The sequence below is a fragment of the Lichenostomus cassidix genome, chromosome 1Aa, assembly GCF_008360975.1.
Source record: "Lichenostomus cassidix isolate B80296 chromosome 1Aa, HeHo_3.0, whole genome shotgun sequence".
Classification (NCBI taxonomy): domain Eukaryota; kingdom Metazoa; phylum Chordata; class Aves; order Passeriformes; family Meliphagidae; genus Lichenostomus; species Lichenostomus cassidix.
This window is the reverse complement of record NC_139480.1, coordinates 52848115-52916743: the sequence shown is the minus strand read 5'-3', so window position 1 is coordinate 52916743 and position 68629 is coordinate 52848115. Positions and strand designations below refer to the sequence as shown.

Here is a 68629-nt window from a genome sequence, read left to right as displayed (position 1 = left end):
AGATATTAGTAAACCATCAAAGTTAAAAGAAAATTATATTCACCTAAAAAAAGGTCGAGAAGCCCTTTGGGTTGCCTCAGCTGGCTGGAGATCTAGATTGGTTCCAGGTTCTGGCTCTCCCCCCTGCTGCTGCTTTTAAGATTCCTCTGGCTGGATTATTTCCTGTAAGAATGGTAAAATTGAAGAGCTCTCTTGAAAAAGCTGTCCTCTTTAATTGGCACCCCCTGTGATCTGCCCCTTGTAGGGGCGACTGATGGAGTTGGCATCACCACTGGGGACACAAACCAAAGGATTCCCTGACATTGAGGTTTCCTGGCTGCCCTGGGCACAAACCCTGCCATGGAGTCCAGAACGCCCAACTGCTCCAGAACCTCTCTCTGAGTGTGAAACCACAGCTGCCAGGGTCTTCTGTGGTTCCTGCTGGTGTTTCATCCCAAGGTGGCAATATTCCCTAATGTTTAGCATTTCCTTCTCCTGTCTTTCCTCATGCTACCATTTACTTCTCTCAGGATGCTGATTTTAAGTGGCACAAAAGGCTAGTTATGGTTATACATCTCTAATTTGAATCCAACCAGCTTCTTTTGTAAATCCCACTCAGTGTGTGCATCAGCTGCTCGAGGAGGCACTGCCAGCACCTGCATTTTCCCAGCATGCCAATTTCACAGCTACTAAAGCTTGCCCCAGGATTTCAGCAGGATCTTCATTCTACCAAAACCCAGCTGGAATGGCCTTGAGCTGCTTCATCAAATGTTGCTGCTGTTGGAGCCATCGGAGTAGGAAGCAGCCTGTTTCAGCTGCTAACACCCAAGTATTTCAAAGCAATGCACACCACTCAGGGCTGTCCAATGGAACCTTCCTTTTGTGCATCTAGAATCTCCCTTGACACCACTGTGCTCCTTTGAGATCTCCCAAAAACACTCTCCAGGCTACCTAAGACAAAGTTAAATATGGAGTCAATGCACATACTAATGCAAACCCAAAAGAGGGTTGATACCCAAAAATTGTGAACAGCTTCTTAATACTGGGGAATGGATTTGCAAACTGCAGCTTAGGTTATTTCCTGGAATAATTCAGCAAACAAAAAACTACTGACTTATTTCTGTCAGTGAAAACAGGCACACTAAGTGTTGCCTGTGGGTTTCAGCAAATAACCTCTCTGTAGCCTGGCTGAATGGTTCTAAAGGAAAACATTGCAAGACAACTGCAAATTCAGAAGTGTCAAAGCTGTTTGAATCAATGCCCATTATAAAGAATAATAGATGTAATGAGAAACAACAAAATATCAGAAAAACAGAACTGATAACAAAAAGCTAAGAAATACTACTGCTGTTCCTCTGCTGTATTCACAGGGGTGAGCTAGTGATTCTGCTGGAGTTTTCAAAAACTTCTAGTAACTGTGAGATTCCTTTGCAATTGATGCTTCAGAAATTGTCTAGAAGCAATGATTAGGATTATTTGATTGCTAGAACTAATCTGAATACACTAGCTTAGCTAAAAGCTGTATGCAGAACATAACATTTTACCAAAACACAGTCCAGCATTTTGCCACAGTCATTAAAAACGATGCTATGATCACAGAATGAAAAATAAACAATTTCTTTTTATTTTTCTTCAAACAAGTCTTCAAATTTATGGTAGTCAAGCTATCCAGTTTGTTTTGGATAGCCTGTTTGGTAGGCTTTATTTTTCATTTGAAATACTACGTTATGTAAAAGCTGATGAAGGTCACTTGTGACTTCTGTGGCATTCTTGTGCCAATGGATACTGATTTGGACTGTAAAGTAACAGACAGTGGATAACTTCATGCAACAGAACCAGGATATTGTTATTTTGCTGCACTTAAGGCATAGTATTTCTCTTAGTTCCCATGGCAAGTAATATACATGATTTATGCAGGTGAGTTTTAAATATGGGTTTGTTAGAACTCTTTTCAATGACTGTCTATTGTGTTTTGCAGTTCTAAATTTGTTTTTGAACATTTCCTCTTTTTTCACACTTTTTTTTTTTTAATTGTTTCTTTATTTTCTCTAAAGAAACCTGAGGAAAGATAATGGGCAGAAAGAAGAAAAAGTGGAATGAAGGCTTTGGAACAATAACAGAAAAATTAGGAGTAAATCGTTCCTGCAGTGATTCAGTTTTCCTGGCTAAGCACTAGACAAATATCTTTCTGTTCATAAAATTCACCCTAAGAAAATTCTGTTTCCCTTTAGTCTTCCACAGAGATCCAGGGTGGCAGTAATAATATAGAGGATGAGCAATTATTTACTTCATCAGTTGGTCTGGGAAATACTTTAAAGTTTGGCAATCAAAAGATAATGGTCTTGTGAAACTACTATCTGGTATTTGAATTTTCTTTAGAGACTCTTGTCACTGCATTAAATCATATGGAAGCAAAACCTGATAATATACCTACCTCCCCCAGTAAATAACTTGGGGAATCTGGTACTGAAGCTACAAAGACAGCTTGTACTTCACTAGAAACAATTGTACAGACTGGCTAGATCTTACCCATGAAAGTGAAATATCTGTTATGATAAAAATAAATTGCATTTTGTTCAAAACTTTGATAATATGGGAATGTTAAGGCCTATTGCTTCAGCATTTATTAAACATCTGCTTATTTGGCCGTCTTGCAAGCTGAACTTTATTTAGTCAAAAGGATTTAATTCTATTTTCCAGATCAATATCTAAGTCAGTCCAGCATCAGTGATGTTACTGGGGATGTACTGATCTATTCCAACCAAAAAAAAAAAAATCATAATGTTATGTATAAATATAAACTACTTTACATGTATTTCTTTCACAGTGGGAGCCTACAGATGCCTGGGATTAAATAGTTCTTTCTTCTGCCTGTCCTTCCACCATCTCCAATACCTCTGCCTTTGTTAACAACTGCATTCAGTAATTCTCCAGTTCAGTAAATGAATAAAAATCATAGTAATAAAGTGCTTTACTGAATCATGGCCTGAATTTTGTAAGCATTATTATTATCTACTGCAAGGTATGAAACTGATTTTCTTTTCCAATAAATTGCTGAGTGAATTCTTTCTTTCTGAGGTCATACATGTATATGTATGTGGATGAAATACTGCAGAGCTAAAATGAACAGTTTTTATGTAATTATATGAGAAAGGAATTGTGATATATCATCTATATAAAACCATCTAGTAAAAAATGCCAAGAGTGCTTCTGAAGATATGCCCTGTGCTTCCTCTGCTTGTGTCAACCAGACTGAGAGCTTTAATTTTTCCCAGACTATTATTTGCTCACTCAATTTAGAAATACAGAGTCTACAAGTTAAGGAGTGCAATATGTAGCAAATCAAAGTAATAAAAAAATCCAGCTTTTCCACCGAAGGGATGATCACAGAAGGCAGTGTGGGACACACATATCATGGCACTCCATCAAGAGAGGTGTCTGAGCACAGAGCTGTGTGTCCTGGGGGCCATGGAGCTGCCAAGGACAGACAGCTCCAAGCAAAGCTCATCCTCCAGAGCTGAACACAAAAAGGAATCCAGAGTCTAGACAATGCCAGATGGAGGCACTGCTGGAAGCAGAGTGAGCTGTGGGACAGCAGGTTTGGCACTGCCAGGGTGAAACACGGTGTTGCAGTGCAGCTGTAGGATGAGAAACTGCAAACACAAACTCACAGAGAACTGTGTTTATACTCTATACTATATTCTATTCTATTCTATGATCTTGCAATGATTGCTCCATGGTTCTGACTCTCATTAGCTTTGTCCATCACACTGATTCTATCTCTTCACCAAAAGAGATTCTCCTGTCTGCAGTTCCTCCCTGTGCTCAGGGACCGAGGGGATGCATATCCATTGCTAAGTGCCACATCTGGATATACACACCCAGGATACCTCCCCTGCTCCTCCAGAATGCTGTGTCTCAGGTCAAGGTGGGGCTTTATCCTGCACATATTGATGCCTGCCTTTAACTGAAATGTCAATCACTGCCAATTGGTCTCCTTCAGCATGTGATGTTTAATAGATATTCATGCTCTGCAGTATTAAGATGCAATATTAAACCCATTTTGTTCCTTAAAACATTTTAGAATGCTCTGAACGCTAAAGCTTACCTTGTGCCATGTTTCAGAACAGGAGACAAACCAGATTTGTTTCTCTGATGAACCTGATGCATTTAAGAACAAAAGTCAAGAGACTTCCCAATACCATTTAAATTCCTTGCCCTGAGGTGAACAATCTCCTCTTAGTTAGGATATGAGAAAATAATAATAATAATGCAGGTGAAAGTTTATATTTTCTTGATACTGCAATTCTAAATTTCCAAATTTGCAGGAGATGCAACAATATGACTCTGAAAGTCATTAAAAAATGATGTCTCATCGTCAAAGGACACAAATGCTAATGTTTTAGGTGACTGAGACACCACATATTATCAACACAAGGGCCATAAAATAATTCATTTCATATAATGGAATGTATAAAATTAATAGATACAGCAATAATTTTTTCATTTAAAAAGCAAAACTAATTTATACCAAATATTGCACACTCAAATTATTTTCATACCTTTTTGTTTCTGTGGCTCCATACACACAGAGAAAATTTCTGAAAAGATTATAAGAGACAAGAGAAGTTGCTTACTGCTATTTCTTTGGTGTTGAAACACTTGCACAACAAATTTTTTTCTAGGATCTGAGGTTTTAGGTAAATCACAAAATATTACAAGACTCACAATAGAATATCAAAGGGTGCTTCACTCATCTTTTTATAAAACATCAATCTAATTCAACATTTTAAAGTCAAATTTGTAGTACAGCTAGAGGGAATATTATATTTCTAGCTTGCACATTAGAGAGACACAACACTAGGCTGGGATTTTGCTTTCAGAATATGGTTTAAAAAGGTAGGGACCAGTGGCATTTTAGACTCCAACACACTGAGAGCAATTAAAAAAAACCCATCAGGTGGAAGAAAAAGGGAGCAGGCCATTACTTGTAGGTTGGGCAGTAATGTGATGAGAAATCAGAAGGATGCTGCATGAACCTATTCAGATCTTTTAGATAAGAACATGAATGGATTTAAGTCCTGGAACAGAAGACATTCAAGTTCAAATCTACTTCTATCTCCTGAAAAAACAACAAAAAAAAAAGAGCAAGAAGCTTCCTTTTGCTGTCTCTACGAGAGAAAGAAATGCCTTTATTTGGTTTAAAGGGTTTTTCACAACAGCTGAAAGCCCAGTCACAGTACCATAAATAGTTAAGGATGTTACAAATTCACACATGTTCAGAGATCAGCAATGAGGAGGACACTGCCCTGTTGAACTACCACACACAGCAGCTGGGCAGGAGAGCAGTATCTGTTAAATGTTACAGTGCAGAGCTTAGTGAGAATAGAAAATATAATGTCCAACAGGACTTTTCTTGTGCTGCTCACGTGGGTCTGAACATTTTTCATAGCTCTCCTCCTTTGTGAACTGCCAAAAGCCAGAAGGACTCACACTGCCTTTCACCAAGAAGGGAGTCAGCTTTTCTGGGAGCTGCCACACCTCGTGGTGGACTGTGGGAGATGAGTGGAGCTGATCCACCTGGGGCCAGAGCCTTCCCTGAGAAGGGAAAGAGGGAGAGGGGCAGAGCCTGGCCTGGCAGTGAACCCTTCAATCAGCACTGAGATAATATGTGTGTGTGAGTGTCTAGAAACAGAGCAAACACATCTCTCTCTGCATATATATATCTATAGAAATATATTCACACACACATGTACAAATAATCTGAAAAAAATAAAACATCTCCAAAAGGTTGAAAGATGGGATAACCATAGATAACTGAAAAATAAGTGGAATGGTAAAATCATAAAGAGAACACACCACTAATACAGCGTGAGTGGGAAGAATAAGGAAAGAACAAGCTTTCTGATGAAGTCCTACGATTAGAAAAAGAGAAAACATGTCGGAATTGAATGAGAAGCTTAATTATAAACTTTATTAAAAGATCGTCAGTTCATAATATATAATCAAAGCATAAATAAATTGCCAGTATTATGCTAGGCACAAGGGACTCAGGCAGTCCTTGTCTGTAGAAACAGGCAAACACTTAGCAGGATCTGAGAAGTTATATTATTTATTTATTTTTCTGATACTAGTGTAACTTCTGTGAGAGCACCAATTCTCATTTCTGACATAATATTTCACGAAATATACAGAAAAACCAAGCATGGGTTCAAAGGCAGCCAGAGGGAGGATTCAAAAGCTGGCCAACATGACTTGAAGTGAAATCATAGGATGTCAGTAATTTTGGGTTATCAGAGAAGTTGTTACAGATTATTTAGCCTCCAGCGGCACACATCTATGTTAAAGAAATTGAAAAAAACAGACTCTTTGTGTTGCTATAAGAAGAAACAAACACTGAAAACCACCAGATGACTTTGAAGAAGATATGAGACAAATGCTTAGCTGTAATAGCAATTAATGGAGGCAGCACCTAAAAATAATTGCTCCTACTTCATCAAGCGTAAAGAAAGCCTGCTTTAAAGAGAGACAAACATCTTGGATGCATCTGTACAGCTGTTGGAGAACAGAGTCACTGGAGAAAGGTTTTTAGGTGGATCTATTCTGCCAGAGGAAAAAAGTGTCTGCAATGCTTTCATGTCTCACCCTCTTTCACTCACTATATTATTCTCAGACCAGGAAGAGTAAATCACCCCATTAAGAATTAGAATTTGACAGGATTCAAAATAAGAATGCACTTGGAAAAAGCATTGATGAGGGATTTTTTAACTGAATTTAATCAAAGGTGATGTCTGCCTGGATACACTTCTCTTTTTCAATAAATCTGTAACAACAGGTGACTCACATAAACAAAAGGAACTTACTACTTGGTTATGCTTGCTTCTTCTCATAGGAGTTTTCTTCTTGTTTTCAAAGGTGCCCCCAGGATACTGGATTTTTTCTCAAAATTGTTGCCAAGCAATTTTACCTGTGGCTTGCAGTCCAAATCTGATTTTTTAAATTTTTTTTTAAAAGGGATTTTTAGAGACTTTCTTCTAAAAGTACTCTACATTCCAAGCCAAATTTTGAACTGGAACATCACACCATCACTATAATGTGCAACTCTAATCATTAGAGTAAGCTTGCATGGCTTTCCTTTGTTGCTAAATACGTAAACTGAGCCAACTTATTTCCTCCATTCCAACTGCCTAACTGCAGAATTCATCTAACCAAATGCACATGCCTGCACCTGAGTGAGCCACTCTCAGCTCCCTTTATAGTCATTGGGGAGGAACTGGCCTTTCTGGACAGGATTCATCTCATCCTAAAGTAGACATCTCTAACTGATGGGATCCATCCTGCCTGTTGTTCCTCTCCAGTGACCAGAGAATGAAGCCCAGGAGGAGCAATTCAGGCACAGACATTCACATTACAGATGTCTGCAATGAGACACTATTCAATGCATCTCTTCTCATTATTTACACATAACAGTAGAGAAACTAACTAAGGGGAATAGGATATTGCACTTTTTTTAGTGTTATGATGTACATTGTACCCATATCTGAAAACATCAGAAGTACTGGAAATGTTACACTACATTAAAAATTCTGGGAACTTAACTAGTATCACGTTTCATAAATAATTACTTTAAAATCAATAAGGACCTGTTTCCATAACTCCCCAAACCATTGGCATATCTCCTATTCAGTTTCAATGGTACTGCAGAAAGATCCAATGGCTAAATGCACTCCTGCTTCAGATGGGTCTTTGTAGGCAACTCAGGTTATATATATATATATCCCTCAGGTATTATCAGAAATGTACTACAGTCACCTCAGAAGAGCTTTTGAAACCTCCAATGCTCCTTAAAATGGTGGCAGATGGTATTTAGAGCAGTTGCTAATCCAGGACTCAAAGGACAAAACTAAAAACTACCAAATGCAGTCAGAGGTATGTAAAGCTCCCCAGACCTTTTACAAAAACACCTCCTGGTTTTGGACTGCCCAGCAGTTTGTGAAGCTCAGCCAACAAAGCTAAAGAGCCAACAAAGCTTAGCAACACAAGTTAGAGGCATCACAGCATCCAGGCTTTGGTTAATTGTAAGCTGACCCCGTGGGGTGGGGAGGAAGCTGATTTTTGCAGTGAGTAGCAGACACCCCAGGGCTCAGGGGCTGAGCATGTCCCACTGCCCAGAGCCCAAAACAGGGGCTGGCAAGGGCCAAGCACCAAAGAATCAAGATAAATGAAGACAGAGGCAGTGCTGGCATGCAGATTTCACCAGGGGAGTAATTTCATTCCCTGCAGGGGAGGGCTTTGCCAACAGTACTGTTGAGGAATGGGTTATTAAAAAAAAGCTGTGGGAAAGACAGATATTTCATATCTGATTATTGTCTTGGATAAATGAATATGAAACAAACAGTATGAAATAACAGATTATTTTTAAAATTAGGGCCAAGATAACAACAGTTATTTTGAGCCTCCAGCTGAGATCTCTTCACACTCTAAAGTCTATGGTCTGCTAAATTCCTCAAATCACACTGCAGAGAGCAATTCTGCTCTGAAAATGAGCAACCAGCCAAAGCTCTGTCAATCAGAGCAGCAGACCTCTCCTCTTCCACCTCCTTGCTCAGTAATCCTACAATTACCTTCGGATCCAGCAGTGACAGCTGCCAAAATCCCAGGAGTTGGAGGGAACTCGGGAAGAAACCCCAGCAGATGTGTGAAGGTCTGGAGTTTCCCACTCTGATTTGGGGTGCCATGGGTTTTGCCACGTCCTGCAAAATCCTGTCGTGGATTGTGGAGCTCTTCCAGTGTTGCCTTTGGCCAATGCAGCACATTTCACTTGTAGATCTTATCACAGCAAGGGGTGGATTTGGCCCTTCTGGGAGCCTTCTCTGGGAGAAACTCTCCAGTGTTAAGCTTTGGTTTTAGGTAAAGCTGGAATCAGTTGGAATAAAACCCGAGAAGGTACTCCAGAGCTTTTTTTTTTAATTTCAAAACACTTCCTCCTTATGGTTATAAAACTGGCCTTCAGATTTCAAGCTCTGCTAGAAAGGCAATAAGTACACTATTTAGGTGCCAAAGTTATAATAACTGGGGAATAGAAATATCACTCCACTGCAGGGCCAGAAAGAAATGTGCATCTTTTGTGAGGGATAATCCAGCATTATCTCTACTGTAGGAGGCCAGCTAAATTATTAAAGTAATAAAAATAATTCTGCATGGGATGGCTTTTTGGAAGTATGCTCACGGATATGTCTGAGTTCAGAAGAATATATTTCCAAAAGAATTGACTGATTAGAGCCATAACAGCATGGATAGCTGGCAAAACCATGTGATATATCATTCCATACAGGTCCCTTACAAAATACTAGGAATTTAGACATTTTTAATCATCAGTGCCTTAGCAGCTGATACTTTTACACACATCATAAATCAAAGAAATGAAGCATGAGGGTAACACAAAAACTACTTCTGCTGCTGAAAACTGTCTTTGTGTTTTTACCTGATATTATGTCATCAAAGTCCTGACCAACTGAGCATAATTTTTTTACCTTGTATCACAAACAGAAGCCACCAATTAAAAATGCTGGCAGCCACAAGAAAAGAGTCTTAGGTCCTCTCTTGGCAAACCCTTCACTCTGCTCATGTATGATTTGCTCCCAGCCATGGACAAGAACACTCTTCACTCACACCTCTCACCCAGGAAGGGACAAAATCCACAGCAAAGCTCCAAAACACAACCTCAACATGTCTCACGTGGGAATGCTGAACGATTTTGTGAAATTCATTCCTTCAGTTTATGCAGCCCTTTGCATAACCTCAGGCAATGATGCTTTATTTCTGAATGAAAGACATTTTGAGAGTAGAAGTGATGGAATTCAGAGAATTCAGGACTTGGGTGAGCGATGCTCTTTGAGTGAAGTACACCTCACTGGTGCCTTGGATGTGCTTGATTGTGCTGCAGAGGGGACACACACACAGAGAAAAATGGGTGGGTCATCTGGTCCTGAACCAGGCAAGGATAAAATTCTAGCTGAAATCTCTAGGCAAAACTGAATTTTTATATCAGGAGCCCTTGAGATGTAAATACCTCAAACAACCATAAAATGCTGTCATGTATTATTTCTTATAAACAGGTCCCTGGCACAACACATGTCATATTATTTAAAGAAAATCTTAAAAACCTTGAAATCATGTCCCTAGCCCATTAATTGCTTTTACATTTATGATCAACTACAATTGAGTTACTTCATTATTAGAATTAGATGATGAGGAGCTTTTGCTGTTGTTCCATTCACCTGGTGGAGCTTTTGAATTGCATTATCTGAGAAATATCACCTAAGAGATATGGCATGCATAGGCTTGAACATTTCTGTTTGCAGCATCATTAAAATGTCACTATATTTTTCAAATGCTAGAGAAAGCTCCAGTGGAAGAATACATGCAGAAATCTTTCCATTATGCAACTGCCCTTAAGAGTAATATTTACTTTAAGGTTTAACCTAACAAGTGACATTAATTGAAAAAAAAAAAAAAACCCTCCATAATAGCAATTTTTTGACAAAATAATAGTTGATCATTGTTATATCACACTGTGGATGATTAGAAGCAAATCAGATTTATCTGCTGCATGCACAAAGCAATATGGTTATTGCAGATGACACTCATACAGAACCTTCTGCTGTAAAATGTATATCTGCACTGAGGTCTGTACAGCTAACTAGTGCACAGACAGAAAAAATAACCCAAGTCCTTATGCACATGGACAATTCTATTCTCCCAGCAAGTTAAATGGATAAACCATGGAATCATTAATTCATTATCTGGTCCCTGATCTCCTCACAATGTATTTTTTGGGTGCCTTGTCTCCTGGGTAAGACCAAAGCAATATTCTGGATTACAATTGCTGGGTAAGAGTTAAGTTGTTCTTCCTTTCTCCTTGACTGGCCATATGCCCTCAGCACCATTGCCAAAAAGTATAAAGTCTATTCTGTCAGTTTTCTTCTCACAGCTTTTTGTTTCCGAGTACAAGAGATTAATCATGTGATATACAGGACTAGATTTAACCAAAAGCCACAAAAATTTCATTGCTATGATATTCTGGCTTTAAAAAGGAAAAATTAATTTAGGAAGCTAGTCAGCATATGACAGTGATCCTGTTCAGGAAATCACATTTTGGAAAATGTCCTGTGGCCTAAAATCTGTCTGCTGAGATCCTTGAGGCTGGGCTGGAAAGTGTTGTCTATCCATTTATGTTCTGCACACTATTCTGTCCATGAGATGATTTGAGTTTTGGTCATAATACTACAAAGATGCCTGGCTGAAGTAAAATAGTGCATTGACATGAATTCAGTAGCTGGCATGATTTCTCAGCCTTCAGAGAAGTCTCAATAAAAATATTTACAATTTCAAAACCCAAGTTCAAAAGATTTTTGCCTAATTTTGGTTTAAATTTAAATTCCCAGGTGTGAAATTGCTTTGTTATGCAGCACAGAAGTGCCCCTTCAGTTAGCTTTTCCAGTGGCTGACAGTGAGCAGTGCAGAGTGAAATCTTTCAGCATTTTAGTTGACTTATTCACTTTAGTTTCCCTTCCTTCCTTCCCTCCTTCCTTCCTTCCTTCCTTCCTTCCTTCCTTCCTTCCTTCCTTCCTTCCTTCCTTCCTTCCTTCCTTCCTTCCTTCCTTCCTTCCTTTTCCTTGCCCCACCCTCATATTTAAATTGCAGAGACTTGCAGAGCCACACTGTCACCACACAAATATGGTGCTAAGAGCCACAAAGCTGCTCTTCCAGCAAATTTACACCGACCCACATCACTAGCCATTGGAATGCAAGAAAGTAATGCTTCCTTTAGGAAATTCAATACAAATTAGTGAGCAAATAGAACTGGAAAGCAGTAACTTAAAGCTTTTACTCCATTAAACCTATGTATCTCACTGCAAGGAGATAAATGTTTTTTTTTACCCTGCTGTATCAGTTTTTGCATACTGTGCCATATATACTGCAGCCCAGGCACAAGTAAGATGAATTAATGATGGTAGTCACAGGAAGCAATAATAAAGTTGTAAGACAGCACTGCTAAAAAATGTCCCCTAAGAAAATAATGTGATTCTTACCTATTCATTAGCTCCTGAAAAATTTCATTTGGCAAAAGAAATATAAAGCCATTTATGACTGACTTCAAGTAATCCAAAGACACAAATCCACTCCGACTGACATCAATTTCTCTGAAGGCTTTTTCAATGTCCTGATAGGCTGAACACAGCTGTAATGAATACAATTTATAGTGTTTTGTTTAGAAAAGCCAAGTTCATGAAGCTTTTAAAACAGTAGTGCATTTTTTACAAGACCTTTTCAAATGTTCCTCATTGTGAACTGATCAAATAGGTTACCCTGGCATGCTCTGACCGTCAGATGTTTAATTAATAAGCTCCCTACAAAACACCATTCCCAATCACATGCTCTCAAATGACAAGTCAGACAAGTTTCTCAAATAATAACTCTGCTTCAAAATTCAGAGCTAAAAATACTGTGTGGCTCAGCCTGCTTGATAACACCTGTCTTAGTGTAACCTTAAAGCCACCCATGGCATAACCCAGTAAAAAAGTTCTCATTACCAAAATGGGTTGCCAGCACAATTAATACTGGAAAATATTAGACGATGTGGAGTAGTTAAAATAGATGTTGTGTAAACATATCACACATTTCTTTGGGTTTTTTTGGTGTGGCTTTTTTTTTTTTTTTAATTCATGGGTTGTTGCAAAGCAGCTATGTGGATATAGGGGTTTTTTGCTGAGGGGACTTGTAAAATGCCTGAAAGTTGACTTATTGCAGATTTTGATAAGGTTCATGAAGCAACAGGAAGACTGGTTTATTTCTCTGAAATGTTAGCTCATGTTGGGCTGTTGAATAATGAGAGCATCCCTGAGGCTTTTCTCCTCCCACCATTTTTTGACAAGTACCCCATCTACTCCTTGCAGGGGGAAGGTATGGGATAAGAGACCTGAGAAAGCCCAAAATAAACACCCAGGACATGCAGGGATCAAACCCTTGCCCTGGGCATCATCTGCTCCAACCAAGATAGAACAGTCCTGTAGGTTTGTTCTTCCCTTCTCTCCTGGGTTTTCAAGGCTGGGAAAGCACGTATTAAAAATGAGTTTCTAGTAAAGACTTGAGCTTTGTCAGCCTCGAAGAAATAAAGCCACCTAAAACTCTTCAAGACAGCTTTTGTTAACTGGATACACCTTTGATTGCAAACAGACTAAACTAAACACGAAACACAACTTTCTTGTATTTTCTTGTGTTTCAAACCTGATCAGTAGTTAAAAATTATGATAATTAATCTGTGTGTTTCTTGTAGTAGTTTTTAATTTTATATTTACTTTAAAACTTAATACAGTTAACTTATGATATTAACAGTCAATTTTATTAGATTTACTATCAGAAGGCACTACTAGAAAATAACTCTCTCTCTTTGTCGGTATGTTTCCAGAATGATCCTTCAACAAAAGTATATTTTCTGAAAACGGAAGATAGTATTTTTAATGGCCTTTGATAATAAATGTACCTATTGACTTTCCTTTAGTAAGGAAAGGCTGGTTTAGGGAACATCCAGGCAAATCAAAGAAAAGCATTCAAAACCTACATAAGGTACTTTTTGTTGGCCACCCACATAAACACGAATTTTAATATATCTGCACATTTCTCTTTCAATAATATTGCAATGTTATAATATTCTTAAACAAATTCCAGTGTAACTTATGGTAAATCATACCTAAACTCTGCAGCAAGTTGTCTGCATTTTGTAGCAGGCTGGCAAATTTGCAGCAGCTTCACCTGGATTAAATGGAAACCTCCCTGTGCAGTTAGAACTCATTTCCACATGATATTAACTTTTACAGCCTGATTGCAGCATTTACTTTTTTAGACATTTCCCTTGATTGGCAGTGAAGTTGCTTCATACACCTTTCAGAATCATTGTTCAGAAAACGCTGCTGTGAGTCAAGATCTTTATTTATATTACCAAGCCTGGAACCTAGAAAGATGTAGTTTTTAAAATGGAAATTAAAATTCCATCGCATAAAGAGGATCCATAAAGTCTACAGCTAAAATGGCACCATTAGCACATCTTGTGTATCACAGGCAGCTAACTTTCTCTTCAATTTTTTTTGCATTTAGCCCCATAATTAGTTTCTAAATACAATAAATCTTGTGTTTGATTAAAGCATGTCTTACAAAAATGCATCTAGTTAGCCCTGATGAATTTGTTCCAAGCACCAATAGCAGAAGGTTTGATTGCCTTACTTTTAAATTTGATTTTATCTACTGAAGATACTACACCATATGATGTAGGCACCTCTTAAACTCTCTTCTCAAAGGTTAAACAGATTGTCTGCTAACATTAAACTCTAAAGTGTTCACACCATCCCTTGAATCAAAATTATGGTGTTTTGGGGGGTTTTTTTGCACAATTTTCCAACATCCTGGGAATGAGAGCAGCTGATATGAAGCTGTGTTCTGGTTTTGACATTCAACAATATATGAAAACAAAAGTTCAATGTTTTGAGACTTTTTCTGGACATCTTTGGGACACTAATCTTAGAGAAGTCACTCACAGGAGAGGCCAAGATCTTAGGGGAAAAAAGACAAATACCACCCATTTATAACCCTCTGTTTGCATCAGCATGGGGGACAGGAAGAGGCAGGGGAATTCTGCTTGCATTTTGTGGGACTATTTAAGTGATGGTGACAAGAGAATCTGGTTAACCAATTGTCAAATTCTACTTGGGACAGGGCAAGAGAGCTGCACTGTGACATATCCTGTTTTCCTCTGTGTTCTTTGGGCTGTTTGGCAAAGCACAAAGGTAGATTTAGCTGCTAAGATCATCATCATTCCATTGTTTTTGTGGGGTACTGACAGACAGGAATTCACCATCACAACATTAAATTTACTTAATTACTTTGGGAAGTTATTTACGTGCCTCTTGCCTCAGTTTCCCATTTTTAGCAATTGATTGTAAACTATTAAAATGTGTACCAATTAATTTTAATTTATTAATTTAATAAAAATTTAATCCTGCCCAACCCACATGGATATTCTGTTCATCACAGTAAACCACACACCTGTTTCTGATGCAGGTAAAACATGGTTGTATGCATAATTCACAGAGGACTTGACTTCTTTTCCCCAGAAATTCCCCCCATATCCTATTTCCCCTCAAGACTTCTCTTTTGTGTCATACCAGAGGGTGAGAATTACCTGAGAATTTATTTTCAAGGAAATTTCAAAGGCACTAAGATTCTGTTAGCTGGGAGTTGTACAAGTGGAAATACAGAATGAATATACAGTACTCTGTATGTGTGAAGTGTGGTGGAAACATCTATAATAAAATGGACAGATTCAGTTCCACTTTGAACAAACTCTCCATGCCTACAGCCAAAATTAAAGGCATAATTGAAAAACACTTGTGACTGGATTATTCGGGGATGGACACATATTTTATGAAAATGACATGAGAAATGTCAGGTTGATAGTAAATCTCCGCATCAGGAATGATACTTTGGCACATTTTAAGAGTGTCTGAAATTCTCTCTTGATTCGATTTTACTCTTTGATCTACCAAAAAACCCCAACCTACAACACAGAGGTGCACATACACAGATTATCATGGTTTTACTAAACAATAGGAATGCTCTGCAGTCATACTCCTCCATTTGGGACCCTTCTCATCAGGAAGAGAACATAATTAAACCCCCAGATTCCTTGTTCTAATTATGGCAATGATTGGTTTGCTTTCACAGGTTTGTTGACCAAGAAAAGTAATCCCAAAAAATAGCTTTGGACACAGCAGTCTCTTCCATCCTTCCCTACAGTGAGAATGAAGAAAACAAGAAACTCTAAATTATTGGCCTCACCTGCTTTCTCTCTGGATATACTAATACCTTTTCACTTACTAGGAAGGGCAACAAGCCCTGCGTACTTTAAATTAGCTTTTGGATGGCTTTGCTCTTCCTGTCATTAACTAATTTCCCTATTTATTTCTATGATTTATATAACCTAAACGAATTCACGGGTTATAATCTGAAAAAAATATTCCAGTACTTGCTTATTTTCTAAACCTGCTTGAATTTGGACACTGTTTCCTCTCTACACCTTTGCACAAATTTTGCCTAAAAGCTGTCTCAGTGCTGACAAACCATTACACAAGAACTGTTCTACACATTTGGTGAACCACATTCTGGGTTTGCTTTTAATTTCAATGTATATTCCTTAAGCAACACTTCATCTGAAATTGTTTTTTTTAGTTAGTAATTTTCAAAAAATTGAAGCTGACAACACACATTTAATAAGCATAGAAATGGCTTCTGCTTTTCTAAGTATCAAAATATGCTAATTATAAGTACTACTATTCATTATTTTCCTACTTCCTATTTTTACACACAAACGGATACTCCTAATTGTTAAAATTGAAAAACAAACAAATGTACCCATTACACTTTTTATGAATCCAGCCCATTGTTCAAGGAAAAGAAATCATTCTTTACACAAAGATTTGCTCTGAAATTGCTGCCAAAGAAAATAACCTTGAGTTATTTGCTGCATAACTGCCACATGAGAACATTAAAGGTGCCTAGGGACAGCTTCATCTTGAGCATGTGACTTTTAAGAAAAAGCTTTTAAGTACAATATTTAAAAATTGCTGCCATATCCTTTTTCTTCCTCTGATACTGAAATTAAACCCAGTTCTCACATACAGGAGGAATTTGGATGTTTTTCGTTGCTGTGGTTCTGGCCATTTATCTAATAATGAAGGTTTGTATCTCCTGGTTGCCACAAACTTAGGATACCATTGGAATATTAAGGAAATAGGTAGGTATATATATATATATGGATATTTCATGCTGGCTTTTCCCCAAAAAACTGGAGAATGAGGTGAGGTCCTGATGCAAAACCTGAATGACTTTCCTGACCATTAAGGTTAAATGACCAAGTCCAACTCTGTAACCGTAAAAGTTGATTTGGTCTCAGGGAGAGTTGTATTTTCCACATAATCATGTAAATCTTTAGATGGGCGGTCCATTCAAAAAGGGTTCACTATTTCCTAGACAAATATTGGGTTTTAGAAGTGTCAGACTTCTGGGTTTTTTTCAGAAATGTTTTAATAGCCTTTTGGTGAGGTAAAACAATTGCTCTGTCTCTCTGGCATTGCTCAGACTTATCTGAAAGAAATGCAATGAGTCCAAAAAGGGCTCTCTGGCTGAGTCTGTGGATCCAAAACACCTCTCTGAAAATGAATATTTCCCCCATACTCTGTGGAACATTTCGTCAGCCCAAAAGATATGGATGAGCTGTGCCTTTTGTCAGGATCTCGACAGAAAAATCCTCTTAATAACTACAGGACTGGTCCAAAGTCCATTAAAGTTGATTGAGAGACTCGACACCATGTCCCAAAGCAACCATAACAGGATTATGGGAGAAAATACTTGTTAATTGATCCAAGGCAAATATTTGGCAGGCTCTGGCTTGAATCAGAAACAGCTGCAGAGTCCAAAAGCAGAAATCAGTTCAGAGGACCACACTGTGAAGGGACAGCAGGAAGGAAGTTGGTGGCAGAACTTGGCCCAAAGAACAGTACTGGGTTTGGTTTTGTATGTTTGGGTTTTTTTATAATAGATCAATGCAGAAAGAGCCCTAAAACCAGAAACATGAAGATCAGCAAGGACTGTTAGCATTTACTTGGCCTCCCTGCTTATCTGCTCTGAACATGCTAAACCAACTCATTAGAAGCCTAAGGGCTACTGATTTCAGTCAAGGAATTTCAGAGATGAAAATTTGGAGAACCTAGATATTCCACGGGAATATCTGGATTTTTTGCTGTTTCCCAAATGCACATTGCATTGCCCCAGTTTCACAGCCATTACGGCTACTGTCAGCAGCAGAAATTTCTGGAGCACTCAAGAGACTCAATGAAGTTCCCAAAAAGCAAAAAAACATTGTCCTTGCCCAGTATATCAGGAATTCAAGGAGAGACATCAATATACTTGAAAGAGCAGAGACAATTTAGATTTGAAGTTCTCCACTTGCCCATGTCTCCCCAACTATTATACAGACAAAATAAGTCAGACAACGTGACCTAAGATGCTTCCTTGGACAGAGCTCTTTTTGGGCATGATGATTACAGAGCATTCAGCTTTTTGCATGAATGAATGTGCAGACAGAGGAGCAGAGCACACTCATCTGTTTTATCTTGTCCTTGAGATTCAACTGGACAAGAGCAAAATTTTCAGCACAGAAGTGAATTTGATCCATGATTGTAATGACACTTTGAAAAAACAACACTTTATTTCTTTGACTTGGCCAGTAATATCCTTCTTTAAACATACTATTAACTCTCTTACAACTTGTGCTTCAAGAAGAAAATACACTTTGGTTTGCTTTATGGTTCATTCGTGAGAAGAAATTCAGCTATAATTTGGGTATATTTAAACATCCTCAAATTTAATAGGCTTCTTCTAAAGTTGTTTGTGTGATATTGCATCAGTAAGAAAATGAAGTAAAGGTTACATTTTATCTCTGTATTGTGTCAGGTATTCTGTTTTTTCACACAAAAGTGACTCAGGACCATTATTTTAATCCATTAAGCTTCAGAAGTTTCTCTGATAAAACTTCATTTTAGAGCTTTAAATCCCCAAAATGAAAATTTGTGTTCTTTTTTATCATTCAGCATTTATGGGACATGGTAACATTTTTATAAATTTATTACCTTTCAGATTGCAATGCCAAACATAAGGTTTATTGTCAAATAAAGCATCATTTTTGTTTTTTGATTGCCTGCTTTAGTAGAGTATCACTTCTGCTCTGGACCAAATTATTTAACTGGTTTTGTTGATAACTAATTCTGGAAAGTAGCCCAATCAGAAAAAAAATACACAAAGTGAAATAGTTTAGCCACGTAATTTGAAATGAGAAACAGTCCTTTGGAAGTAGCTCACAATGAAATAAAAGCACAAATTTAAAAAATGGAACAAAACCACTCAAACAATAAAATACCATCCTAATTTGCTTTGTTTTCTTTTAGGTCCCTATCCACCAAATAGTATCTCAGGTGGTGTTTGCTGATGGACATCACAGACTCCAAGATCCACAGAAAATCAATCAAAATCATAAGACACTACACATTCTTTGGAAAAAGATCATGTGGAATCATGGAGTCACAGAACACTTTGAGTTGGACAGGACCTCTAAAGCTCATCCAGTCCAATGCCCCTATGGTGAACAGGGACATCTTAGACTAACACAGGTTGCTCTGAGTCTCATCCAACCTGGCCTGGGACACTGCCAGGGAACCAGGGGCAGCCACAGCTTCTCTGGGCACCCTGTGCCAGGGCCTCACCACCCTCACAGGGGAGAATTTCTTCCCAATATCCAATCTAAACCTGCTCTCAGTCAGTGTGAAGCCATTGCCCTTGTCCTGTCACTCCAGGCCCTTGTCCAGAGTCTCTCCCCATCTCTCCTGCAGGCTCCCTTCAGGCACTGCAAGGCCACAGTGAGGTCACCCCAAAGCTTCTCTTCTGCAGGTGAACAATCCCAATTTCCTCAGCCTTTCCTCCCAGCAGAGCTGCTCCATCCCTGGGATGCCCTTGGTGTCCCTGCTGTGGCTCCAGCAGCTCCATGGCCTTGCTGTGCTGGCCCCAGGGCAGGATGCAGCCCTGCAGGGGAGCTCAGCAGAGGGGCAGAGGGGCAGAATCCCCCTGCCCTGCTGCCCACGGGCTCTGCTGCAGCCCAGCACAGGATGGCTTCTGGGTCCCAGCTCTCACCCACAGCAGCCCCAAGTCCTTCTCCCAGGGCTGCTCCATCTGCTCATCCCCAGCCTGGATCCATGCCTGGTGTTGGCCTCACCCCAGATTCAGCACCAGCTCTTGGTCTTGTTAAACCTCACAAGACTCAGTGATTCAAAACTCAACGAGTTTTCAGTTCACCAGATCACTTCACATGAAAGCCGTGCTGACGTGAGAGGAAGAACATCAGAACATCTGGGATACAACAATTCCCTGTTCAGTGCCTCGAGCTGCACAGGATGTGGAGATGTGCAATGGTACCACTGTGTTTAAACAGCAGCATTCCTCCACTCCATGGGAAAAAAAACCAGCTGTATTCAAGCCTCTTGCAGGAATTCTGCAAAAGTATGAAACGTAGCTGATAAGAGATGTTTCCTTTTCCAAAGGCAGGGTTTCACTTGTCACCTGCTTATCAGGATCTTTTTTCCCATCAGAGGCAGTAGCTCTTGGCTTTTTCCACTCACTGATTTTAGCAGCAGTGGGGAGCCACTTTCTCATTCAGAAACCAACAACTTTAAATCAGCTGCAAAAGGGACGGGGTCATGGCTCCTGCAGGTATGTCCTGCAGACAGACTCTGTCCATTTGATGTATTGATTCTGCTGAATAATTAATTTATTTTTAAATCTTTTGTGTATCCTGTGTGAGCCCAAGAAACCAAAGGGGTGAAGCAAAAAGCTGTCCTAACAACTCTTATAAGCAGAGTAAGGAAATTATTTCTTCTTTTCAGTACTTCTTCCTCTGGAAGAGCCTCTGGGGTTCTCATTATCTCTTTTGTGCAGCTTTCAGGGTGGAGAAAACACAAACATCACCATGCAGACCCCCCAGCCCTGTCCTAGATCTGAGGCCAAAAACATCCACCCCCAAAGACTGCAGGCAAGGGCAGTCACACATTTTCTCTCCAGCATCTTAACCTCCATCCTGAAAATCAAAAGGACTGGAATGAATTCTGATGCATTCCTCATCCTTTTGGAATGAATTACCAGCATATTTATCCTTGCATGCCCCTGCATCCATTAGTCAGAGAAAGGCTGAGGGCTGCAACTTGCATACAGAAGATAAACTGCCAAATTAGCCTGCTGCTGCAGCCTGCAGCCACTGTCACTCAGAAGATCACAAAGGCCTCATCATTTATTGTTATTTTTACTCTTGCAGGAAAAGATCACGGCTGTTTCTTGACTTACTTTCAAATTCTGAGCCCTTCATCCTAAACCAGGTCACCTCGAGGTATGTTCCTCTGTATCCATCCTGCATGGCTGAAGTCAAAAAGTCTGCAGCACTTGATAATGTTTTCCACATTCTCTGCCATCTACAAATTACAGGTGATTCCAGCCAACAAGAATACAGTACACAGTAGGAAATGTTGCAATAAAACTCCATGAGAAATGAGTATTTTTCATTTAGTCAGTGTTCTAAGCAGCTTTCTCTTCAAATGACAGTAGTAAACTTCAAGACTATTTTAGGCAAAGCAATGAATTTCAGATGTGATTTGTATATTTTAAATAGTAGGCAGAGGATGATCTTCCTTCATTACTAAAACCTGGGGATTTGCTGGAAGCCAAAGATCAAGGCAGGTATATATTTCCAAAGTATCAATGAACTCCAGAATATTAGGGAATTATTTGCTCTGTGCATAATAAACATTGGGTTTTTTTTCACTTCTTCACAAATTCTCAAAATTAAGATTTAGAGGTTGAAAGAAGATGTATACATAGGACAAAAGGACAAATATGTTCACATTCCAGCAAGTGTAACTGCCTTCTCCAGGTCTGTTAAACATCTCAGCAGCCTGGACCTTAGAGTAAACTTAAAAACTGAAAACTGACAATAAAAGTAGTATTGGAAACCTTCCATGCTTACTCTGATCTGTGTTGAATCGTTCAGATTGCACGAACAAGCCTTGTTTAAAAATATAATTTTTTTTAACAGCTTTTTTCTGCAGAAGCAACTGGGGAATTCAGTCAGGCTGTGTTCTCTCTGGCTCACATAATAGCAGCAATAATAAAGATCCTGGTCCTTACTCACTCATTCGAGTGTGGCTGCCTGAGACAACTAAATTCAGCTCAGCTCTCCCTGCTCTGCAGAGCTGCTCTTAGGAGTAAGGAGGAGGAAAGTCCTTGTAGGGAATACTCATCACAGTGAAGTGACTTCAGTGGAGCCAACAACCATATCTTGGTTGTTTTCACCACAAAAGTCCACAGTCCAAGCCCAGTCAACATTTCAAGCCCAGTCCTCTCCCTGCAGGACATTTATGCAGAGTGATAATGTCTGTTTTGTGGCAACAACAATCCCCTGAGCCAAGCAAGGGTTGCCCAAAGTGAAAAGCTCTGAATCAGGCAGGTTTGGCCCCTCCTTGGCAACTCTGTCTGCCAAAACAGGGGGGAAGAAGACAAAATCTTTTATCTGGCTAAAGTCATGAAGACAGAAAGACAGACTTTATTCATTGAAAAAAGTATTTTCTAATTTTTCTACAGGAATTTATATCTACAGTTCCTATAGATATAAAACAACAAAAGAAATAGAAATTCAAAGAAAGGATTAGACTTCACCAGAGTAGGGATTTCTCTCCCTTGCCACAATTGACAAAATATTTCCACCACAAACCCAAGCTTTTCATGGAGAAAGAAACACAAAAGCCTTGATTCCTTTCTCCATGTAATCAGATTTAACCAAACTGTGTTATTTAATGAGTGAAGCACAGGTTTGGATGCTGTGCAGCCTGGCGCCAGCGGTGGGTTTTTCTGCCAGCTTGATACAACCATTTGTCCTTACAGGTTCAAAAGGCCACTTAGCCAGCAGTTTCTGCTCTCAGAATCTTCCAGCAGAGCCCCTGGAATCCCTGCTCCTGTTGGTTCTCTGCAGTGCTGGTGATATCCCACACTTTTAGCAACCAGGAGGCCTTGCCACAGTGTCTTTGGCACAACGTGCTCTGTTGTCACCAGCACGTGCCAGCTGGCTGCTGCTCCCCACCCCAGCAGGAACTGCATTTCAGCAGCTTTAGACATGTAAAACACTCAGGCTTCCCTCGGGAAGAAGGAACACAATTAATATTTCAAATATTTTCTTATTCTCCAGGGGCACGGAGGGTATCTGGTGAAAACACATCCCCTGCAGGCAGGGCGAGAGGGGGAACTTCCAGGCACTCCCTTCTGCACACTGTGGCTGTGTGGGATGATTTCCTGCCACAAATCCCTGGAATTCATTTTGTCACCCACACAGGTATTGCCAACCACTGCACTTCTTTGCATTTTCCTCAGCAACTGAGTCTGTCCCATGGATCTGGGCCTGTGAGGTGCCACCTGCACCGAGTGCTGCTTCCCTCTCCCTGCCCCTGTGGAGCTCTTTGGATGGCTCAGGGTGTCTGGCAAGGGAGGAAGGAGATCTGGAAAGGGTCTGCTTTCATCCATCCCCATCACCATCCTCCTGAATTCAGCTTACAACATCATACACTTTCTTATATCTTCTTCCTGATGTTGAATAAGCCTGAAAGAGGTTTTGGGGAATCCCTGGGACAAACAGGCCTGGAGCACTGCAGCTGGGAGAAGAACTGTGCTCTGTAGGACTGGATGGAGAGGCAAAAGAGTCCTGCAGATGCACTGTGAGGGGTTGTGTGCTCTGCACAGAGGAGACTGGGATAGACCTACGGCTCTTCTGAAGGAAACAAAAGCTGCTCGCCCTTGACATGAGGATCAGAAGCAAAATCTGTGTTCAAACTTGTGGTTGCTGCCCCTCATTAGAGCCATGCAGCCACCCTAATAAACAACATATGGGAAATCTGGGGTTCCGATCTGCCAAGAAAGTGAAAATAACAGAAATTTTAATGGCAGCATCAAGAAATATGCTGCAAAGAGTAAGTTGGGGATAGAGTGGTAAAGCATGCTGTCTTCTTCCATTTTTGTGTGAAGGTGTCAAAAATGCATAAATTAGTACAGAAAACCCCATCCTGTAACAGCTGGCCCTCTGTCTAGCAAAAGGACTGGAGCTCAGATGTGCTCCCAAGGCAAAGCCTGCAGCACAGCCCAGCTTGGAGACTCCCTGTCCCATGAACTGTCCCTGAAAAGTCTCCAAAACACCTTTCCCCAGAGGGGAGGAGGAGAAGCTGAGGGCAGGAGAAGGAAGACCCACAGTCACTCTGCTCCCAGGCTGTGTCAGGACAGTCCAGAGCATTTTGCAGCAGTCTGTGTCTCACTGTGCCCCTCCCTTCAGCCAGCACACCCGTGCAGGGGTGAACACTCAGATTTCCTGCCCTTCGAGGCACTCTGCTGGACCTGGTACTGCAGGAAGAAAGGGGATGATGGGGGAGCTTTTAGAGGTCCATATCACCAAATGGAAGATTTCAATAAGCAAAAATTTATCAGTCCAGCATATTACATGCAGGCAGAGACATACATCAGATTTTGTTTGTTTTGTTAAAAAGAAAGAAAGGAAATAAATGCCTGAAAAAATATTCTTCTCTGTGCTATAAACACATCAGTGCTCATTTTCTCTATATTCTACTTTGGTCCATTCTGTGTAAAATCTTTAATTAAAGTTTTTCTTTGAAATTGTCATCATCAAACCAGAAGAAAGAAAGTATAAAATGGAAGGACACAGCTGTGCATATATGAAGTGCTATTCAGTACCAAATGAATTGGAACAAAATAAGTATCGTGACTGTTATGCTCTTAGTTTTGGCTCTGTATTCTCAGTAGCACAGTCTAACTTGTCACTTTATATTGATTCCATCTGTTTACACTCTGCAGAGTATTGGCTTCCTACAGTGAACATTTCCTATTTACCAGCTGGTAAAGATAGGCCCAAACCAGATAGAAAAGAATTAGACTATTTTCAGATCCTCATAAACATAAAATCAAAAATTAATGGGGGAGGGGAGAGAAAAGTAGAGGGAGTGTGTGCAATATATAGGTCTCATGCTTGTTTCATATTGATAGTCCTCTACAACCCATTAACAATTTTTAGAGACCTTGAAATCTGTGCAATGAGCACGCAAAATAAACCAATTTACATTTCTCTTTACTTTCTTCTTTACATAAACAGCCTTATTGTAAATGTGAATCAATCAGAGTACTTCAGTAGTCTTTAAATTGAAACAGTTGGGGTCTGAACTTGGCTGATATAATATTCTCAGTCCCACCAGACAGCTCTGAATGAAGGAAATGGTCATCCATGGAAAATGGATGTGCACATGCAGTACAGAGCCATCTTTGCACTCTGACAAATTTTCTTTCTCACAGTTGTTGGATTCTTTTCTTAAGGAGACTATAATTTGGAGGGACTGACTCACTTCAGGAGAGTTATTACTGCCATTAAAAATAAAACTGCTGCAAGCTCTTTCTGAACAAAGTTGGTTATTTTAAATATCCAGGAGAGCCATGTTGTTGAAATAGAAGCTCCATTCTGTGGTGCCATGTCCTTTTGCAAGTGGGAAATAAATCCTGTCCCTGCTTCAGGAGGGACCCACGATGGAGCAGAGGAAAGGGTTGTGTTTTGGGGGGCTTCTTTGTTTGCTTTTTACATTTTTTATCACACACATGCAAATTAAACAGTCAGGGTTACAAATACAAATGTGTCCTTGACTGACGAGGTGCATCCAAACAGAAGCAGAATAAGGTTTGGCTTGAGACTAAGCACTGTGATATGTTACAATAAATACTGAAGTGTGTATGAACTCTTTAGTGTTTTGAATGACTATCTGTGTAAATCATGCATTTATATATCTTGCATTTACATTTACTTCTTTCACTGAATTGTTTTGGGACACACAGGAAGCAGCAACCTTGCCTGACGTTAGTAATTCTTTCTGTTAATGTACTAAAATACATGGAACAGCTCCATTTCACAATGCTGTTCAAAAAATACCACAGGACCTTGTAAAATAAACACAGCTCCAATTAGAACTTTGGAGGATATTTTCAATTCATAAATTCTGTACCAACAAGATATTTCAGCAGTTTCTTTCAAGATAGGAAACAACATGAAAATGTAAACGTTGCTCTTCAGTCAGGTGCATATAGCCAAATGAATAAAAGCTATGGCATTAATAACAACCACACCAAGTTATGATTGATAGGCTTTTCTACAGCGAGAAAAGATTGTCTTGGATACAATCTGTCCTCACAGCCTTGCGATATGTTAATATTTTATTCAGGCTAGAGTGAGGATATATTCAGATGTCCTACTCAGTGGAAGAGAAGCAAATGGGTTACAAATACAACTGCAGCCCTGAGGTGCAATAACAGCTGTGAAATCAGAAAGATTTTATTTCCTTCTCCCAGATTACAGGCCAAGTCCATGCCAAACACAGCAGGAGGCTGGATATTCCTAGGAATTTACATCAGGTTATGTTTAATGTATTTCTTCTATGAGTGGTTTTAGGGTAGAGCCAACAGACTGTCACAGTGTGCTGTGAAAGGCATGGAATACTCTTCTCTTTCCTGGTAAATAATAACTATTTTTGGGCTAATGATAGTGATATGTGACATTAGGTTAACTTGCAAATGCCCAAACATACTAAAATATCATGTTTATAAACAAATCTTCATGGCTCATTTTATGGAAGGAAAAAAAAATACAGGTTTCCTACAGTCACATGACCCCTTTCTTCATAATTTATTGGAGAGGGTTTGTGCTGTTCAAATTTGTGTTGAGATTGAAGTAGACTGAGCTCTCAAGGATCTGGATAGTTCTGTGTAAAAAGATAACAAAATGCCTCAGATAACATTCTTCTGATGTGACAGTGCATTTTACACAAGCCTTGCAGAGGGCTGGGCAATTCCAGAAGTTGTACTGCCATGGGGAGCCTAGTCTCTTCAAAAAGTCAAATGTCTTTGCTCAAGACACAAGCACATAAAGAAATAAAATCACAGTGGGATTCTCAGTCCTAACCACAGATTTGTAGCAAGACTGCTTGAAAGAGGAGAGTCCTTAGGGTTTTGATGCTAAAAAGGGATTCACAGTGGGGATTAGGGAGGCTTTTAGAACATTCCTTTAGCTTACTAAAAAATGCCCAAACAACAACAAACCCCTAACCATACAAGTATGAATAGATCTTGATGCTATAACAACAGGGCAACATCCTTGAAAGCTCGTTACTTAATTGGTATCAGTACATCAAGAACACCATCTACTTATCTGAAATGAATTACCATCCCTGCATGTGGTTTCCATTGTTACCCTGGTCAGCTTCCTTTCTCCTTGAGCAGCAATTCCAGCTGACTTCGTGTCATTGTTTGGCAGCTGTGGCTCCACAACCTGGAAATAAATACAATAAAAAAGCCTAGGTGAACATAAGCCACAAGTCCTCAATGAACATAAACCAAAAGTGCTTCACAGTACCATTGACCACTGTAAGAACATCAATGGGAGAGTTTTGTTTTAGCATGTGATCAACTGCAAATGGAAGAAAGTGGCTTGACCCTGCCTTTGTTGTGGCTGTTCTTGGAGAAAATCACCACCAACCTGAATGCCTGAGGAACAGAGCTGTGGCAGTTGCTCCTCTACCACAAGTGTGATGACTGTTAGTGTAAAATATCTATTCTTGAAGGATATTTCTTTTTTTTGGCCACTGTACAGAACACAAAGTGCTATCTGCAGCTTGATCTGACCCTTGGAATGACAGAGCACTTGTGAGTCCCAAGGTGAAGAAATTACAGCACAAGTTCTCCCCTCTCTGCTCTGCTCAAGTGTTCTTCTCCTCCCCTTCTCACACACCTGCAATCCACTTGTCAGCAGTAAGTTATAAGTTTTTTTTTGGAAAAAAAAGAAAATTCATCACCTTGCTTTTGCTTTTTGCTTCTTCATCCTGTTGGTTTGCATCAAGCACCACAGCAGGTCATTTTCAGAGTCGCCTAGCAGCCAAGGTCACTTCTGCAAGTGGGTCCTACAGGTGCCAAATTGCACCCTCTGCACATCCTCCTTTGCTTTCAGCCTTAACCAACAGCTCAGCCTCTGAATTCAGCGGGATTGCTGGAGATTTAAACAGGGTCGAGAGCAGCTCTGGAAATCCCTCCCATCCAGACTCCTGGAAAACAGCACCTGCACTGCCCTCCCGTGGAAATCTGTGCCTGGCACCTCGAGCAAACCCCCCGGCGATAGTTCATCTCCTGTACAGTCCCAGAGAATTCCCAGAGAATTCCCAGAGGGCCAAAGGACAAGATTGCCTAAGCGTGATCCTCACTTCCCACATTTTAATGAGTTTAAGAGGAAGTCAAGAGTAACATATACTCTCCTGGAACGCTGGAAGAAAATCCAACCCCAAGCGTACAAAAAGCTTTACATTTTATTATATAGCATGTAATAAAGAAAAGATTAACCTTTTATTCTAGGAAAGTTCTGTCATTTGTCATTTAATTAGTTTTCACTAATTAATTAGAATTTTTAAGCTCCCCTGTCTCTCTGGGAGAAAGTGGCTTAGGTCCCTCCCTTTTTCTTCTTTTCTTTTGCTGCTCCTCTTCTTCCTCCTGCTTCCTTTCAAAGTCCTAATCCCATTTTTGTATCCTCAGTATTACACTCCCTCATTCTCTCTTTGTCTGGGAGTTTTCTTAGCTTTGCACTTGCTGGGAACAAAGTTGGACCAGAATTTACAGAATATATTTTGAGGTGACTCTTTCTTTAAGGCCAGGTCGTACAAACCCAGCAGACAAACTTAAGGAAAAGGAATTTCCCTTTAGATCCTCTTGCAGAATTTCACCATTTCTATTTCACTGGGGGAGGTGGGGTGAAAAATATTTAGTGCTCTGCTAAGAAAGCTACTGTGACAGCACTGATTTGCTTGGGGGTTTTATTTTCACACAGAGTAAAACTTTACTTTCCATTTTACTCTGTTGAAGAAAGAATCCAAACCTAATCCCAGTTCACACAGAGCTGGTGTCTTCACAACTTTATTTTAGAAAAATTGCTTCACGGGAAACTAAGATGGATGTGAGTTATTTACTACTAAAATACTGAATGCTGAAACATAACCTTTCCATCACTGGGTCCCTTGTCTTAACCTCCACTTTCACCTAAAGACATGCCAAGCTGAGCAGCATGTTTTCAAACCACAATTAAAATCAATCAGTTGCAGTTTCTTCCATACACAACAACTTCCCTTCGTTAACTTAGAGAACAAACTGATAAGTCTTAAAGGTTCATATTTCCTCCAGCAGCACATCAGTGGCTTAGCAGACCATTCCTATGGCAACTACGCCACTTTGCCACACAGAAAATGCAATTTTAGAAAGAAGTGTAGCTTATCTCTGTATCCCTAGAAGCTCACATTAGCAGCTACATTATGGACTGAGAGCTCCACAGCCCACGAGTAATTCGCACCTGCAGTTTAGGAGAAATGTGACTGCAAACTATGGAACTCTTGCTTACCTTGTAAACATGCTGGTAATTCTGGCAATTTTGGGGAACTTTGATAGGAAGTCAAGATATGGCACAGTAACTTTGTCAATATTTGGGGTCTGTATTTTAAAACACATGGATTCCATGGATATTCAATGTAGGATAAGGCCTACATTGATATCAGAATTTTGAATACTTCATGAGGATTCCTGGTTCCTTAAACTAAGCAAAATTACATTTATCTTACAGTTTTGGTTTTATTTTGCACATTATGCATTGTTACTTCTCAAAGATTTGTCTAGAATTAGGCAGTGCATTTATTTAATATCTGCTAAATGCATCTGAAAAACTTACAACTTACAGTCTTTCCATCATGGGAGATAAACATTTTTCACAGCTTTATCTCTATGAACTTTCACATGTTTGTATGAAAGTGTGAGGTTCTCATCAATCTCACTGATACATCCTTCTCTTCCTCCAAAATACTCTTTCCAGCGTTTCAGGAGTATATGTGTCCTCCTAACAATAATTTAGTCTTAGCAAAGAAATCAACATCAACCTTAGCTGAAATGGGCTTAACCCATTAACCCAGACTGGTTAGTTTAAAATGCAAATGTAACAGATCAGTTCACCTAAATGAAACAAACCAACAGAAGAGAGTCAAATACTTCAGGAAAAAAACACCCAGTGCTCCTTTAAATCCAATCTGATGGTGGTTTACAAGGTGACAAATTCCAAAAGTGAGCAGAGAAGCTCTCTGTGCAGACAAAAACCAGCTGGTCTCTGACTCAGAGTTCACAACCTGATCTATGCATATTCATAACACTGCATGTATATGAATTTCAGCTGTGAGATCTTCTCTTAAATCAAAAAAAATCTGCTGGCAAACTGCAACCCTTTCCCATGGAGAGACACATCATACAGACATAATCTCATGTAAACATTCCAATTGTCAAATGCAGGTCACTTTGCTTTTGCCAGTTTTCCAAAACTTTCCTTTGATTAGGTTTTGACCACATCTTGCACCTTTTTGAAGTTATTGGTCTGGAACCTGCTCCTGGTTGAAATTTTGCTCTTTGAATAAACAGGGACAACCTCTAAACAATTCTCATCAGTAATGACAGAGTGTGGCCCTGCCAGCACAGCATCACGTTTCAAAAAGATTTCAACACCTCCTGAACTCAGCCTTTGTGACTGTCAAAGTCTGACCAATATCAAGCATCTGAAATGCTTTTTTTTTCCTCAGTTTGTCTTCTTTGTCAACTATCTTTTGAAGTAAGATCTGCCCAATGCCCCAGGAGAAAAATGTGGGATCTGGGACAGTGCTCACAGATGTAGCTGTAAAATATATTAGGCAGTCATACAAATACTCCTAAGTTTGGCAAATTCACTGTTTTCCCCCTGAGTGCTCAATAGAAATCAGTTCATTTCTAGAAACGTATAAATGCATAATGTAATTTTCTATAAGTTGATAAGTAACTCAGTTATTTATAGGTCCACAGCCCTGACAGCAATAAATAGCCGAACACAACTGTAGGTATTCAAAGAAAAGATTCCAGGGTTTCTCTTTCTGATACTGCAGACTAAACAGTAAGTTGAAATATACACTTCAGTTGTAAAAGTTAAAGTCTTTAAGTAAAGTTAGAGTGCACAACTGTGTTCCAGGAGAGCAGCACTCCCACTTCAAACAGCACAGAGGAGCTCATTGTCCTGCACAATTTAGAGCCTTTATTCAGTTATTGAGCATTGGGTAGAGATACCATGCAGCAGTGGGGTCAAATTCACTGTCTGCATCAGGGCTCTCTGGCTAGAACATATTTCAGCAAATGCCAGCTCGTTTCCCACTAAAAGCACATTTTATTTTAATACACATGTGTATTAAAATAAAACCAGCAATGGGCAGTGAAAGTACCTGGCAGTGCAACAGAGTGCCCAGGGATAATTTGTATGGCTCAAGACACCTCTGGCTCCCATTAGACTTGAAAAAGAACTAAACAGGGACCAAAGGATTTGTCCTGATGTTTCTTTTGGATTCATGATGAGCCAAACTGAGCCACAGCTATGAGGATTCACTGACCTTCTGTTTGAATCAAAGATGGTTTTGTACACAAATTTGAACTCCAGGGCTGGTTCATAGGTATTTATGTTTTATCCAAGCTTAGGATCTGCTCTCAAACAAAACATAACTGCCTTCAGAAGAAGCTTTGTTTACTAAAAGCAAGATGGCAAAATACAGCTTTTTATTATTTACAGCTTTGCGGCAGTTTCATGAGATCCAATTTTTTTCTTATGCTCATCCCTTCCTTACAATGAAGGTACACAATCACAGACACCCTGCACATCTCATTTCAACTTCAAGCCATTCTGACAAAAGAAAGCATTCAAATTCACAGCTGGATACAGCTTCAGTGAAATCAATAGAGCTGTCACAGCTTCCTCCTACAATGAATCTGACCCTAAATCTAAAACTACATGGCAAGGAGAGGAGGCAAAGTGACACAAACTGTGACGGAGGGAACCTCACATGAGCATAATTAAAAATTACTCGCAAGAGAAATTTCCACATTGGGCTTACCAGCAAATTCATACTTGATTGGAACAAACTACAAATCTTACTTGTCCAGATGATGGGCTTTCTTTTGTCCTGCTGACAGCAGTGACCACACGAGAGGGGTCCCAGTTTCTCTGGTTGTGCTGGATACTCTCTCCTATGCCAGCACTTTCAGATATGCACTGTAGAGTAGGAGGCTGCAGTGGTAGACTAACTCCTTGACCACAGAATTATACATGGAAATGTTTTTTGCCATTATGTTGAAGTCTCTGCACATTAAAATGCTCTAAAAACATTTAAAACCACCACCTTTTGGTCGAGAAAGCCTGCTACTTTACTGAGCAGCACACTTGCTTAGATGTTGATCTTGACTTTCAGAGCTTTGCAGGAGAAAAATGCATACATCAGACAAAAGCTCATTACAGTAATTGCTGTTTCATGAAGAGATAGCATTAATTTTCCAGGAAATCTACAGCAAACTATACTAAAAGTTCAACCAGGGGAGTTAACTGGGGAAACAGCAATCAGATATGGCACTGCCAGAGTGGTGTCAGTGTGGATTCATGTGGACTTGCTCAGCAAAACTGAGGGATCTGCATCTGCTTCTTGGGGCAAGCACCCAGCTCCAGCTGCTCCTGCAAACAATGCTCTGAGCTCTGGGGAGCTATCTGAGAGCCCAGGGCAATCTACTTACCAAAACTTTGGGGGAGGCCTGATGCCTAAAGGTTTTCTTCTGATTTTTAGTTTATTCAGGTATGATGAGGTGCTTGTTTTCTTTACGTAACCCATTACGTAGGTAATGGGTTAAAACAAGGGTGACCCAGGTGATGGTGCTGTCATCCAATCTTTCCCATACTCTTTTCCAGTCATAAGTCACAAAAATACTTTTGAATGCTGACATTCTCGTGCTCTCATGATTCTCATGATCTCATTGGATCACAGTGTAGTTCTAGCGATAATTACGTAGTCAACCCAATCAGACTGCAAAGGAAACATTTCAAGGCCTTGTTTCCCCTAGTACAACTGTAAATCAACGCCAGAAACCTGGTTTCTTTCCAAGCTGAGCGACAGTCAGAGACTACAACATATTTCCTGCTCTCTCTGATATGTGCCAATCAACTGCACTGTGCTCCTGCCATTCAATTATCACAGTGTAGAAAGCAAATGTTAGCACAGGGAACTCTGTGAGCTCTGCAGCCTTCGAGATGTTTTCCATCTCTTGTCTCCCCTGTCCAGCTGAGAAGGGGCAGTGACAGAGAGGATTGGTGGGCACCTGGCACCCAGCCAAGGTCAACCCACCACTCAGTCAATTACAGCTTGGTAAAGGGAGATGAGAAGGGAAAAAAAGGCACAGCCAAGTGAAAAACAGCAGGACAAGAGCAAGACTAGTTGAGTGAAAATGCAGCACTGTGCAGCACATTGCATAGGGAGGAAACCCATCCTGCCTCCCACCCTCAAAAAATCCACCCAAAATGAATAGACAAACAAACTTGCAGTTCAAACACGACAAGTTTTCTTTATCTAGCTTGGTACTTTGGACAGCTAGGGGGAATGAAATGGAATGGTCAAAGGGAAAGAAAACAGTACCTGACAACTTAAATAATCTTCATGTTATGAAACAAACAACTTCCCATAGCTTAACATGCAGTAAAGGAAGCAGTTGCTGGGTACTGTTACTGGGCACTGCATCTTCATCCTCTGTGGGCTCATATTCTTAGAACAATCTCCAGCTGGATTTTGACCCAGCTTTTTGGCACATTTTGGGTATTAAGTTGTCAAGGATCCCTTCCCAATGGGCAGTTTGCATGTAGCCATCCTGTTTCAAAGGGTGAGAAGTGTTTAAGGGTCTGGACAGGGATTCTGTGGCTCAGTAACTAGGATGCAACAGGAATAAGGTAGGGAGTAGCACATCCTGATGCTGCTGAAGTCATTAGCAAAGCTTTCTTTGACTTCAGAAAATCAGGATGGAGCTCTAAAACACTCCTGTAAAGCCAACTGCCATTTTTCTGGACTCTAAATACTTTCTGGCTGAAGTATCTGTGCATCAGATCTAAGTCAGCTTGCCTTTCTCACAGACCCTTCAGAAACAGCACATGATCCCTAAGAAGTCAAAGTTACTGATATAGAGCAAACAGATTTAAAGTTTCATCAAATCCTGAGCCTGGCTCTCTTCTCACTTGCATTGCCTTTACACCTGCAAAATATCGGTAGGGGAATCAAGAATAACTTAGCTGCACTGAATAGCTCCTGATTTATGTGTTACTTGGAATTCACAGCAGTGCATAAAAAGTCATAAATCTGATCCACTGCTTATATTTTTAAGTATATTCCTACTAGTATGAGAGCAAGATCCTCAGTTATCATAAATCAGAACAGCTCTGCTCGCTTTCCTATCTTAAGAAGAATTACAGCATTTATAGCCACTAAGGGATTTGGCTTTCATTTCAATAATTTAATTGATAAGAGTTTCCCAAGTGTCTGTATACGTAGCTCCTGCAGCTGAGGCATGTTTCACCTCAGTTACAAGATGGATGGATCTTGCAAATGTTTTATTTCTGGTCTCTTTAGATAGAAATGCAGAAGGCCTCTCTGCCACTCCTTCCCCCTCTCACCTTTCCCCTGCTCCAGTGTGTTCCCTTCACAGAGAGCTCCTCTCCAAGGGCCACAGCTCCTGCCAGGAATCTTGTCCAGCATGGAGCAGCTTCCTTCAGGCCATGGCTGCCTGGAGGTTAGCAAAATGTGGGCAGCAGAGGTGCTACTTTTCCCTGTTTCCACAGCTTGAAGGGAAAAGGCTTATTCTAGAAATATCAACTGCTTAGAGCTAGCTTTGTCCTACTCAGAGGATAACCAAAAGGAGTTTCCTCCCCACTTCACACCATCCGGGGAAAACAGTAGCAGCACTTGCTTTATGGAATATACAAAATGGGAGCAAATAAACATGAAAGCTCTCTCTAGAAAGAATGAACAATCCTACAGATACCATATTGTCTCTCCCATGTCACCTGTCCCTGTGTGACAGAGCTTTCTGGATTCCAGCATGTTTCTCATGTGGACAAACCACCCCCAAGAGCCCTGCCCATTGAAAGGGCTGATGTTACACACGTGGCTGTGCATGTTCATTTGCTCCTCTGTTTCCCAAACAAGGTGGCACAGCTGGAAAGATCCCTCCAAGCAATCCAACGGGGACCTGGCACCACTCTGCTCATGGCAATGACCTCTTGCCATAGAGCACAGGAAGTGCAGAAATATCTGCTCCAAGACATTTGTACTGCTGCTGATGAGTAATGCAAAAGACTGCAATAACCTGCATGAGTGCATTTTATTTTAGAGAAAAAGAAAATGTATATCCTGACCATGTGATTGTGTCCCAAAGACAGAAATTCCCCCAAAGTTAAAGCCAACCTTCAACACATCCCACAAGGAGGCTCAGTAGCACCCAGGTTGCCTCCTGGGCTGCCCTGCTGCCTCTGGCACTCCTCTCTTGGTGTGCAGCAGGTCACTCTGATAATCAGGACATGCCTAAACTGGGCTAGAGGGACAGACTACTGGCCTAGAAAGGTCCTGAGCTGTGAAACCTCTCTGTTTCAGGCACTCCAGGGGAAAGGTGAAAGAGCTCCTGTCAACAGAACTGAGGATTAAACCATGCATAAACTAGATTCTTCTTCATCAGGGGCAGTTAGGGGTGGCCTCCTGTTTATTCCAAAGGACCACATAAATCACTGCAGTCCAACAGGAAAAAAAGGTCTGATTCTATGTCGGTCCTAAGCTTTGATGTATTTTTTTAAAATAGATTAAGGGAGATTTCTTGAAAACTGTACTGTAGCCACTTTCTGGAAAAAAATGCAGTGTCTTGCAGCATCCAGACATGCTGGCCAGCAACCAAATGATAATGCTGTTTTCAAACATCCATGAACAAATTCAGTATTTCAGTAGTTCTTGACACAGACTAATGTCCTGCAGGGCACATTAAGACTTTGTTTCCCACAAATATTTGTGTATGTAGCTTAACTTTCATGTGATCCCTTTGGATTCAGTGATATCACTTGGAGCTTGAGCAGCATTGTAGAAATGTAATTGCTGTACATAGCAACATAGTTCCTGTTAGAAGAAAAATAGTTTTGATATACCTTCTTCATGTCAAAGACTCCACGTAAATTCCTGCAGATTACTCAGTAAAAGAGTGGCCAAATGATCCATACTTGCATGGTTAAAACCCAAATGTTTACAGCTTGAATTGACCCACGCCATATTTTCCTTTATATTCCTTATTCATCCTGTTTAGAGTACACAGGCTTATACAGATCTTTAATACTAAAAACAAATCAGAACTAGTTTAGTCTCTAATCTCACTGGTATTTACTGAGGAGGGAACAAGGAATGTGTCCAAAAGGATCTATCTGCTAAGGGCGACCTCAGCATGTGTGGCTGGAGCAGGGTGGTTAAAGAACTGGAACTGGAGACCCACTGTGGATTTTTCTCTGTGAGTTTAAACCCTACCAACTATGGAGTGGTAGCAATCCCAGGTGCTGAAAGTCTCCTGCAGCATTTCCAGGATTTCTCTGTTTAAGTAGGGTTACAAATGCCTTTAGGGGAGGGGATTGCAGAAGAAGGTGCAGAAGCAAACAAGAGTGGTGCCTGGGCAAAGCTATGTTATTTTTCCTTTTGAAACAAAAGACTGTCTTCCCAGAGGGGCTGGAAATCTAATCATTTTCCTTAGTTCTTGTTTTGCTCCAGTTGATTCACTTTTGCTGAGTCCTTAGAGCTCTCCCATATTTTATGGGTGACTCTTCTCCAAAGCTGAAAGGAAACAGATGCAAGGCCTGCAAGGGCTGCAGTCTTAACACACTGCAACAGCAGCTGCGAGGATTAAATTGTCATCTTATGCTCAGTGCTGGCAAAAGCTGAGCATGTGACAGAGATGGTGACAGTGGATTTAATGTCTGGGTGGCAGTTACTTTGAATATCACTCGTACCACACACATCAAGCAAGTCTGCATATCAGTGCCTGTGACTGGGATGAGCCTGAGCAGTCATGACGTTGCCATTCTTTCTTCATCTTGTGTACTGGCACACATTGCAGCACTCCTACAGAACAGCACTGCTTCCAAAAGCAGGTTGGAGTTAATACACTCCATGTGGCAGCATGGATCTGCCTCTCCTTCTTGCTCAAGGACACAATTCCACCTTTGCTGACAAGCTTTCGGAGGTGAAACTCAGTCTGTATGTGAAACAGGCTGTTCCCAAGCAGAGACCTCTGGATAATGGCAGAGCTGCTTCAGAGGAGCTCAGCCAAGGACCTGGGAGGATCCTCCAGCCCAGGGCAGCACCTGGGGTTGTGCTGTGGCTCTTGGCACTGCAGGTCACAAACCAATTATCTGCCAGCACCATCCACGTGGGCTCAAATTAAGGTCAGCCAGTGAACTACAGCAGCTGAGGAACCAGCACACATTTGCTCCTGCTCTCTCTCCTCCATGGCCATTTCTGGCAGAGAGGCAGCATGGACAGCTGGAGGTGGCAGCTTCTCAAACTACTCTAGCATGCATTGCCAGGGCTTATCATCTGTGCACAGAGAGAACTCCAGCAAAAGTTGTTTCATGGCTTTACAATTTTGCCCGTGGATGAAGTGGCAAAATCCAGAAAAATTGTGTTGGCACAGTACAGCTCACCAAAAGAACCTAATGCTGCTGCATTAGCTCTTCACTCTTTCTAAAGCCAATTTATGGTAAGGAGTCCTGTGCTGCTAATAGCTATTCTGACATGTCAGGGTTCTGGAGCACAAAGACTCACCATGCATTTTTGTAAACTTTTCTCACATTCATTTTTGAAGGCCTCACAGCTCAGATGTTACATGCACCTAAGTATGGTCCAAGCCTGAGAGCTGCAAGGAGATGTGGTTCCAGTCTGCCTGTAGAAACTGCCAGCACTCTCCCAGCTTTAAGAGGGGAGGTTTTAAAGCTGATAGACCAGATGCAGTGGCATCATATTTCTTGACTTCTTGCCACTCTCTGAAGCTACACCAGCAGTTTTTACTGGAGTATGACTTGGCACTTGAGGTCTAAACCTCATTAAGATGAAATCTGGGTGTGTTCTATTTTTAAAAAAATGCTCATTTTTGCTGATTCTCTTGCCATTGCCAGGATGAAGCTCATTACTGGCTGCAATTATTTCTGTTCTGTGTGATACACAGTATGACAGGTAGCAGAAAATACTCATCTGCATATGTTTTATGATTCCTACACTAGAGGACAGCAGTCTGCAGGTCCTGCAGTTGAATTTCTGTTTAGCTGCCTTTTTTTTTTTTCAAAGGAGGCAGCAAATGCAGTTCCTTAATCCTCCCTTTAAACCTTTGCTGGTAGCTCCTAAGTGGTGTTATTTATAGCCCAGACAAGACTGGATCGTTTATTATAATGATGACTCAAGCCTGTATGTCTTTATAATTATTGCCAGAACTATTGGTGCCATGTTGTGTTGTGAAGCTTATACAGAAGTGCTGAGAACCTTCACTGGTTATTCCTCAGCTTTCTTGTATTTCCCCTTTGCTGCCCAACTTCACTGCAATAAATACTTGAACCTGCTCAACTCTGACAAACCTGGGCAGGACACAAACTTTGCAGCAGTTCCCTCAGCAGAAGCAGCTCACCAAATTGGAATCCTGAGGGGAGGAAAAAAAATTCTGTTGGTTTTCTGGTGCTTTTGTTCTTCATTTGCAGTGCTTTGGTACCAGTGAGGCATTCTCTCCACAGACAATTTGGGCCAAGGGGTGTCTGTGTGCAGTCTTGGTACCATTTGGCCAAGTCCTGAAAATTCAAGCTGTCAAAAAGAGGAAGAAGCTTACTACCTATGGATTTTAAAAGGAAACTCAAATGCTTTCAAGCACCAGAGATCCAAAGGTAGAATTTCAGCACAGTTTATGTGGCCTGGCAGCTGGTGGCCCTCTGCACAGGCTCCCTTTGGCAATGGCATAAGTAGATTTTTGGTGCTAATGAAATTTTCTTCTGACTCTAATCTGCAGGAACTGTGGGGGAATTTTGCCTTCCTCTGCAGCAAGAGGGAATTCTCCTTCTCCTATGTTCTTGCAGTTTGTGGTAGTTTGACTACAAAGACCACCTGGCCTGAGTGGGAGGTCTAGAAAATGAGCAACCACAATGCACAGAACACATCTTTTATTCAGTAAGCAAGCAAGCACAGAAGTATAATGTGTAGTGCTTAATATTCATACAGTACTAAAAATATAAAAATAGAAATAAAATTTCACTGAAAGCATTTTCACTCACAAATATACAAGGAAAAGTGCTGTCAAGCCACATCATGCTACACCACTTGCCAGTTGCTGAACTGACAGTTTCCCAACAGAACTGAAACACTAAAAACTAGTCCTTCCTCACAGTTTTTGGTAAGCCTGAACATTTGACTAGCAAAAATGGGCCTCCTGCAGCTGAGAACCTAAAAAGCATAGATGTCATTACATAATGGAACAATAAAATAATTTGGGAGAGTTCTATAGTGATAGTAGCCTGCTTCAGGCTGTTTGTGTAGAGAATTAAAAAAGATAGAGAAATAAACTTGAATCCTGATTATAATCCAGATCAGTCATGGCTAACAATTCCTGGAACTTATTGTGCATGGATATTTGTGCAATACTCCCACCTGCTGGCATATCCATCAACTCTCTCCCTTTGCCTGCTTCACACTGGCACAGCTCTTCCCCGTAGGTCTGCTGGAGGCCAGGAGAACAACCCCTAAACAGGGCTAAGTGCTCTCACCTTTTAGTGGAACTAGAGCTTATCCAGCTTATCCGGCACCCTAACTTCCCTGGCTGTCCCTGACGGGAGAAATTCACATCCACGCAGCAAAGCGGTACAGGTCGGAGCCTGGTTCTTCAAGACAGTCCCTGCACCACATGCTGGATTCTAAGCCCCATTTTGAGGGACTGAGCTGGGCTTGAGGGCTTAAGAATCTTCTGTTTGCTGGCCCAGGGCACGGAGCTGAGCTGTGTCCATCGGAAGTCAGTGATATCTGAGCTGTCTCCAGAAAGGCAGGGGTGGGATTTGGGATCGGACTGACAACCACAGCTGTAAATCAGAACAAGCCCTGTCTTGCAGAGCGTGCCAGTGCACAGAACCTACTCAAATCACACAGGTAAGGGTGTGCAGAACCTAATGTGAACCCCACTTGGATCAGTTGCTGTTTTGGAATGGGATTTATTTATACTTGGTTATTCCTGCTATAAAAATAAATGTGACGATTAACCCCTGAGATCATTCTAGCATACTGTTTTGGCCTGTTACTTGTTTCCCTCAGAAATAAATTTTTATTTGGTTTACGGATGTTTATTTAGGTTCTAGTGACAAGCTTTTATAAAATACATTAAATAATCAATGTGGGGCTGAAAAGGTGTACATTCTAGTTGCATATATGATACATACCTTATACGTATATAATACATTCCATAACAGCTGAATGTTCTAGTATTGTCTGGGAAGTTCTTGCATGTGGACAAAGGACTTAAATACTAGAAGATAAACAGCTGCTCAGGATTAAAGATAATTGCATCTGATATGGTTTACTTAGACTGTTTTTCTTTCTTTAAATCTTATTACACATAATAGCTACAGTAGTTTGTCCAGCAGGTAATAAATGAATGCGTAAAGCACTTCTAGCTATATCTGGATATCATATGCATGCATTTTTTATAAATAAAAATCGAATGTGAGGTCACATTTTCCCATCTTCTGTTTATAAACTAAATCAAATTTCTCATTCATTGAAACAGTGAAGATGTCTTTCCATAGCCCAACTCGTCCTGAAACACAGAGAAAGAACACAAATCAGAGAGTAGATGTAACAGGACACCAAATATCCACAGTCTAATTGTGCAGGGCACCAAATGTCAGCTGTGAGATTCTGATCAGTCTGGGCTTCCACTGAAAGGTTAATGAGACCTAAGGCTGCTCATTGTCTTACCCAATTACCCTTGCAAAGCCTTCAAATAAGTGCCATACACCTCTTCAGCTGCACCAGCTCAGTGTTATATAGTAAGAATTCAGATTTGTGTGAGACTTTACTCTGGCCTCAATCAGAAATGAACACAGCTTTTGGGGTAGGTGTTCACTTAAATGTGGATTTCTGGTTTCAGTGCAAACTATGGCTGTTTGATAATTCCAATAGGTTATAGTACATTTCAAAATTACTGAGGCTCGGGCATTCACTGGTTAGAGAACTGTCCAAAAGGTACACAAAATGTGTGGTGTAAAACTGATTGTTGAAGTATAATATTTTCATTGCTAATTTCTATCATTTGGTGTCTAGAGAAAAGTCCAACAGATTAATTTCTCAGTGTAGAGAGATTTGTTTGTTAAATACGAGTGCCTAGTTTCTATCTGTGAAAGAGAACAAGTGCCATGCACTCAACTTGTGCCACTGAAATTTTATTTTTGAACACGAGGAATAGGAAGCTTTTGAGGGATGCAATATGGACACTGAACACCTTCCTCATACAAAGTATTCTGTGGAGCCCAACCAGTAACATAACCTGGTGACCCTGCTGAACCCACCAGCCAAAGACAGCAGCTCCCTTCACAACTGTTTCAATGCAGTTATTTATCCAAAAATTAATTTAACTCAAAGTCAGCCAGGGTTACTTGTGGCTGAATAAGCCTCGTGGAATAACCAGACTGAGAGGCCCAATTCTCTTCTCATTTATGCTGGATATAAAGACAAAATCCAGACTAGTTCAACTGGAATAAATGAAAGGAGAATTGGGACTGTGCTACCAGAGTTTAATCATAACAGCAAGAACAAAGCTACATGCAGGGAGCTTAATTATGCATTTGATGCATAAGAAGAATACCCATTTAATTCAATTACCATTGCTTTTATGCAGCAACTTCAGACAAAACTGTCTGAAACATCTACGTATTACTTATTAACATGATGGTATAGCATGTGTGGCTGGGGCCATTTTATGCAATCAGGGCTTTTCTAGAACTCCTGAAGGTGTGATAGTGTCCTGGTTTCTTTGCAGGATCCTAAGACCAAAATAACCTGACACTGAAAATGCCATTTATTGTTTTCCCCAAATTTCTCACGTATTTTTTTTTAAAAATAAATTAAGAAAATGCTTGCAATCATAAACATCTGATACTTAGATTTTGCTCTGGCAACTATAATTGCAAAAAGCACAGCATGAAACACAAACCCCTGTATTTCCTGTTCAATAATGATAATAAAATACTTTCTTCCTCTGCTCGGTAAATAAAATCCTTTTATTTCTGAGTCTCCCTAACAACATGTATGGACAAATGACAAGTTTTACAGATGACATACACAGTGGATTATTTGTAACATTTTTTTCTTTTTTACCACATGAATTGAGAGCTTGTCAAAAAGTCACCCACCTGGTTTATGATTTGAATCATGCAACTGCGTAAATTATGATGTGATAAGAGTCAAACACAAGTAACATATCTAATCATTGTTCTGCTTTCACAGCAGTTCAGGGTTATCTTCAGAGTAAAGATCAATGTGCTAAAAGAAAAAAAAAATGAAGAACTAAAATAAAGTAAAATAATAAAGTAAATGTAACTAATGACAAATTAAAAATATTTGAAACAAATTACAATAAGCTGTCATGTCATTGCCACCATTCATTGTCACAGAAACGAACAGAGAAAGAACAAAGCACTGCTAATGAAGCTACATACTGAAGTAACAAAATATTGTAAAAGCCAAAGACAGCAAAGAAAAGAAATTCAAAATAAGGATATTTATACTAAAAAGCACACAGCGAACAAATGACAAAATATTACATTAAGTGCTGTAGCTCCCTTCCTTCTCTATTACAAAATGAAGGTGTCCTTCTGAAATATTTGTAGACAGCAGAAATAAGAGGCAAAGGTAGTACAGAATTCCAGTGAACCTGCTTTCATGGGAAAGCAAACCCCAAACAAACCTGACCGAGTGTTGCTAAGATTAGTTTGGCAGAATTTCGTAAGGCATGTGATTTTAGTGGGTTTTCTACACAGCTATAAAATGCCAACAAAATGTGTGACAATTGAATAAATGACTAGCTAACACAGAATTAGCAGTCAAGAGGGACTGATGGTGTTTGGTATTTTTATCGGAGATTTGAAAATAATTATAAAAATTACAGCTGATATAATTTGCTGATCACGTGAGGGCTGGCTGAAGGTGGTAGCATGGAAAGGGCTCCTACACACAGAAATCTAAGAGCAAAGTATTCCTGTCATAATCCCTGAGTAAGGGACAAAAACCTGTTAATCAGTTCCTCTGAGAGGCTTTGTGGTCACAACGAACACGTGTCTCATGGGTGATGTTGTCTCACAAAGTGCTAAAATGGCTATGGGGGAAAAACAAGGAAAAGTTCCAAATAAAACCAGACTAAATTAGTCTATGAAGTGATTTTACACTTGGATAAGGCATATGTAGAGGTAACATTGGAACTGACCATCCTAACCTTGTTCCCTCATTTTTAAAAGTGCTGTAAAGCAGCCTGCAGAAAATAATTTGAGGGAGCCTCAGTTCACTCTTTTATGCTTCTCAAAGACAACTGAAAGGAGTTGATTTCTTATCAAAGGACAGATGTATCAACAGATCAAATGGCACCTTCAGGCTCCTTGAGAAAGACCTCACCAGAATAAACAGCTACACACCTTTTAAACTGCTAAGATAGGCAACGAAAATAAAAAGCTCATAAGGGAAGTTACGGTTCCTTGTAATTTTATGTCTTCCAAATTAGAAATACCTGCTATTCTAGAAAATCTGATATACTTAAACCCAAGGGCTGAGGCCAGGAGGAACTGCATGAAGTGGTATGGACTTTGGCATGCCATAGATCAGAAGGAGCAGTGCAGAGCTCTCAGCATGAAAAGCTCAATCCATCAAAGCCAGACAAAGACTCTCTGACAGAGTGGTTTGTATGGTGTTGAATATACACTGGTAATCTTGGATCCTTCCATCCTTTTCAGTCACTTCTACCTCACTTGATTTCAAAACAACCAATCCCTCCAATTGCACCAACAGTCAGTTACCTCCCATCCTTCACAGGGCAATATTTTGCCAACATCTGACACACCCTGGAGCTTACTCAGTTGCTTCTTGCAACCTCTCCAAGAAGAGTTTTGCTGTGGGTTTTAAACATACCCCTGCCAACAGGAAGAGCTTCTGCATTACAGCACTGATCAATGAGTTGATGGCAGTGTTCCACCATGGATTCCAACTGTGCTTTGTCATAAGAAACTCCTAAGAACCTCACCAGCTGCTCAACCATTGTCGCTAGGTCCTGTAAGAGAGTATTTAAAACCCAGTTTATTTCATAACATTTAAAATCACATTTTTCACGAGTTTACATATTTCAAAATAAGTTAAATCCTGATGGAAGATGCGAGTCCAGATGTTGTAGATACACCACTGCTTTAAAGTTTTGCCACCTTCCAATTTCCTGAACAGGGACACATTCCAAGGAATTAGAGTAGGACAGGTTGGCAGAGAGCACAGCCATGTAACCTCTTCAGATGCTGGAACAGGGAAAACCTCAAAAGTAATTGTGATGCTTCCTACTTCAGAGAACACCTCATCCTTAGCTGATCCCTTTGGAATACCGGTGCATTTCAGAGGATTTAGAAGTTACTGTGATTTTGACCTTAGTCAAAAAAATTAGTACAAATATTAGGATAGCCCTTCTTCCTTTGACTGCATTCATGTAGATGGAAAGGATCTGGTGAGGTGGCCTCTGAGAATTAGCATTAATTTATATCTCCAGAATTCCAGGATTCCTCAGTATGAGTTGCAAGGACAAAACTGTAATATTTGTCAGGAAGCAGAAGGATGCCATGATGCTACCAGCTTTCAGCAGCTGGTGAGCACAGCTAGAAATACATTATTATTCAAAACTGTGGGTTTGAAATAATTTCGACTAAACTTTACTTACTCCCATTGTATTACACCTTTTTTTTTTTAGAATCCCACTCCATCAGAAGGCTCAGTAAAGCTGGAATTATAATTTACCCAGCTTTACTGAGTTTTGTCCTGATTTTGTCTTTTTACAGGTTTAGAAAATGGAGCTGGGTTTTTCCTATGTTTGCATTAGTTTTCCAGTCAAATTAACATTTTGAAATATTTTCATTAACTCTCAAAAACATATTACTGCAATAAGAAATATGTAGCATTTCCACTATATTTCTGATTAAAGTGGATTTATTAGTCAGCATAGTGTAAGGACCCAATAATTATATTCACCTTATGCAACATTACCCTTACTGTTTTCAACATTGTTTCAGAGAAAACAGCAACAACAACCAAATAATCACAATAAATGCTAAATACACAGGTCCAAATACTGATTATGTACTTTTTTCCTCATTGATGCAGCACACACAGAAAGACATTCCTTTTAAATGAATGCCCAGGGCTGAGTGTAGCAAGTACTGAACAGTTTCACATCACTGCCTTCTCTGCAAGTAGTTCTGTGCCTATGGATGCAGGCAGACTCCCCAGTAAATTAATATGTACATGAAAGTGCTTAAAGCCCATAGAAGCTACTGAATTTTTAAAGCCAGTGCTTTTAAAATGGTATCAGGCATTAGGAAGCCCAAACATAGACATAAGAATGTAATTTTGTGCTTTATGTATTTTAAAAGCTAGGATGCTAAATTAAATTAAAACACCATTTTGCTACATCTAACCTACCTTATGCATATCTTCATACTTGAGAAAAAGTACATTGGCATCCATGTGGTGTTCCCAAAACTCTTGCACATGTTCAAACCACGAACCATATCCTACTACAAAAACATTATGATTGGCACGAGGAAAATGAACACTTTTGTTATTAAGCCATTTTCAAAAAGGAAAAAAAAAAAGAGAGAAATGAAATAACTGAGGTGGTTCATAGCCCCAGGAGAACAGTGTCTCATTTTGACCCATGTGATTCCTGGAAGCCCTAACCCTCCCCCCAAAACTTTACTCATTTGTTTTCCAGCTCTCTGATTAAGTCCACATTTGCATTAATTTCAGATAATTTACATGAGTCTACCAGAGGTTCAGCCACTGGTACTTGGTACTTACAATCTTGAGAATCTCTTTTGTTGCCTAAATTACTAGGAGACGACCCCATGAGAAATGCATTCTGCATATTTCTCTGTAACCAGTGACTAATTCCCACAAAGTACCTCACATAATCAAGGCAGGAGTTAAACAAACATGGTAAGAAGTTTTTCAATTCTTTCCCAATTTTTTTTGTCAATTTTATCTTTTCAGCAAAGCAGCTATAGAAAAATAAACCAAAGCTTTCTAGGTTTGTATTTTAAAACCACCTTTTCGCTTTGAAAAATAATTGTTTCACTCTGGTAACTGGAACACTGACGTGTTAGCTGCATGCATCAGTTTCTTAAGGGGTATATGGAATGGGAATGACAGAAATGGAATCTTTCCAGTGCCTTTATAAAAACTGAAAATTGCTCAGTTGATTAAAATTATTTCCCTGTGAAACTGATCTCTTTGTGCTTTGGAAGTGTTTGAGTTACCAGGATTCTGCTGTATTGCTTCCCACAAGATGCAAACATTCAGCTAAATGCTAAATTTACTGTGTGCTACAAACATTCCATTTGCACAATTGTGGCCACAGAACTTGCTGTGATGTTTTCTTGGCTCTGGGAGGTTGTAATAAAGTCAGCTAGGTGCTACAAGATAAAGATGCAAATAACTCTTGGGATACCTACAGGGACAAGAGCACCCAACCCTTCTATCTTAGATGGCCTTATGTCTCTGGTCTATGAGTTCCTGATCATGGGCTACAGGCAAACATTTCGTTTTCAAGGAATGCAAATGAAAAACTGAAGGTGGGAGGAGAGCATCAATCTTCCCTGCTCAAGCTTGCAGGGTAAGAAACAGCAAAAGTTTCTAAGGTCTGTTGAATAACCTCCATAGGTAGGCTTTACTTTTTTCTTCCCTTTAGTCTTCCTCAGCTCCTTCAGCATCAGCTCCCCCAAATTCCAGGTTTGCTGCTCTGGATCTAGAGGAGATGGTGCTCTCAGAGCTCAAGGTGCCTGGTGTCACATTAAAGTATCAGAGGAGATTTTGTAGAGAAATAAAAGGCAGTAGGAATTTTTTGCTCTTCCTAGCTAGAGAGTGTGACAATCCCTTGGCAAAAAGCCCAGTGGCAGTGAGTTCTGTGAGAACACAGGGCTTGCCCTCCCCATCAGCTGCCTTCTCACAGGGTCTCACTTGACCTCACTGGTGTGCTCCAGATCAGACCCATGCAAACTGCAGAATTTTCTGTGTTAACTGGCATCTTGCAAGGGATGAGCCTTGAGCTTCAGGTTGAAATTTAAATATTAAAGGAATTACCAGGAAAATAGCCCCAAACCTGTGGACCAGAAACACTCCTGAAAAGGAACTAACTTTCAGTGAGGTGTAACTGAAATCAAATGATGCTGGGAGTGTTCAACACTTTTTACAAGGTATCTAGCAGCCTGCAAACTGAATTTTAAAAGAGTAGACTAGAGTCTTGCCCAGCCTAGGTGGGAAACTGCTGAACCCATGGGGTCAAATACTGTAAGGCAAATATTTACAAAAAGCACGGCTCAGAGTTTGCATGGACAAATCTAAATCCCCGCAGCGCTAGCCGTAGCAACCTCCTTGCTGTATATGCAAAACAAATGCACCTTTATCCAGTTCACTTCTGTACTTGCAGAAGGAATGCAGAGATGAAAATAAATGTGTGCAGAGAGAACAGCTCCTTACACTTGTCATTCATAAACCTTCTGCAGAACTCCTGAAAGGTTCCTCTGTAGCTCATGGTCCTTAGCGAGCGGTGGAACTGGTAATAAGACACCACCAGGTCTTTGGGGTTGCGAGCCATGTATATTACCTGTGATGGGGGGAAAACCATCTTATTGAAAGCTTTTTCCTCATTCCATTTCCCAAAGCACTCCCACAACTGCTGCCAAGGGAGTTAAACAAACACGAGCTCATTGTCACCTTTGAATTGCCGTTGTGGAGGTCCGAAGGCAAAAACCGATAGGGCAGGTGGCTTTTGATGAGGCGAGGGGATGTCAGCTCCTAGAACAAAGCAGAGACAATCAGTTCCTGTTGAGCACTAGTTTGGGGCACAGCCTGAACTGTCCTGAACTGTCACACCCAAAGCTCTTTACTACAGGGAGTTCCATTCACAAATTCACTCCTTAAATTAACAGTTTGGGGCTAGAAATCAGGTCAGGGAGTTACCCGTGGTTTTTAAATATCAAAAGGCTGGATAATGTGGTGGGGATTTTGTCATTTTGGGGTTTTATCCCTTTTGTTTTCAAAGTATTTAGATTCTTAATATCAAATTAGCTTTGTTTCCACTGATGCTTCCACTAAAAATCCTTGAAAATGTTAGAAACTCTGAAAACATGACCACTAACTTCTTCAAACTTTTTACCTTGCATTTTATTTTATCCTCAGAATTAGACCCAAAGGTTTATCTGAGTGTGTGAATGTCTTTCAGACGATATTTTTGTGTCATTTGAGACAAAACTGTCATATGACACAAATCATGTTCTGCTATTAAAAACTGAATAAATCCATATTGGATCAAGCTGCTAGCACATGGCATAGATAAAAATGTGTAATCTCAAACTAAACCTCTTACTATTGCCACCACTTTTTTGCACCAGGGTAGCACTGAGGTCTCACTGGATTAGGCATCACAGATGAAAAAGAAGAGCAATCTCTGACCTCTAAATACTCTCAGCCTAAAGTAGGCTGAGGCTGCAGTTGTCATTGACCACAAGCAGCTTAATTCTATCCCTGCCAGCCTTAGCTTGCTCAGTTCACTGCAGCTCTTACAGGATAGCCTTGTGGAGTTTTCCTAGTGATTCCAAAATGTGCCTCTGCCAGAAGTGGTTGCAGCAAGGACAAGATCACACTTATATGGCCATAAGGAGGCCACATAACTTCAAGGACTTCAAGGGATTCTTAACAGCATGGAAGTCATTTCATGCAGGACATTCCAAACCCCTCCAACTACACCTGCACAGTCTGTAGAGAGCCAGGAGCTGAGGATCTCAAGATTGAGATGGGTCAATTCAGAGCAGTAGGAATACAGATCCATGGATATCTGTATTTGTACTTCCTCTTTCACAAATTCAGGGAAGGAATCAAAGCTAATTTGCCTCATTTGGGCAGCTCCTGTTTACATAAGACAGGCCTGGAACTTTTATTCAGAAAACCCACTGCCAAGATATTTTGCGCATGGAGAAACATTTAAAGTATTAAACAGAATACAATAAAGCTTAATAAAAGCAATTTAAAATACCCTTATGACACTCTGAATCATTCCAACATTCTGAACAATCCAGAGATGAAAAGGAGAAGGACACAGGATGAAATGAAGTGATAAATATGGAAGTGAGGACAAAGACATCCAAATGCTGAAAGACTTTCTTTGCAATAAATTGTACCTTGATGATGTCCAGACCAGGCTGAGGGTACTCTAGGACTGGAAGTTGCTCATCTATATTCATTAGTCCAATCTCATCTGGATCAGCTCCCTGACTCACTAGATAAACCACTTCCTGCAGCAAGCCTGTGCCTGCAGAAACCAAACAATGAAAGAGAACAGATTGTATTACAGTTCTTATCTAAACAGAACCATATGAAGGGAGACCTCAACAGAGAAATAATGGCAACTTTTGTCCTCAACAGTCTGCTGTGAGCTAAGTCTGTAACTACTGTTTTAATGTAGTATATCAGCTCCCTTAGTTTAATTTTAAACACAAGCAGATCTTTCATGCAAAAGACGCGAGATTTTTTCTTCAGTAACAATTTAAATACATTTCTGTCTCTGTATCATTTAACCCATGAATTGAAAAGCATTTAACAAAAAGCTTTACCCCATCAAGGTTACCTAGGCAAAATACCACTATTTCCACTTTAGAAATTGAAAAATGAGGCAAACAGAGGTCATCCAAGTTCACAAAATGCATTAGTGGCTGCAGTGAGAGAGCTTTATTCTAAATTGCAGGCAAGGCCCCTGTTATGCAATGACTGGAGAGTCTATTTATGTCTCCAGGTTATGGACTGGATAAAGCCCCAAACACATCAATGCACAGTGAGTCAGTCACAAGCTTTAGAGGCCCCAGCTATGAATCTCTCCCCAGCCTGAGGACATTTACCAAGCAACCACTAGATACAATGGCAAATGACTGCACTTTGGAAAATTAAGAGGTACTTCAGTTAGACCTTTGGACAGGGAAACGATTTCACAGTGACTTTACCTTCAGGCAGGTGGGGAACCCTCAGAAGAGGGAAAGGCACAGAGATAGCTGACAGAGGTTTATGGAGAAAAAGGCATGGGTTCTTGGTGAGATGGAGGAGCAGCGAGCCAGGGAAGGGACCCCACAGTTAAGATAAAAAGTGCCAAGGGTGTGGGACATCTTAGAAACTATGAAAGACAGACCCATTATTTAAGAGTGTGACCCATTATTTAAGATGAGACCAGGATTGGTTCACTGTTGTGTGTTGTCTAAAGGAACAACTAAAGGTTCCAGAAGTTGTTAAAAAGCCCAAAGCTGCCCCAACATCCCAGTCCTTGAAAAGATGAGCTATAAACTCTGAGATCATGCCTTTCATTACCATTTGAACTTGATAGTAATTAGTGAGTTGCAAATCACTTGCAATGGTCTCTAGTTAATTCACATTAACTAACAGGACTGTTCACACTGACAGGCACCTTTGTACCAATTCTGCATGTTGCTCCAACACAAAAAACCCTACTGTATCAGTATTCTGATTATTATTTAGTCAGAGACAGGAACAGTTAAGTGAGGCCGATGGTTGGAGTGAATAAGCACTTGAAGATTCCTTTGTTGCCTCACTGACTGCTGGGGAAATTAAAAATGTTTGGGGAGAGGAAAAAAAAAAAAAGAAGGCACTTATACATTATCATCACCACAGAGACATCTGTCACACACTTGGTACACACCTGCCCCTGAGGCTGTTCACACTGCATTTTCAAGCTCAAGCATATATTTTATGCATTAAAATTAACATTCATACAGTACTTTAGTATCAGTCCTTGCGACTCTGAATGAGCACAACCCTTGTATCATTAAATATTTATTCTGACACGAAACACCCTGGTTCTCCATAATTTATTTCAGTATTTCCAATTCCACCTTCAAAGAGAAAAGCTATTACAGCAGTCTTGTTCCATGAAAGGAAAAGAAATAACTCTGTGGGGTTAAACAATAAACTGTTTTTTCATTGCTCAGCTGCTCTCTAGGCAAAAATCTGCCATCTCTATTGTGCCTCTGAATACAGAAGGGCTGCAGGGTCGAGGCAGAACCACACTGAAACTTCAGGAGAGCAGCACGTTCCCTACCAGCTCCCCACAAAGTCCACCAGAAAAGTCAGAGGTGAGGGCCAGGCAGCACAGCCCCATGGCCTTGCCTAGCTCTGCTCAGACCTGGGACTGTGCACCAGACGTGGCTTGATTGCCATCAGATCCACGGAGAGCTGCACAGGTGGGAAACAACGTATTTCCCACCCAAAGTGGGGGGTTGGAAGCTGAAAAGTTTCCATCTAAATGTGTTTCCACCAAAACCAGCAACACACTGAAAGAGAAATGCTGAGCACTCAGCAGGTACTTCAGGCAGGAAAATAAAAATCTCCCCTCAAGTGCATGCTCTTTAAAGCAGTGTTGAAATCTGTGGGTGTCAGCATTCATTATTATCATGCACAGACACAAATTCCTGTGGTACATGTGCAGTGCTGCACACATCCAACATCCTCATCCAAATGACACAGCAAACCCAATTCCTGCAATATTGCTGCTGCCAAGGGGAGGAGTGCAAGCTGCCACTTCAGACTCCTGGCTTCTGACCACCCAGTAGGTTGGAATTTCTCCGCCCTACACCTGCAGCAGGACCACTGATTCAAATTTCCCTCACCCATGGACTCTGAGCCAGTTTTCTCTTTTGTCACTCACTGTATGAGCCTGATTTTTTTCCACGTTAGCACTCAAGTTACCATGCTTTGGAATTTCAGGTTCTTAATGAAAACTAGGGAATTAAATTTTGAGGGAACAGTGATTTTTCTTAACTTGTCACCCTTAATCAAATATTATTTACCCCCCCCCCACACACACACCTTCCAAGACCTCCATGTAAAAATATTATCATTGACCTGGTTTCCTGTTTAAAAGAACAAATTAAAGCATTACATGCTTATTGTTTTAAAAAGAAAAAAATCTAAAAGATATATATAGATATAGATATAGATGATATAGATATATAGATAGATATAGATGATATAGATATAGATATAGATATAGATATAGATATAGATATAGATATAGATTAGATATAGATAGATATAGATATAGATATAGATATAGATATAGATATAGATATAGATAGATATAGATATAGATATATATGCTGCTGGGCCACTGCAACATATATATATATATAATTAGATATGTATGACCTCCTCACATCTCTACAAGGACTAAAACCAACTCAGATTAAAGGTATCAGAGCTGAATGTTCTTTTGGTTTAGAAATGATTACTTAATCCAGCAACATGCAGCCCAAATTCCAGACCTGTCTGCTAGGGCAACATCTTCAAATCCAGGAACACCAGCTGGCTGGAAAGCCAAAACATCTGGGATACTCTACCTCTCCATGAGGTGAAAAGCCCAAGCCTAGACTAGGGCTAGCAGAATTTATTAAAATGCCACAGCATGATGGGATGTGAGTCTTCTGCTGCAGTCCCTGATTCCCCCTCTGTGTGTAAAACACAGAAGTTTGCCATGTGACACAGCTGAATTAGTGATCTCCATGGAGATTTGCAAGAACCATCATTATATGGATGGAAGGCAGATTCCTGAGACTGAAATTATCAAAGGAGATGATGTGAACAACGGCAACAATCCCAGTCTATCACAAAACCTGGCCAGATCAAAATGTCACAGGCACTTTCTCAGTAAAGGGAAAGTTATTATACTTGTTGGACAGAAGAAAAAGGTGAGGCAAGCTAAAAAAAATTGAAAAATATGCAGAGCTTCTCTTTCTACTCCCTAGATTTCTGGCCCTGCTGAGGCAATGGATGTTGGGCATGTCTAGAATCTTCATTGCTTCCCCCTTGCACTGATGAAAATCTGTACGTGTACATGCACACCTCCTTCGGGCTGCTCCAGAAGGACAACACAGAAGGATAATCACTGACAAACAGGATTTAACTCCCAGCTTTCGGACATGGGGGACCAGATGCCACATTAATAAGGACCCAGCAGTTCTACCCTTTCTTTTTCATTCTGCAGCAGACCCACATTTCATCCTGGAGGAAGACTGCTCACCCTGCTACCTCCAAGGTCATACTGCCAAAACAGACGTGGAATTCATGAGCACTTATCCAATTCCAACTAAAATGGAGCCAGTCAGCATCTGAGGAATTTCAGTGCAATGTACCTGAGAAATGCTCTTCCTGACAAGCTCCTCTGTTATGTCAATGAAATGCCTCAGGAGAACACAGAGTGTTCCAGTTTATCACACAATATCTGGAAAGAGGGGGTGGGAAACAGCTGTGAAAAGCTACTGCCAGAATCTGCAGGTTTTTAGACCTTTTTAAATAGTCTATGAAGCTGTATTCCTACCCTGCATAACAGCATGCACAAAAGCAGCCCAGCTCAGCAGTGGGCAAGTGTGCTGCTGGGGATGCACTGTCCTTTGCTGTGCTGCCTAATGATGCACAGAAACCAGGACTCATTACAAATCCTATCACACCCCAGCAGTCCCTGTGACTGGGAACTCTTCCTCTGTGCCCTTTCCATGGCCAATGGCTCAGCAGCAAGAGCAAAATCAGTCCACAGCCACTGTGCTCAGCAGGAGCTGCTGCAGCAGCATCCAGGCAGCAAAGCCAGACAGACACGACTTGGAAACACCACAGCTACTCCTTTTGGCTTGTGGATGCCTTCCAATGTCAAATTTAGTCACTGTGGAGGAGAGAAATAAGCTCTGGTGCAGATGTTCTCTGGCTTCTCTCAACACTTTCTGGCCACCAGCACTCCTCTGCAGTCACTGGACATCACAGATGTGTTCAAAGTGAAGTGGCAGATATAAAACTGTAAGATTTCCTGTGAAATTTTGCTTCTCTAGTTTCTTTCCGTTTCTCCACTCTAATCAGCTAAGATGGGACAAACCTGAAGCCCAAGGATGCAAAGGCCTTTGATATATTCCCTTTATTCACCCCTTGTTTGGAAACCACATGGAAAAACAAAATAAAGAAATACTATTGCTAATAATCCAGCAATCCCACATAGCTATACTTTGTTTGATCTGCCAATGCTTGCCCAAATTTTGGCTAATCCAATGCAACAGATCCATTATGACTCATAACTCTTTTATAGCATTGGTAGATGCAAGTGCCCATAAAATTGAGGGCTGCTAGAGCTGCCAGATTGGCCTGCAAGTGCTGTACAGCAAAGCCTCACATCATTGTTCTGACTGCCTGCAAGATCATTCCCCCCTGGCTAATTCTAGTGTAAATCTGCAGGTCAGTGTGACAGATTTCATCTTCACCCTGCAATATTAGAGAGAAAATTAGATTTTTCCATAAGAAGAAAAAGCCATTTCCTCAACATTAGAGTATCTCCTCTTGAGGTCTGTATGTTGAAGTTCTCCTACATGTTTGAATCCCACCTGGCTTAAGAATAGAGATTTTCATTAACAACTAGGGTTTTAAAAATAAAAATAATGTATAAACCTTGATACCATATTTTCCAATTCTCCTGTTCCTAAATGAGACTCCGGATTCAGAATAAAAACTGAAATTGTGATGTTATATTGCCACACTGCTTTTTTTGACTGACCAATTAAATATTTATTAGAGGGCCCAATTTTCAGAAAGGACTGAATACTCATCCTCTAAGACTTTTATATGGTCTAAATGCCCCATAGTCAATAGTGACCTGTCAAGAGAGTCTGTGGTACACAGGGAACCTGAATCCAGATCTTCTGAAAGTGAAGGCAACAACTAAAGTAAGACCGGATTTAAAATAAATGTAATATACACAATTTCCAGCAACATTCAGTAAGCACAGTATTAGGTTTTTTCAGACTTCATAATCAATTTATTTTTCCCCTTGCAGCTACCAGCTTTTAAACCAAACCCAACAGGCTAAATTCTGCAGACATGGGTCTATTAATTCTGAGTGGTGTTTTGAATATGTTTTGCCAGAGGCTATAAACAGCACACTGTGAAAACGCTATTCTGTTTAGGATGAAAACCTACTTTCTGTTGGTTAAAAATGCTGTCACTGAACTGTTTACACACATGTATTATCAACAGAATTATTGCCATTATGTCCAATACAGTATCCTAAAGCACTGCTTTAATGAACTGCTTGGTTACAAAGCAGCGCTATTTTTGGCTAATGCATTAGTACTGTTTTTTCTTAAATGGCCTGAGTCGTGATTGTCCCTTACATTAGCAGAGTATACTCAATAGAGGGCAGGATGAGAAGTGCACATCCACCACAGAGCATCTGGGCCACTACTGTCCCCTCCAAACACCAGCAACAGCCTGGAGAAAAACACTCCTGTGGAGTGTGCTGGATGCTGAAACTGGAGCTACACTGGTAAATAAAACACACCAGGTCCCATTCTCAGGGAGGATTTGTGGCACAGCCAAACCCACACCCACAGGGATCGATTCCCCAGAGAAGAGAGATCCGTGCATGGCTTCCTGGGGCTCCAGGGGTCCAGGGGTCCCCCACACTGTGCTGGGGAACATGCTGGGAAAGCACAGAACTGTCAGGGAATGTGCAAGCAAGGAAACAACAAGGATGAGAGCTGGCCAGAGCCTCTGCTAGTGTTTTAGTTGGCTCGTTAGCCACAGTGAAGCAGATAACCAGATTTTCTCTGTTTCCTACTTTATAAAACCACAAGAAGAACAGCTCAGGAGTCACATACCTTCTAGGCATTGCATAAAACCCATGGCTACCCCAGTCTGTCCCAGCTGTCAGAGGTCTCTTGAGGACAGCTGGGGCAAAAAGCGTTTCTTTTCTACCCTTTTTAATAAGCCACAACATCCTCACGTGCTCTGCAACAAGGACTGGGTAAGTAGCACCCTAAAAGCTCTAAAAACTGTGAGTCCACAGATCTACTGTTAAAAACAAGAGGCCACAAGTTGGCCTTCATCTGCCTTCTGATTAAAGAGTCATGGTTTGTGTCTTCAAGGTTGTCCCAACATCCATGACTTCCTCATATCCAGGTGACCAGGATTTTGTCACAGGTCTTTCACTGACAGCTGCTACTGGTTGGTTGCAGACCTCTCTTGGTATCAGATATTCAAAGGGAAAATATTTTACTCTTCTCTTGAAGCTTTAGCTGGGCTGTCCATATCTGTGGATGCTCATCATGTCTGCACCAGGTGTCATCACTAATGGAGTAACTTCACACAAACTGCTCCCACTCACCTAAAATTATATCAGCCAAATTAGCTGAAAGAGTTTCTACTTTTGGCACCAATTCACGTAGCAAATTTTGCCTGGGACATACTAGAATGCATCCATACAAAACACTTTGTGGGTTGTTTTTCTAAGAGGAATGACAAACAGAAGAGCACTTTTAATGGCTAATACCTGCTACAGGGCAGATTCTGCTTCAGGCATATCAGAATTATGTGGCAAACTCTGCCTGTGCAAAGCAGCACTGGTACCTCCTCACGGCGATGGGCAAAAGCGCATCAGCAAAGTTTCAAATCTCACCTTGTCTCTGGAGCATCCAAAAGATGGGACACGCCCTCAAGCCAGGCTTGCCTCAGTTGTAGCCTCCTCCTCTGGCAGTCTTATTCTGCCAGCTTTTTAGAGCCCATATCAAAAAAACATGCCTAAATGGCATAATACATTACCCCAGCAGGAGTTCACAATCTCCAACAGAAAGTCTTCCCACTGTGCCTAATTTCCCTTCATTTTCACACACTGTACCAAGGACAACAATGCAGAGAAGAACTTTGCTGTGATGACAAGTCATCATGGGTTTTGAAATCGTGCTCAAGGACTTCATTACATTGAAAAGAACTGCAGTCACCCTTAGCACCATTGATTTCTAGGGCAACTCTAGCACTCTGTGTTCTGTTCTTCAGTCATAATATGGTCTGTGGGTAAATGCAGAGCTTCACAATGAGCTCTGCTGGCTGAGATAGGATCAGAAATCAGGAAACAACAAGGCCTCTCTGTTGAAAAGACGTGTTGAGGCAGATCTCATACCCTTTCCTGTGAACAGGCTCCCCGTATAATAATTTCAGGAGATGTCTGTCACTACTCAAAATGCAATTCTCTGCCTCAGTTTCAACCCCTTCTAGGAAAATATGTGCATTTGCACATATTAGGTGGTCAAATTTCAAGAAGGTAGCACACCAATAATATAATGTGAAACAGCTGCAGGCAAAGGTTATATATTTTAAAAAAGGCAGCACATTCATTTCAGAATTTCCAGCAGCATCGTTTGGCCTCTACACAATCTGTCCAGTCAGCTATTGCTTGTCTAAGGTCAGGGAGTAAAGCATCTTGTCTCACACAAATTCAATTTCAGACCTTGCAATTTGCAAGTTTCTCTACAAAAATATATATGGTACGTGGCATCCCTTTGCCCATGAGAACTGCTTTTCATTACATATGAAAAATTCTGGTAGAGGAGAAACATGTCCACATGCCACTGGTAGAAAACACAGACAAAAAGATTAAATGATTTATCCCAAGTCACAGAATCTGTAGCCACAAAGTCACATCACATGCCCAGGGTACCAAACCTTGCACCACTTCTAAAGCAGCTTTTTTGGGACAATACAGAGGGTAGTTCCTTCCCCTCAGCACAGGGTGTATGAGTCCTTAATGTACCCAACAAGAGAAAAGTCTTCATTTAATAAGACTGCATAGTAAGAATTAAAAAATGAAGCATTTTTCTTCCTTTCATTAATATCTTCACTGTGACAAACGAACATCAACATGAAATGAGAATGATTGGCTGGTGGGTTTGGCTGATTTACATCACTTTTTAATTCTTTTGTCTTTGAAGTCATTATGATTTCACATATTCAGAATACATTTTTTACCCAGGGTAAAAGCTTTTTTCTTTTTTTCCTCCTGTGCCTGTTTACCAAAAAAAAAAAAAAAGCAAGTTCAGTAAGCAATTATGCTACATTTGCAAAAGACCCAGTAAACCTATTAGATATCTGAAGCATTTTTCCTCTTCTGAGCCATTTGTTCTGCCTCTAGTAACATCTTTTCAATGGTTTGAGAAAAGGGTCATGAGAGAAACATTGCTATCTATATAACAAAAGGAGTTTCCTTTAAATACAGATTGTTTTTCCACACTTGTATTTTGAGTTTGAGGCATACAAGGACCTATTCAATTCTACTCACATTGAAATCAAGTCAAATGCATCAGTGGCAAACTTAACATTGTCTCCAATTACTTATTTTTTGATAGTTTTATTACTAATTTCTTTGCCTAGTAGCATTTGACACTGAGTCAATACCTGAAGGTATTTTGAGCTATGTATAAATGAAAAGATAGACCCAATTCAAAAGGACATTCAAAGCACAGGAACCCAGTGGCTCTAGCCCCCAGAAATATTAATCTACAGGTGTGGCTTTCTGCACCTGAATGGTCCTCAATGGAGGGAGTTTAAGCATAAGCTGTGGAGTATTTACTCTTCAGTGGTGGAAGGAACATGATTTCAGTCATCAGGAGCATGAAATCAGATTCAAATGTAGACCATGTCCATCAGTCCCTAAACAGACAGCTCACAAGGCATATCTCTATCACACAATGCAGTTTGCTGTTCCCTTTCTGTTTGAATAAGAATTCCTTTCATTCTCGCCAGCTGGGATGGGAATTGCTGCACAGTCAAATATCATTAAAACAGAACAATATCTGAGCTTTATACATTATTTAAAGAAACCAAGTAACTGTGATGTTACTGTGAAAGAGAAAAAGTTACATACTATATTCTGATTTTAAAGATATGAACTCATTCATCCAGATTCACGGAACTAACAGAGATTTCTCATCATTCCATGTCACAGGGCGTAATATTGCTTCAAAAACCAGAGGTGAAAGGAAAAGAATCCCAAATATATTTTGTGTAAAAATGTCTTGATTTTTAAGCCAACCTCATGATTTCTTGAGGCATGCCCCTGGGCCAGTAACATTTGCATTAATTCTGTAAATGAAAATGGTTTAAGCCCAAGGCAAAGAAATTCTGCAGAAGTTATAGGACTATAAATCCAGCAGAGTAGAATCTGGTTCTTTTGCAACTCCAAACCTGTTGTTATAAAATAACACCAACAAAGCTGTTGGGAAAAGTTCCATATGAGAACACTAGAAATTAAGACAAGTCAACTAAGTTACCACACATGGATGCTTGTGTTCCCCGAGGAGCCTTTCCTACAAAGGCCACTCAGACTTGCCATTAGCAGGGAAACCTTTGCAATCCACCACAGCTGCCACACGTCCCTCTGACAGCTCCCAGCTGAGAGCTTCCCACAGCTCAGGAACATCCCTGGGCAACCTTTCAGTCTGATTCTCCTCTCAGTTATGACTGTGCAAATCAGGACTGACTGTCAGCAGTGCTCGACCTGTGCACGTCTGGGTATCTGCAGCCATGTGAACTTAGTCAAGCAATAATACTCTTTATATTGAATAATAAGACTATTACTGTGAAGTACAGTAGTACCAATCTCACCTGTAAATATAACCTCATTGCAAAGAGATTTTTAAAGTCTGTGGAAAACATGAAAGGTAGGATTGCATAAGATGAACCAAGAAAGATTTTGGCATGCTCCTTTGGTACATTTTCCCTTTATAATGTATTTCTTTACTCGAGATTTTGCCAACCTGTTTTTATAACATGGTTCCACAGACAGCTAAGACTGAGTGGAAGCGGAAGAAACAAGAGGCCAAAGATAAGAAATCCTTAAACCAACTTTGTGGCCAAAGAAAAAGTATATGCATCTACATCTCCAATGGTGGTTCAAGCTTCTCTTTACCTTAAATGTAAACTTTTGAGTGCCGAGTCTAATTAAAGAATATTTTAGATGTTGATGAGCTGAAGTCTATTACTTTTACTGGGAAATCAGACAAATGAGAAAACTGGTGTTTCTATTGTACCCTCTGTACCTCTTTCACAGTTTAACAGTTCTCCCTGTTGTAGCTCTAATGGATCAAACAACTCTTTCCCCACAACAGAAAAAAACCCTGGGGCACACAGAGGGAAGAACATAACAGGGATTATGGGATGAGGGAAAATGGGCCATGGAAGAATGCAGAGCCCCTGGCATGTGGCAGAAGAGAGGAGGGACAGAGCCCCCCATCAGCTAGGGAAGGGACTGGTGCATCCTGGTGACCCAGCAAGAGGAAGGGTTGGATTCAGGAATGCTAGAAACAGGAGGATGAAAGAGGCGTGCACACAGTGGGAGAGGCACATGGAACAGGAGGAGAACAGAGAACCCACAGGGTGTGATCTGTGCACACAGAACCTCCCAGACAAATAATGAATGGACAACTGCAATGGACTTCCCCTGGTTCATTTCACATTACCCCGGAGGTAAGTGGGAAAGAATTCCAAAGAGAGCTCAGTAAATATACACACATGAAAGCTGTCCTTGGACTGACCCACAAACTCACCGCTGGCACTTCATTAAAGCAAAGGTCTAGAGTCATCATATTCCTTAACAGCCAATGGGGAGTTACAAAACTCCAGTGCTACAGGGAAAACTGAGAACCTATAAAAAACCACCTCCAGGCAGGTAAGGCCATACGCAACAGTTGCTCTTTTGACCCATTGTCTGGCACCAAATGCAAGTTCTCATGAACTTGAAGCTGATACTTGCCCAACAATTGACATTTTTCCGCACAGAACTCCAAAAAATTATCTGGCAAAATAATCACTGTGGGAGAGACAGCTTCATTGTTAACGTAAATAACTTGCTTCCTCAAATTACCAGGTTCGCAAAAGGCATGAATTTGGGGGCTTTGACCCAAGAATGCAAAGTAAACATTCATTTAAAACACACATAAGATTTTAAAGGAGCTGCTGTGCACCGCTTCTGAGTAAGCACATGGATTGATCATGTCCAGTCAGGGCAACATCATAAGACACAATAAATCCCTGAGTGAACCTGAGCTAAACACCACACTTTAGGGACTGATTAATTTCCACTGAAACCACTGATGTTAGCAACAGCCAATCTGGCTCTTAGCACAGTGACTGAGGGAACACCATGAAAAAAATTGTTTCTCCATTGATACTGTTGCTTTAAGTTCACAGATGAGAATTTTAGTTTTCAAGCAGGGTACAGAAAGTCACAGTGTGAGAGGGTTCAAGGCAAGTTGTGACTGAGGCACGGTGTTCTCTATAAACAGTGCATCCGTGTCCTATCTGTGGTGTGAGCTCCCATTTTTTCATGTTACAGAGAGCAGCATTCTGGATTACATTTTCTCCTGCAAATCTGCGTGTCCCACTCAGCCTGCCCACTCTATGCTACAAAGTTATATGGAAGATGAAACTTTTGACTTCGTTTCTTCAAGAGCAGTAGCACACCTGATTTTAAATTGGGCACCACGATAAAAAAAGGGTTTCTATAATTACAGTAGTACCATATGTATAAACAGAGACACAGTCACATATCTAAGTGAGTCTTCAGGTTTTAGGCACAAGTTTCTCATAGTCCAGAAGCTCCCAAAAGCTGTTACCATTGATTGGGCACAGGTGTTAAGAATAATTAAAGATATAAGGGGTATCATTATTCAGCCATCCATCAGTGGAAATCACATTAAAGCAGAGTCATTTTCCATTAGGCTTATTACATTATTCCCAGTAAGGCCACTGGTACATTTGATTTTCTACCATCATTGGAACAGCTTTTTCCTGGGTCACTCCCAATTTACCAATAACTGTAACCATTTCCAAGCACCACCTCCATTTCACATGTTTGGAGCTGCACTGTCTATTCTTGCAGTGTACAGTGTCTTCCAAATGGCTTCCAGACCATTTCATCAGCCCCTTGGACAGCTGAAACAGTCCTGGCTATTGTGATAATAGCTGCAAGTTCCCCACACCCCTTTCTTAACGACTGTACTTGTCACCTATTGTCCTGCCTTCCCTACTCCACACAGTCCTAGCCACGCCCCCAGTTTTCCCTATTGGTTCCTGTACCCTAACCCCACGTGGCCCTGGCCACTCCCTCGGGTTTCCCCTATTGGTTCCTGTACTCCTAACTCCGCCCCTGTACCTCCCCTGTACCCAGAGGTCACTGGGCCTGTGTGCTGTCCCTGCCCCTCTCTGTTTCCCTATAAAACCCCTTACCCTCCACCATCTTGCTGTCTATGCTCCACGTGTGTCTATGCTCCACATGTGGCTGTGCATGTGAGGCCTTCGCCCTTGAGGCATCTCTGCCTCGGGGAAGTCGTTGGCCTCTGCTGCACCATGCGAATAAACATCTTCCATGGACACAACGCATAGACCCTCCTCGCCTCCTTTATCACCGCCGGTTGTGGAAGCAGACGAACCAGAGCTAGCCTTATGGCTCCCTGGCCGGTGAGAGCGCAGTGTCCAGCCCTGGGACAGAGGGTTTGGAGCACTGAGGCGCTGAACTGGGCTGAGTAGAGAAGCTCTAGAGTAAAGTCTGCTGTAACATCCTCCAAAACCGCAACAAATGGCGCCCAACGTGGGGCAGAAGCCACCCTGGAAAGCGTCCCCCTGCAGCCGCAACTGCGGCAGGGGAGTAGTCGCATTTGAGAAGCCATTTCCCCGACGAGAAGCTTGCATTCAGCGAGAAGACCGAAGGGGCGGCCAGTAGCCTCTGGAAAAAAGTTGCGCTTTTCAAGGAGGTCGGCTGAACGGCGGTAAACCATCCCGAATGCTTTTTTTTGATTCTCCATGCTTGGTAAGCCCTCTGGAAAGCCCCTTGGGAGGGGAGCCGGTGAAGGCCTGGTCGGCTTAGTACAGGGGTCCCTTTTTTCTTTTTAGTTTGTTCTTTTTGCCTCGGGATGGGTGGAGGGTTAGAGGTGGTGTCTTGTCGAGGTGAAGGGAGTCGCGCTCCATGCGAAATCTCGACAAGAAAAAACCCACTTCTAACAAGGGGAGACCTAAGTTTTGTGCCCCCATTTTAGGAGAAGTTTTTCTTATAAAATTAGGCATATTTTATAAAGAATGGGGAATCAGCTGTTGTGTGGGAAGTTTTTGCACGCGAGAGATAAAGTAAACTAATCTGTGTTTTGTTTTATTTAGTTATCTGACAGTGAAAAACCCTTGTTCTCTCCCTAATAAGCACCTTCCCCTGCATGTATCCCCCAACATGGTGCCGGCCATGTGTTGGTAGCACCCCCTCCTCCACCAGCTCGTGCTCCCCCTCTGTCCCTCAGGAGAGAGCTGATCGTACGCTTTTCAGCCTCTCCTGTCCCTTTCCTGGGTTAGAACTGATCACTCTAACTCGAGATCCCTGCTAACCTCCTTTCCTGTGCCCCAAACTTCAGCCGAGCTGACTCCACGTGTTTTCCAATATGGCGCCGGCCGCATGGTCAGGCACGCCACGTTGTCTTCTTCCCCTTGAAATTTTCCCGAGCTTGCCGGAGCTCCACCCCCTGCATCCCTCGTGTTCCGTTGTAGCCTCTTCCCCCGCGTCGGTGGGCGCTCCCTTCGGTTACAGATCCTTCCCCATCTGAATGTTTCTCTTCGGTGCGAGCCCCTCCTCCCATCCTCCCAGGTGTTCCCTCTCAGCCAGAAGCAGCTATAGCCTGGCCAGGAGCGGAGCCGCACCTCCAGTTGCCCGCGGCAGGCTCGGAGGAGCCGGTGGGGCTGCACCTCTAGCTCCCTGCGGCAGACACTGCCCCCGGAGCCCGGTGGAGCTGCGCCAGAGCAATCCCTGAAGCTGTGCTGCCGTCTGGCCGTGCTGGGGCCTAGTGGAACTGTTCCAGACCCGGCAGAGCCACAGCAGGGAAGAGCTGTGTGTCACCCAGTGGAGCTGCGCTGCATCCAAAGTTTTCTCCCTCTCCTAAGCTGAGAAAGACTTCGGTGACAACCCCGTTGCTGCTGCAAACCCTGCCTTCATCTTAGCAGCCCCAGCAAAAGAAAAACAGACTACAAACATGACTGCAGTCCGAAAATTCAACCTGTACTAAACTCCAACATCAAAATCAGCCAACTGCATCATCGTTTTCCCCATACTCACAGCAAAACTAATTTTGTCATTGCTTTATATTATGTTGTTTTGCCATTTTCCTGTTGTTTAAAAATTTGCTATGAAAGTTTTTAGGAAAAGCCTTTCCCTCTTTAATTTAGTAAAAAATGGGGAAATATTGTGATAATAGCTGCAAGTTCCCCACACCCCTTTCTTAACGACTGTCCTTGTCACCTATTGTCCTGCCTTTCCTACTCCACACAGTCCTAGCCACGCCCCCAGTTTTCCCTATTGGTTCCTGTACCCTAACCCCACGTGGCCCTGGCCACTCCCTCGGGTTTCCCCTATTGGTTCCTGTACTCCTAACTCCGCCCTGTACCTCCCCTGTACCCAGAGGTCACTGGGCCTGTGTGCTGTCCCTGCCCCTCTCTGTTTCCCTATAAAACCCCTTACCCTCCACCATCTTGCTGTCTATGCTCCACGTGTGTCTATGCTCCACATGTGGCTGTGCATGTGAGGCCTTCGCCCTTGAGGCATCTCTGCCTCAGGGAGGTCGTTGGCCTCTGCTGCACCATGCGAATAAACATCTTCCATGGACACAACGCATAGACCCTCCTCGCCTCCTTTATCACCGCCGGTTGTGGAAGCAGACGAACCAGAGCTAGCCTTATGGCTCCCCGGCCGGTGAGAGTGCAGTGTCCAGCCCTGGGACAGAGGGTTTGGAGCACTGAGGCGCTGAACTGGGCTGAGTAGAGAAGCTCTAGAGTAAAGTCTGCTGTAACATCCTCCAAAACCGCAACACTGGCCCTATAAGCCACTTGTGGATTTTCTTTGCCAGATAAGCCACCATATGGCCAACAGCTACTGCTGGAGCCTTCTGCTTGTAGCCACAGGCTTTGGCCTCTCGCACATCCAGCACACAGACTTGTTTGGGTATTTTCCACAGTTTGAGCAGATGGAGAGCTGCTGCTACCCTGAACAAAGCTGATTTCCTTAGGAACAAGAAAAAAGTTTTTCGTTGAACCTACTCGGCATTGGTGAGCTTATCTTCCTTGAAATATTGTTCAAACACAATTTATTAACAGAAACTAGGTAAGTGGTCCCAGCCATGTTCTACTTCTAAATATTACCAGAATAATCTGAAGCATTTCATCCTGAATAATTACATTTTGGGCATGAAATCTCTTTTCTAAACCTATATTTTTTCATTACAACAACACCATGAAAATTCTGATTAGATCCAGTAAACAGAAAAATCTGTCAGCACTACTGAGAGGCAGAAAGATGAAGTTGTAGTTAGGGTATTGCAGAGGAACTTGGGGTTCTGCATTCAATTCCTGGCTTTGCTGTAGACTTCCTGCATGACCTTGGCTAAATCAGTGGGAACCATCCTAGGGAAGCCCAGTTTCTCCTGAGATGCTTGTCCCTAGCCAGCAGCCCCTCTGAAGCCCTGAATAAGCTGTAAGCCAGACAGGATCAGCTGACAAAACAGGCTTCCATGGGATTGCTAGACTTTGTGCTACAAAAAGGTGGAGCCTGACGGTGCTATTATTGTCTAGAGTCTGTCCCCACAACAAGGACATCAGATTACTCACCACCCAAGCATTCTCTTTCCTGGCAAATGAAATCCTATTTGGATCTCAAGGCTGCTCCTCCAGCTCGTCCACACAATATTGCACCTTCAGTTTTGGTGTCCCAAAATCTCAATCATTTTTTCCTTCTCCTGGTGACTGTCAGTAAATCTTCTCACAGCATGACCATTTTGTGAGTGGACAGCTCCCTGTCACTGGGGCCCCAAGAGATCCAATATGATGCTGCTGTATGCACAAAATGGCAAATTAAATAGGATTATGCAAGCTGGCTTTCCACAGCCAACTGTCTAACCATGAAAAGTAAGCTATTGCCAGCTATATTAACAATAGAGTGGCTGAGGTTGGCTGAGGATATTTAACAATATGCCACTAGGAAATTGGGGTGCAATTCTGACACAGGAACATGGTAGCCAGAGATTCTCAAAATTCAAATCTTAAACCAGAAAGAATCAAATAGTGCTCATGCTGCATGCTATAAATCTTCAAGAAGACAGTTAAAAAGAACAATTAAAATGTAGGTGTCTATTCCTAATCCTAGCATTTAGAGGGCTATCCATCTACATACTATTTCTTTTCTGATGTCTTATCTGTCAAGCTCTTGCCAGTCTTTAAGAGCATAGTTAGTAATAAAATACCAAGAAATGTGAAGACAAATGCTTGAAACTGCTCGAGAAAAGATGAATACATACTAGATGCTACATCGTGGAAATGTGCACGCTTTGAAGCAGCACACCAAGAAATTGAACAGCATAAGCCATTCACACAACAAACAATGAAGTAAGTCAGAAACCTACAATACAGAAACATCTTTTTACAAGGGCATTTACAGAGCTGACATCTGTTATCTCCAATGGACTTTGAATTTCCTAGAAAGAGATCATCTCATTGTCAAGGAAAAAGTCACTCAAGAATGCACTTACGAAAGAGTTTATCTGATTTTATCAGGTGGGGTACAAAGCTCCCATATTGTCTGTCTCTTTGCAGGCAGCACTACATCCACGGCAATGCTCTTTAAATATTTTTGCTTGGAAACAGACAGGATAAAAAAATCGAGAAATACGGCATTAAAAGTAGACACCCAAATGGTATACAACAGCCAAAGGATGCATTTACCAGAGAAAACATGCACTTGTACTGCAAACAGGAGGCCTTTCTGGTGATTCAGACAGTGCAGCAAGAATGTACTTGGAGCACATGTTCTCCCAGAACGATCTGGGCAGCAGCCTCGGGAGTGCAGCAGGGAGGGAAGGCTGTGGAGCAGACATCAAACCTGTGCACACATTCGGATTTATGCCACAGACCTTCCCCATTCGACATCTTTGCTGAGCGAGATTTCCCTAGCCCGGAGCAGCATCGCCGTCCCCCAGCAGTTTGGGGCCACCAGGTGAGGTCAGCAGGGCAGCGCTGGGTGCTGCTGTGTACCCACCACCCGTGGGTGCCCTGCAGAGACCCCCAGCCCCCTCCATGCCTGGGACAGGCTGGCAACCCTGCAGAGCTGCGGGGGCTGCCGGGTGCAGAGCACCATCCCTGGCCACAGCATCAACCCCGGGCACAGGGCACCATCCCCGGATACATGGCACCATTCCCGGGCACAGGGCACCATCCCTGGACATAGGGCATCATCCTCGGATACAGGGCACCATCCCTGGACATAGGGCATCATCCTCGGATACAGGGCACCGTCCCCAGCCAAAGGACACCATACCCGGGCACAGGACACCATCCCCAGATACAGGGCACCGTCCCCAGCCACAGGGCACCATCCCTGGCCAAAGGCCACCATCCCCAGATACAGGACACCATTCCCGGCCACAGAGCACGATCTCCGGATACAGGGCACCATCCCCGGGCACACCCGCGGTGGCGAACGGGGTCAGGCCTCGTCCCCACATCTCGCAGGTGCGCCGGGGCATCTCCAGCCCTCGCTCCCGGCCCCGGCTACCCTGCAAGCGGGGAGAGGAGGAGGAGGAAGAGGAGGAGGAAGAGGAGAAGGAGGAGGAGGAGCCGCCCCAGCACCCGCGGCAGCCCCGGCCCGCCCGCCTACCTGATTTGGGGTAGGTGACGATCCAGACGTCGCTGTCCCTCACCGGGAAATTGGCGATCTCCTCCATCTTCCCGCGGCAGAAGGGCGGCAGCCGCACCCCATTGTACTCGAAGTACTTGCTCTCGAACTCGCACGGCGTGCTGGGGGTCTCGGCCTCGCTCTCCGCCATCCTCTTCCCTGCGGGCCGCGGGGGAGGCCGGGGTGCGCGGGCCGCGGGCGCTCCGGCGGCAGGGAGGGAGGGCTGGAGGGCTGGAGGGAGGGAGGGAAGGGGAGGGAAGGGGCGGGCGAGCGGCGGGCGCGGCAGCCCCGGCCCCCGGCACAGCCCCGCGCACGGCGGGCGGGGGCTCCGCGCACGGTGATGTCATTGCGGGGCAGCCGCAGCCGCGGCCGGGCGGGCAGGCGTTCAGGGATGCAGGGAGGGATGCGGGGATGGATGGATGGATGGATGCAGGGAAGGATGCGGGGATGGATGCAGGGATGGATGCAGGGATGGATGGATGCAGAGATGCAGGGATGGATGGATGGATGGATGGATGGATGGATGGATGCAGAGATGCAGAGATGCAGGGATGGATGGATGGATGCAGGGATGGATGGATGCAGAGATCCAGGGATGGATGGATGCAGGGTTGGAGTAATGCAAGGATAGATGGATGCAGGGATGGAGTAATGCAGGGATGGAGGGATGCAGAGATGGAGGGATGCAGCTATGGAGGGATGCCCCCCTGCCGGCCTCACCCGCCCCGCAGCCCCTCTGTTCCCCTCTCCTCTCCGGGCGGGCCGCCTGACGCACACGGTGGCGGCAGAGGCAGCGGGCTGGCAGGGATGGATGGATGCAGGGATGGATGGATGCAGGGATGGAGGGATGCAGGGAGGATGGATGCCCCCCTGCCGCCATCGCCGCCCGCAGCCCAGCCCGCGACAGTGCGGGCGCTGTGGCGGTGCCAAGGCCCCGGAGAGGGCAGGGGGAAGGCTGGTGCTTGCAGGGGAGGGGGACTAGCATCAGCGGTCAAGTGCACCGGGGCTCATCCCTGCCCTTGCACCGAGCCCAGGCACGATCCGTGGCGGGGGGAGGTAAGATGGTGACAAAGGGCAACACACCTGATTTTTCAACAATACACATTATTTCCTC

General features: G+C 41.8%; 1 protein-coding gene across 2 annotated transcripts; it reads right to left on the bottom strand.

Annotated features, from left to right (window-relative positions):
• Window positions 1-38821: 38821 nt before the first annotated feature.
• Window positions 38822-67793, bottom strand: SULT4A1 (sulfotransferase family 4A member 1). Of its 2 annotated transcripts, XR_014849348.1 has the most exons (8): window positions 67498-67793; window positions 49136-49266; window positions 47673-47753; window positions 47436-47562; window positions 45381-45475; window positions 43836-43974; window positions 42071-42200; window positions 38822-40476 (listed from the first exon to the last, which is right to left on the bottom strand). XR_014849348.1 is itself a non-coding variant. In XM_085048983.1 (7 exons), the coding sequence occupies exons 1-7, from the start codon at window positions 67664-67666 to the stop codon at window positions 40364-40366; spliced, it is 855 nt and encodes a 284-aa protein (XP_084905109.1). In that variant the 5' UTR covers window positions 67667-67788; the 3' UTR covers window positions 38822-40363. The 2 variants fall into 2 exon arrangements, 1 of the variants encoding a protein (XP_084905109.1); XM_085048983.1 differs by lacking the exon at window positions 42071-42200 and having other exon boundaries at window positions 67498-67788.
• Between the last annotated feature and the right edge of the window lie 836 nt (window positions 67794-68629).

Coding starts and splice junctions, on each gene's coding strand:
- SULT4A1 (XM_085048983.1), bottom strand. CDS start 67,666: ATGGCGGAGAGCGAGGCCGAGACCCCCAGCACGCCGTGCGAGTTCGAG. Junction 47,754..49,135: donor CTGGTCTGGACATCATCAAG/GTACAATTTATT, acceptor GCTTTGTTCTAG/GAGCTGACATCCCCTCGCCT. Junction 47,563..47,672: donor TCCACAACGGCAATTCAAAG/GTGACAATGAGC, acceptor CCCCCATCACAG/GTAATATACATGGCTCGCAA.